This window comes from Manacus candei, unplaced genomic scaffold (genome assembly GCF_025592945.1).
Source record: "Manacus candei isolate 608988 ecotype Guabito, Panama unplaced genomic scaffold, ASM2559294v1 h1tg000023l, whole genome shotgun sequence".
Classification (NCBI taxonomy): domain Eukaryota; kingdom Metazoa; phylum Chordata; class Aves; order Passeriformes; family Pipridae; genus Manacus; species Manacus candei.
The window spans coordinates 6,409,911-6,480,732 of NW_026138071.1; the positions used below are offsets into that span (position 1 = coordinate 6,409,911).

Sequence of the window (70,822 nt, forward strand, 5' to 3'; positions counted from 1 at the left end):
GTTTCTCTGAATCTTCCTCCCAGACAAATGCTTGCTCTCATTCAAGAAGAGGGGGAAAACACAAGCTGTTAACCCCAGGAAACACCTCTCTCTCTGCATCATCCCCAAACTCACATCCCTGCCTTCCTGACCTGCCCTGTGAGGGCACAAATAAATTCCTGGCCCTGAAAGCACTTAAGCTAGATGGGAAGAGCTTCAATTTCCATAGGGAAACTGAGGCAGAGGCAGGACAATTCCCGCATTCAAGTCAGCATCGAAGTGCCATATGGGGATCTATTTTACCTCATAGCAAGACTCTCTTCTGAGAGCAATTTGCACATCCTTGTGTGATGTGCAAATAAGCACACATGCAATATATATCTATTTTTCTCCTCTCTCTTTATGACTGAATAATCACACAATCTTTGTTCCATGTAAGTTTGAATGCTGCTGTTTATTGCCCCCTGGAAACGGAATGACAACAGCCCACGGCTCCTCCACGGCAACTCGCAAAGGTCTCCTAAGCAGAGAATTATGCCCGTTGGAGGCAATAAACAGCAGGAACAGTGGAGTGACTAAGCACCAAAGATCCTGCATTTGTGTAGAAACTAGCGATGAGAAGGAGGCAAGGATGCCCTGGAGGATAGATAGTGCCTTAGGAAAAAAGTTTCCAGCATGTTCTAAAGAGAAAGGTTTCCATGCATAAAACACAGGTCAAATTTGAACCTCATTCCACCCTTGAATCTGCCTGTGGTCCTGGGTAAGGCTTCCATGCCAGGCATCAAGGCTTACTGGAAAAATGGAAGATCACAGGAGAATTGGCCCAGTGTATCCTGAGATACATCCTCCTGCCCCTCCTGAAGCGGTTTGAGTGTATGGTATCAGGAGAACTTGCAGACAGTAATGGCATCTTTTCTATCTGAAGCCATCATGTGCCAGGACTCTGTTGAGCTCACCTCTGTCTGGTGCTGGTGCCCTTTGGGGATCCCTCATTTAGGCAGATAAGGATTAAAACCATGAGGGATCTCAGCACAGGATACTGCCCAGTCTCTTTTCTCTGTGGCAGAGCTGATCCTGTGGTAGCATTGGCACTATGTGCTCCTACAAATTTGCTGTCCCAATGAAATCCTGATGTACATAGGAAAAAAAATTAATCTCCTTTTGTTTTCTTCCCTGACCACCTCCTTCCTACATTTCTCTTTTTGATTAATTTTTACATTCAGTGGTATAAATTTTCCAGGTCAGTGCCAAGTCCCTTGGCTGTGTGATCTTTACATACCAGCAGACATATTCAGGGACATGAGAGGAGACCGAGTGCAAACCAATCCATCCTACTGACACTTTTATTTATCTATTTTCTTTTCCCATCTGCCACTGCTCAACTCCCTCTCTGTGCACGTGTGTGAAAGAGGGATGGGGAAAAGGGGTTGGGATACTGGAGCCACCGAAAAGCTCTCTGCTTGCAACTGTAGCTGTTCGCTTTCTTTCCTGCTACCCTGCTCCATCCATTGCTCATGTTCTGCTTTGTGGGAGAAAAAAAAAAGACTAATGTATCAAATAAAAATAACACAGGGCTTTTTAGTGCTGTTGCAAGATGCCAGGGTTACAGTCAGGAAGCTGGAGCCATCTGCCAAGCCCAGACTCAACACCAGTGGCAAAGCTGCCCTGCTGCCGGGTGCATTGAGGGCTCCCAAGTGAAAAGCACCTGTGTCCGCAGCCTGAGCTGAGCTCAGTGCTGAAATCAAAGACAGATGCACATCATCTGTGGATCAGGCAGAGAGAGGGACTCTTAACACACACTGACTATTAATATTTCATGGTCGTGACATCCAGCAACCACACTGTGAGGAGAAACAGGAGTTTGTTCTAGGTTTGCATTTAACCATGCCTTCCCACTGAATGTGCGAGCCAAGGTTAATCATGGTACACGGGGGAGTTCTTTGCTCACTAGACTTGGGCCAAGACCCAGATTTTTTCATTTAGTCTGTATCAGCTGTAATAATTTGTACTCTACTCTGATCCAAGATGGTTCTGAATCATCAACTACAAGCAAGATCCAGTGGCTGTTAAGTCTCTCAGATACTAAATCGTTCAGATAATCTCCATCTAGAGTACTTAACTTTTTCAGCAATCCTGTTTTCTCTTCTATGACCTAAGCCTCAAGAACTCAAATGCCAGGTATTTGTGGAGTGGCATGCATTCAAAATGCACTTTTATAGCTGTGGTGTTATCACATAGCGAGCTTGTTCTTGGAATGAGCATTACTTAGGCGTTGTCAATACTTTAATCTGATTTATACAAGCTGTGTTCTCCCTCTCTCTCCCTCTTCCCTCAATAAGCACTAATAAGTTCTCAACCTGGACAAATCCCAGGTAGTTGGATCACTACCTGGCAATATATCAGCTTTGTTGCTGAAATCAGGGATGAAGCAGGGACAACTGGAAATGTTTTTCCCAGTTGTTTTTAATTCTGCTTTTGAATAGCTTGGTGCCTGTCTCAAGTATGACTGCCCTATAGGAATACACTTCAATTCTTATACCACTGTGTGCCAATTAAGTAATTAATGGAAGTCTGGAAAATCTATAAAAAAAAAGTTGGTTGCATCCACAGGGAACATTAATACTGCAAGGTGTCATGCCTATGAATAAAACCTGACAGCATCTGCAAATTCAGAGGGAACTACCTGTTCTGTGTTAAAAGATCAAGTTCAGGCACTGATCAAATGATTTTCAAAACCTGGTCTTTAACTTGTCTGTGGACTGGAAAGTATTTGCAGGGCATATGGGGGTTAGTCTTTGTCCTCCAGGACTCAGTTGTCACTTTACAACCATATGATGCATTAGACATTGCTAGACATGAATATCAGTGCTTTTAGCCTCAAATTCTGTCAGCATGATATGGTGCCGTGATGCAATCTCAGTCAGCATCTTGATTTGATTTGTGCATTGCTTCACAATTTGCTCCAGAAGGGCTCAGGGTCCTGTTCTGCAAACAGCTCTGCAAATGAGAAAAGTCATCCCTGCCACTGGTTACAGACCTTGACAGCCAGCAGCACTCTCAGAGCATGGGACAGCACCACCCATCCTGGCAAAATTACGTGGAAATGGTGGCCATTTCCAAACTTCACTTGACCTCAGAGGCAATGCTTGATTTCTCCGTGTTACAGTGAATCCAGATGGACAACAGGGAAGGAATCAAGGGACTTGCTGAAAACCCAGCTGCTGCTTCTGAGCTTGAATTTTCCAGGTCAATACATTTCAAAATTTTTTCCACTGATAGAATGAAAAGAAAACATCACTCTTCCACAACTGGCCTTAAATCAGGCTCCTGCAAGATAATCCTAAAAAGAATTTTTTGCCTGTTGAAAGAGGAGACCCACTCCCAACCCACACTTCTGCACTGACTGTCTTTTGCTTCAATTGTGCCCCATACCAATGAGCAGAGCTTCATCACCATCCCTCTAGACAGTAAGGGTCTACATACCAAAGGTAGGTTTTGTAGCATGTACACCTGTTTTCTAGAACCTGGATCAAGAATCATAAACTCATTTCACACACATGAATGAGCAGCTGTCCGAGAGCAACAGCTCTCAACCCTCATCCCAACTAAATGCAGGCCAAGAAGTTTCTGGCAGAAAACTCCCAATTCATCAACAAACTTTGGAGGTACTTCTGTTTTAAGCAATAGCAGCACAATCTCAGTTTAGTACACTAAATCATGAACCCAGGAGATTACTCTATCAGCAAGTACATATATCTGTATGTACATAATATGTGCATGTGTATAAACTCAATATGTGTACTGTCTGTGTATGTGTGCACCTTCACATAACAGGAGATCCAATCAGACAACTCTTGCACTTTTCTCCTTTCCTAATATAAGAGCTATGGAGCAACCATGGAATATGAGAGATGAAAAATGTCAAATAGACCATCAGAAATAATTGTTGTTAAAACATATGATGAACAAGGGAAATGTATTGCCCCACAATATCACCTAGAATCAAAATGTGCATTTTATAGTGGACAGCTGTGTGATAATCACATGATCACACGATCTATCACCTAAAACCTGGGTCTGATGCCTAGTACAGGCAAAAGAAAGGATTCAGTGGGCAACCATGCTGAGTGGGACAAGTATTTCCTTTATTCTTGTATTATTAAGCTAAATCTCCTCATTTTTTATTGTTATAATTCTTGTGCTTTGTAATCCCTTTTACTGGACATAAATATTCCAAACAACAGTAGTCTCTTGAGTCCCAGAAGTTGAGCTTAGACAAACTTTCTCAAACCATGACAGGCAAACTTTCTGTGGATCCTTCATGAACCCTTTTCAAGGTTAGGCAAGAACTGTCCTCTGGATGTTACGCAAAACATCACATGTGAGCTTATAGTTGAATTTTTGTCTACATGACAAACACTAAACTCGTTACTTGTGGTACAGTGTATAACATCTATGTTTAGTTATAACTCCACTGGGGAAAGTACAACTTTGTTCTACTCACCTGTGAAAACCCTGCATACCCGTGCCACCACAGGAATACAAAAATATTAATTGCACTACCAGTCCCTTGAGCTATTCATGCCACTCCTTCTCCCTCATCACACTGTATTAAGCCTTTTAAAGCCAAAAGTGGCGTAAATCTTTCTAAATGCCAGAGGACCATTTTGCTAAAACACTATCCATCTTAACAGCATGTCAGATTTCTGAATGAGAATGACTTCTTTGGTGGGAACAGGCCTATAACTTATACTGCTTCTCATTTCCCGAAGCACTGGAATTGTGCTGCTCCCTAATGTTATTTTATTAAGATGCGATTTGTCATCATGTTGCTGAAAACAAGATAAAATGCTGGCTAATTAAATTCCTTATTTAACTTGATGGGCATCTGCTTTCTGTAGTCACATTCTTTTAAACAGAACCTTTATAACTGCTTCTCAGGATCTGGCTATCAGAATGGGAAAATACCTTCCCTACATAAAGCACGTGCATTTCCATTGCCTATGACCCTTATTATTTATAATAAGAGACGTACAGGCAACTGCAGCAGCACCTTGTGAGTGCACTGCCCTGACACTTCAAGAGCACTCCCTGTTGTGGAATAATTGTTATCCCATGGAGCCCAGTGGAATGCACTGAGAGAAGCTGGTAGCAAAATACTGCAGCTGACAGCAAGTGTTTTCTAGATCAGGCTGCTATACAAAATGTAACAAAAAAATCACCTTGTGACTTCCCCCTTCTGTAGCAGATGAGACTCCCAAGATAAAGGAAAGTCTTCTCTGTTGAAGGAGCAAGCTTAACAAGCTTAAGCACACACTTCAAGTTGAGCGTGTGCTTAAGAGCGCTGTTTGTCAAGGCCAGATTCTGGCTCACTTTCTAAGCACTGCATTCACAGAGGTTTCTAAGAGGAGAGCAACCCTTCCTGCGTCATTGGTTGAGTGGAGTCTGAGGTAGAATAGAGTCCTGCACTGAGTCCACATTTCTAATCTAAGCAGTGGTCTTATGCTGCTCCCATCTAAGTCACAGCAGAGGATGTCAAACAATTGTATCAGAACCCACTGTAAGCTCAGGGCTTTTAGGAAAATCTTGAGCATGCCACAAGCCTGGGTCTGTTTCTTGGAAGCCTTGTCATAACACTGCATCACACACAGCTCCAGAGCTGCTTTGCCAACTCCTCTTGGTCTGGAATGTGTGTTGAGATCCTTCATGGAAAGATGCTGCTCCTGTGAAAGGACAAAGGACCATTAATATTACATTAGTGCTAATTATTTAACATCAGTGACCTCTGATTCTACTGCTTAAAGGATTTCTCTATATCTCTGGGTCTCTCATGCACCAGGAGAAGAAAGGGCAGAGAACTGTGGCTAGCATTAACAAACAGGACCTCAAAAGTTGGCTTCATATCACTACTGAGACCATAGGATTAGCTGCTCATTCTGAGCTTGAAAACCAGGCCAGTAATTTAAGTTCCAGAATAGAACTAGGAATGCAACTTTGGTTTGTTTAACCTCATTTCCTAAAGAAATACAGCCTATGGAGTTAAATTGTGTCCACACAAGCCTTTCCCTCTAACTTTGGACCCTTCTGCCAGTTCAACTGTGTTTCACGAAGATAGAGTTCTGTTCAGCATCTGGCCAAAAAAACCCAACCAGTTGTGTAAAGCAGAGGAGTGTGCTCTGCCCTCATCTTAAGCGTAAGACATCTGAGTCCACATTGCCAGTGCCCTCACGCCAGCTGGATCACACATTGTATTAAATGCTGGCAACTCAGAAGGTTTGGAAACACTGTTTGAATCTCACTGTAGGATATGTGGTTTTTTCTCTTTTAAAACTTTGTTCTGGGTGCCAATGAACTGCCCTCCACACCTGGGCTGCATCACACAAAAGATCACGAGTCAGCTCAGCTTTGCAGCAGCCCTGTGGGGAGGCAGTGGCCTGGCAGCAAAGTGGGACCATGTGCTGTGCAGACCATTGCTCTGGACTGGAGCTGGGGAGAGGAATCTAGCCAAAAAGGACAGAAGGCAGAAAAGAGACCCTGCAATCTGTTGGAGGGGTTGTACTATAAACAAGAGCAGGAAGGTTTCAGCATGCCAGAGAAGAACAAGCTGTGTAGATAAAAGAGGCTGCTTCAAAGGAATGGAGGGTAACTAATTTTTCTTGCACTGAGTCGCCAAAAAGCAGGGGAAAAGAAGTGGTCTTCACTAAGCTGGCAGTCAGAGGAGGGGAGCAACCTTCTCATGCTAGAAAAACTCACAGAAAAGCCTCTGCAGATCCTCTTTCATCAGAGTTTCAAGAGCAGCAGGATTCAGCAAACTCCACATTTTGTCTTTGGTCCTACAAAGATGCTCAGTGAAAGGGCCTGGGCTGTCAGATGGGCCAGCAGGCCATGGTCCTCGATGTGCCTCAGTGGCAGAGGAAAAGTAGAGTGAATTAACAGTTATGTAAGAAAAGAAATCCAGGGAATGGTAGAGGATGCAGGGTCCGCATCTCCCCAAAACAAAGCATGCCCTGGCCCTCTAAGCCCAGGGCTCTGGTTGCCCCTTAGGCAGCTTAGACCTTGCTGAGGATCCCAAACCAGAGCAGAGGAAGCACAAGCCCACAGCCTACAGAAGACAGGTCCTATAAAGAGTAGCAGCCCAAAAGAAAGGCTTCTCCAACCAGAAGCAGCTCTGCCAGTCCAGTGGCTTTTCTTTGACTCTCCTGCCCCAAGATGTTCTCTGAAGAGCTGACCTGCATGTCCCCAGTCCAGCCACTTGACTGGTTTTAGCTGGGAAGAAACTTATAAGGCTCAAGAGCACGGGATAAATTTATTTTAGAAAGTGCAGCTACAAGTTCTCCACAGTTTGTCAAAGACTGGTACGTTTGGGCACCGGTTATGGTGTCTCTGAGCTCAGTGTGGGCTACCAAAACCCTGCAAGAAGCTGAGGCATCTCAGGGTTGTTAGCCTGGGCTGATTTCCAGTTCTATCTTTGCTACAGACAGCAGCTCTGCATGCAATTCAGCCCCAGCAGAGTGCAGGCTGGCCACACATCCAGGAGGAAGGAAGCCAGCCCAGTTCATGTGGAGAACCACCAAGGTGTGTTGGCAAGGTGGTGAAATGGGGCAAATACATTCAATATGACAGCAGTAGAACCTCCAAAGAGCAGCTTGAAACCTCTCAAAGGACATTTCACGAGATTCTAGAATAGCTCTGGAGCCCTGGATGACTCGTATTTCAGACACTAGCTGTTGCTCATGTAAGATGTACAGCACAGGCAGTTCTAGCTCATTTCAAGCCAGCAGTCAGGACCAGCCAACCCAGCCCATAAGAAGATGTTTAGAGCATGATCCAAGTGATAGCAAGATCCTGATAAGAACAGCACTGAGAATCTCATTTCCTTAAGTTTTTTCACTGGTGGGAGCATTTCTTCATACGGGGGGTGAACCATTTCCTCTGCAGCAGAGCTGGGGTGTGCTAACCCTCCTAGTCTTCCCAGGATTTTCACCCTGCATCTCTGCTCCCTGACCCAGTATATGGAAGATGAGTCCAAGCCACTGCTGGAAGCATGTTCTGACTGAAGGGACACCTGGAGTGCTACCAGAAAACTGCTCGCAAATGGCCTCTCATTTTGTAGGTCTGTTCTCTGCATGGCCGGGCTGTTCCTTGTGTCTTGCTGAAGTTGTGCCATATGGAGCAAATGCTTCAACGTCTGTCTGTGTCTGTCCGACCATGCAACCCAAGGGCTCTCTGCAAATGATGCTCTGCTCTCAAAGTTTTCACGAGTTGGGGACAGTCCCTGGCAGGGCCTTTTCTCCACTTTTCCCAAGTTTAATTTTTTTCCCCTAGACCTCCCAAAGCATAAGGAGCCATCAACAGAGACCTGGAACTCGATAGCTGTTGGCAGGGAAAAGGTGGCTGGAAACAGTTGCAGGATTATGCTCTGCGTATTCTCTCTCTAGCCCATATGTGACACTGGGATCTGGTTTAGCTTTAGGCAGTTAAAAATGCAACAAGGAGAAGAAAAAAAAGGACTCTTGTCCATTCCTTTCTCTCTCTGCTGTGTAGCCAGCTGGAGTCTGCATGGGAAGAAAGGGCAAAGGAGGAAGCTCTGGACAGAGACCGTGGGGCTGAGCATCCTTTTCTAGCAAACCGCTCTGCAGTGAGGGGACCTGGAACCTGAAAAAAGGTTTGACTTTTTCTCTTAAGGGACGATGGGATGTAACCTTGGACCCAATCTCTCTTTAGCCTATGGTTTTCTTTAAAAGCGGTGTGTTTGCGAGTGCCTGTGTGGATGTGACGTGCTCACGCCTGGGTGTGTGTGATTCCCAGGTAACAGCACTCCGTGTTGTGGCGTGTGTCAAGCTGCACCTTGTTCTTGCTGCCTGCCTTGTTTTTCTCGGGCTGACAAGCTCCTGACTAATGGCAGTCACTGCTGCTTAATCAGGAAGCAATTTAATGATAACCCTTTCTAATTAACCAGCAAAGAGAAGAATGAATAAACTGTGAAACAGCCAGCTGGCTTCAGTGTCTCCAGCCAAAGGATCTGTCAGGCAGAAGAAAATGGTATCTGGGGACAGGGGTAGCAGCTCTGGACCTGCCACTGGGCAGAGTAAAATTTTGAGATGTGAGAGGGTTCTGGTGCTCCCCAGGGCCTTTCCTCTGCTTTCTCCCCAGTTACTGCTCTGGTCATGCACATGGGTATCATGACTGTCCAGGAAGGGCATCTTGATGTGTGTAATCCAGACACATGTGTAATTAGAACCGTGGGAGACCCTTTTATTTTAACTTTGAAGCAAATATGAGTGAAGGTACCTTATTAAGAAGGTGTTCACAGAATCATAAACGAGCCCAGGTTGAAAGGGACCTCAAAAGACCATCTGGTCTAACTTTTTGTGGGAAAGAGAGCCCAGATGAGGTTATCTATCACCCTGTCCAATTGGATCTTGAAAACTTCCAGTGATGAGGACTCCACCATGTCCCTGGGGAGGTTGTTTTAGTGATTGATTATTCTCAATGAAAAAAGTTTCTGTCTCACGTCAAGATGAAACCTCTTCCAGTACAATTCGTTAAACAGCATGGGGCCCAGTACTGATCCCTGAGGCATCTCTCTTGTGACAGGTTGCCAGCCTGAATAAAACCCATTGATCACTGACTTCTGCATGTGGCCTGTGAGCCAATTTCCTATTCATCTCACAGACCACCCCTCCAGTCTGTATCTGGTCAGTTCATCCATGAGAAGGCTATTTCCTCAGGTAGACAAAAAAATGTTATTTTGCTGTATGTGATCAGGTTAGTCTGCCATGATTCGCCTTTAGTAAATCTGTGCTGGCCTTCCCAGTCACCTGCTTCATTTGGTTTGCAATAGTTTCTCAGAAGACTCACTCTACTATTTTCCCAGGGTCTGGAGTAAGACTAATAGACCTGTAGTTTCCTGTATCCTCCTTTGCTTGTAGATAGCTCTAACATCTGCCTTCTTCCAGCCTCCAGGCACATCCCCTCACCTGTCCAGTCACTAGTGATGTCCCCCAGGGATCAGTGTTGGGCCGAGTCCTGTTTAACATCTTTATCAATGATCTGGATGAGGGGATCAAGCTGACCATTGGCAAATTCATGGACGACACCAAGTTGGGTCAGTGTGTCGCTCTACTGGAGGGCAGGAAGGCTCTGCAGAGGAATCTGGACAGGCTGGATCGATGGGCTGAGGTTGAACAAGACTGAGCGCTGGGTCCTGCACTTTGGCCACAATAACCCCCAGGCAGCACTACAGGCTAGGGGAACAGTGGCTGGAAAGCAGCCCAGAGGAAAAGGACCTGGGTGTGTTGGTTGACAGCTGCTGAACATGAACCAGTGTGTATGCCCACGTGGCCAAGAAGGCCAGTGGCATCCTGGCCTTTATTAGGAATAGTGTGGCCAGCAAGACTAGGGAAGTGATTGCCCCTTCTATTCAGCACTGGTGAAGCCACACCTCAAGTGCTGTGTCCAGTTCTGGGCCCCTCAATTCAGACAGGGCATTGAGGTGTTGGAGCATGTCCAGAGAAAGCCAATAGAGCTGGTGAAGGGTCTGGAACACATGTCTTGTAAGGAGCACCTGAGGGAGCTGGGGGTGTTCAATCTGGAGAAAAGGAGACTCGAGGATGACCTTATCACTCTCTACAACTACTTGAAAGGAGGTTGTACCCATGTGGGCTTAAGCCTCTTCTCCCAGGCAACCAGCAACAGGACAAGAAAACAGAGTCTTAGGCTGTGCCACAAGAGGTTTAGATTGGACATAGGAAGAATTTATTTACAGAAAGGATGATTAGATATTGGAATGGACTGCCAAGGGAGGTGGCAGAGTCACCATCCCTGGAAGTGTTTAAGGAAAGACTGGATGTAGAACATGGTGCCATGGTCTAGTTGACATGGTGGTGTTTGGTCATAGATTGGACTCAATGATCCCAGAGATGTTTTCCAACCTAATTGATTCTGTGATCACCACTGTTCAAAAATGTCAGAGAGTGGCCTTGCACAAATGTCAGCTACAGCTCCTAATACCCCAGGGTGGACTCCTTCCTCAGTACTGAAAAGCGTTGTCACCCCTTCTCACACATCACCTCCAGCGTTTACTCCCCACTCAGACTCCAGTTAAGAGGCACACACGCTGGTGTGCCAGACCCACTCAGCAGGGACAGCCAGCGAGGGTGCCCTGCTCTGTCCGTGCAGCACCAGGTGCTGGCTGGAGCAAACCCTCGGCCTGGGGCCGGTAGCAGACTCCCCGCACCCCGTATGTGGCCCTGAACCGAACAGGGGCAAGCGGGTGGCAGGGGCGGCCCCTGGACCCCCGCCTGCTCCGGTGTGACGGCCGCAGCGGCCCCGACATGGCGCCCTCAGCACAAGACTACACTTCCCAGCTCCCTGCGCGCCCCGCGCCGCTTGCATCTCGTCAAACCGCGCGCTGCCTGCCGCTCGGTGCTGCCAGGCAGTGGCGCGGGGACTGCTGGGAGCTGTAGTCCCTCGGCGGGTACGGGGGCTGCGCCCGCTGGCGGGTGAGCGAGGGGCGGCGGAGTCCCCGGGGCCGGGCGGGCACCGCGGTGCAGCCGCCGCGCCCGGGGACGGGCGGCAGTGCCGGGACCCCGCGGGGCGGCGGGGGGCCCCGGGCGGCAGGGGGGGGGGGGGCCGGGGAGCGGGCCGCGGGCCAGGACCTCCGCGGAGTTTGGGACGGGAGCCTGCCCGGCGCATGGGAGAGGAGCCGGCAGGGAGCGACCTCCCCGCTCCCAGGGTGGTGAGGAATGTGCGTGAATGGAGGGCTGGAGCGGGCGGGCGGCCCCGGGCATGAGGCGGAGAGGAGATGGAGCGAGGCCGGTTCCTGGGAGATGTGGCGGGAACCGGGTCTGCGCTTCTATCCGTGAGCTGCGGGTCGACCTTTCTCAAGGCAGGAGCCGACTCTGCCCTTTGGGGTTCAGTATGTACCTGCCACGCTCTGTCAGGTACCCAAAGAGCCGAAGGTGAACAGGGAGGATGGCCATCGTTCCATCTTTGCTGATGGGTACCCGAAATAGGACACATTTCCACAAACACTGTGCAGAGATGTGTTGCTTTGCCTGCGTTTACCTTTGCAGAGCTGGCTCTGCAGTGCAGTGTGTCCCTGTGCTTTGCTATTTCATCAGTTCTGCTGGGATTTGCAGACAAGAGTGCTCAGAACTGTAGTGGGATAGGGGTTTTCTCGTTTTTCTGTATGTTTTATTTACATGGGACTGGCATCAATGGTTGTCACCACCTACTTGCTGATAATGGCTGAGCCTTGGTCTGACAGCTTTACTGTACTACCAGATATTTGTGTAGGATCAGATACAGTAATACTCAATCACTAATAATACAATCAATACTTATCAATACAATAATCATTTGGGGGAACTGAGTTGAAACTTCCTGTCTCTATTTGTTGGTGTTCTATTTTTTTTTTTTTTTAAGTAGACTGGCCCCCGTTCCTGTAAAGAAGCAGGTGCCTCTGTGATTAATTCCCCATGTAGTGTTGGTGCAGATTTATTATTTGAATTGTTGAAGATGTCGTCGGGCCTTACAGAGGAACAAAAGAGGAGAATTGAAGAGAATCGGCAGATAGCTTTGGCTCGGAGAGCAGAGAGGCTGGCAGTCCAGAGAGCTGGGCAGGTGGGGATTGCTGCACCTCAGGTGAAAGAACAGAGCCCAGGCAATCAGGGAAACTCGAAGGAAGAAAACAACCATGCCAGGTTCACCAGCCAGCACCAAGAGAATCCAAACAATCCTGTGGAGCAGAAGAGCTATCTTCAGAAAGGTTATAACCATTACACTGCAAACCAACAGATGGCTGGTTCACAAAGGGAACAGCAAAAGAATTGTTCAGAGGACTCGGAACAAGCAAGTGGCCTTAAGCATTTCCCTACAACTATCCCAAATTCTCTGAGTTATTCCCATAAACATTACTTGGATGCTGGTGGTCAGGAACATGGACAACAAGCTTTAAATAATCTTGGAACCTTCCAGCAGTCCAAATGCTACCCAGCTTTCAAAAACTCCACAGAATCATCTCATCCTCGATTAATTGATAACACACACCCTGACGGTAGTAAAAATTTACAAAGTCTGAACAAATCTACCATAAAATATGTTTTGCCATCAAGCAGTGCCACCCCAAGTGATTCAGAAATGCTGATAAACACAAGCAGACTGACAGAAAGAATAGGGGAAGGTTTTGTCTCTCAGGCCAGTGGTAGGATGCAGAAGCTGACCAACTCTGCTGGTGTGGACTCTACCTTTGAAACTGCCTCTGGCAAGAAAGCAAATAATGTTACAAAAGGAAAATGTGTGAAATATGGGGAAGACCGATTCCAGGTCGAAATAGGGTATAATGCTGAACTTATTACTGTGTTTAAGAAGGTACCAAGCAAAGCCTATGGTAAGAATTGATTGTTTATTGCTATCTCTGTGTTACATTGGGTTGAAGTTTTGGCATCTGCTGCAATTGTAGTTGCTATATGCACCTACTAGTGTACCTATTGCTGGGGTGGAATGGGTGGTATTAATGGAGCCTAAAAAAATAAAGACAGATGAAATGGGATAGAAATTCTGGGTATAAATAACTTGAGCTTGGATTTAGAAAAGAAATCAGAAGCCTTGCTTTATAAACAGTGCTCTGAGAAATTTAGTGGCAGCAGCTGGTCAGAGTCTTTAGGGAGTGAAGGAAGGGAAGTTATTCATAAATTGATAGGGGGAAAATGGGTCACTTCTGCTGAAGTTCAGAGTTGATAAGCTGATTCTGTTAATTGGGTTACTGAAAGCAGCAGAATCTCCACCTTTTGGCTTGCTTCTGATCTTTCCCTCCTGCCTTTATTTGCTGTATTCTACTTTTGTTTCCCCCATGTGTTGCTGATCCCTGTGAATGGCTGCTGCATTCTTCTTGTCTTGATACTGATATGGCCTATGGCTTTTTTGGTGTCACATAGCTATGAACTGTTATAACTGGGTATAACTGGTTTTCAGATATATGGCAAAAAGTTTGCATGAGTAGATTTAATTCTCTTACCTCACATGAACATTGCATACCACCACTTTTTTCTACCTCAAATGATTCATATTCTACCCTATTTTAGATCCTGCTCTGAAAAAATGGAATTTCAGCTTGGGAGATTACCGCAGTCTCAGTAAGTAAATTGGTTGTTTAATGATAAAAAAGCATTGAAATCTTGACACATACCCCCCTTCTCCTGCCTTCCATAGTTATTATTTAGCTTTGTTATTGTCTTGGATAATAAAAGTAGTGCTACTCAAAGATAATGCCTATCTTTTAGGCATCTAGCTCATAGCATTTTTCTGACACTTTGTAGTTGATTAGAAATAATTTCATTTTTCATGTAATCTAAATACCAAACACAGGTTAAACTTCTGCCATTGCCGAGTTCTTCAGCAACCAAGAAGATCGTAGGAAAATTATCTGCTGTGCTGGTACTTCATTTGAATTTGTATTGAGAATTGAGTGTGTTCCAGTGGCTAATGTTTAATTTCTGCATCCGTTCATGTATTTTCTTTTTAAATAGCTCTTTTGAAACACTTTTCCTGTTAATTTTGTGTGTAATAAAAGGATAGAGGGTAACTCTCCAGAGCTTTGAGTGAGACTGAAAATGGATTTGCCTTTTTTTGGCATAACAAGGATGGCTTTATCTTTTTTTCCCTCTCCTATCATTTTGTTCTGGAAAGATTGAGAGATGATAGAGGCAAACACTTCAGGTAAGCTTTTCAAAAGCACACTATATTGAAGTGAGTGATAAATCACTATTGATTTCAGTGGGAACAGAATTAGGCCTGTGTTGAGCACTTTGAAAAGCCACAGTTGAGTGCTGGTATTTTAGCTTCCCATGTGGGTTGCCACACATTTATAATTTAAATGCTGCTGGTTTGCTTGAATTGTATCGAGTACAGATGAGAGCAGAGTCTGCACCAAGGAGCTTGCAAATGAAGAGGATGGCTTTTAGAAATCAGACATTTTTCCTTAAAGCTATCAAATATATGAGTACTCTGTGGAAAGTTCCTGTTTACAAGTGAAGACAATATGTGATCAATATTGGGCAATGAAATTGTGGAAAAATAGTCTGAGAAAAGGGAACTGAATTAAAAGGGCCTTGAAGTCTTGACAGTGTAAAACAATTACTTTAAAAGTTCCCACTCTTAATATAGTTCTTCTGAATAATGTGGTCTTGTATCACCTTTCTTTCTTTGTGCTATAAATTAAACATGCAGCCAAGCCTAGAAACAAATGTTGAAATAAGAATAAAATACACTTTTTTCCCCCCATTTTCTTTCAGTATTAGTTGTAGAGGTGAGATCTAACAGTAGCATCTGAAATGTTTTGCTTAGTGCATTTGCAGGAGAAAGTCTAAATTGGTGGTTTCCTGTTCTTTAAAAATTACTTTCAAAGGATGCTCTTAAACTTTTTATTTGGAGTAGAAATCTCAAATACTTGGATTTATTTTGGAAGTCACTTATCTTAAAAGAAGATTGGATTAAATCCGAATGATATATTTATTAACTGGTTAGGAAGAAACTGTCTGAATGTCCTTCTCCCATTTCAGATCTTGACCACTGAACTTAAATTTTGTATATTTTGTTGCATATCAGTTAGCTGGACTGTTTAAAAAGAAGCAGAGTGGATCATGATGTGCAGGTCAATGCTCAAAGGATTGGATTCACCTGGATCTACTCTAAACAGCTACCAGATAGGGGAAGTTGCCTCTTCACAAATACATGGAGGCAGAATGTGCTTAGTGATCTCCTGCTTTTGAGTCTAATGGACTCTGGAGATGTTCATGAATCTTTGTGTTACTGTAGTACCTGTGAGTTGGAGTCCTGGGGACAAATTGCACTATTTTGGTGCTGTAAAAAAATACAAGAAAAGTTATTCCTGTAGCTTAACCATCAGAGTTCAGTTATAATAATGGAGACAACACATGGGTATAGATTGGCTGAGCAACACAGGAATAAGTGGCACATTTATTATGTTGATAGCTGTGTTCTCAGGCTAACAGCTGTAAAATGCTGCATCCCTTCTCTCTCCATGCCCTGACGTGACAGAGGGGATTGCTAGCGATGGGTAAGGCAGGAGTGCAGATGGCTGGTCAAGACAGTACAAGCCTAACTGTAAGACACAGTAGAATAAAGGGTGATGAACTTAAGTTGTAACAAAAGGGATTTAGGAATTTGGACTAGTTCCCTTCCTGCAGCACTGTGAATATGCAGTGTTCTTCCTAGATGAGATTGCCTATCAGACATTGGCAGGAGGCAGGTATTTTTAGGTCTTTCTCCTTTGCTGTTTACAGAAGCACCTTCCCATCTTTTCAGGCACATACCATTGATCACCATGCCCCTGTCCCTGTGATTTTGTAAGTGAAAATGCTGTATGGCTGTGTGCAATTTACTGCTAAATGTAGTTCTGCAGATTGCTTGCCCTGGCTTAGTGAGCCACATGTTAGGATTGCTGACAGAGAAGGAGCCTAATGCAGTGACAATGCTGGACAGGGCCTTGTTCACCTACTGTCATATGTTCCCTTTGCCATGACTATATTCTCTATGGAAAATCCCACCAATCTGCTCCTCCAGGCCATTCCTCTCTCTAGTCTTTGTCCCTGTGAGTGAAAGGAGGGAATCATCATTCCTTTTCAACTTGAAGGTGCATGGTTTGTTATCCTCTTGTCCCTTTTCCTCCCCAAGTATCCTATGCATCTTTAGTTTATTGGTGTTCTCTGTCATTCATTCTTTTCTGTATCTCATGTTTTTATCCCTAGTGGAAGCAGCGAATCAACTTTCATCAGTAGTTCTGGCACCACTGGAAGGAGAAAATGCAGTTGGCTTGGCATCAGGCTCTCATTTCGTTGGCAGTGGGGTTGATGTGAAATCCCTCTTGAATATGTGTAAGAACTGGAAGAAACCCTCAGCCCTTGTCAAAGGGAAGTGTGTGCTGATCTCGCGGTTGCGATTTGAGGTTGATATTGGGTATTCTGCAGAAGTGATTGGAGTGTTCAAACAGATGGATTCCAGAAATTATGGTGAGTCTCATGGGTTTTTTTACTCTTTTTTTTAATGACCTTGTTGGGGCTGCTCTTGCTTCAGAGAAGACAGATTGTGAGAGTACATCTCTCTGAAAGAGCATAAGAGATTGTGCTTTGGTGAAGATTTTGAGAACTCTTGTAGTTCTGTTATAGTGCTGTATCTGTGTCCAGCATTTTATCCCATGGCAGAACATGTCTCCTGGGCCTGTTAGCCAAGGTAATATTTCAGAACCCAGCATGATGACATTTACATTTGAGGTGGGATGTGCTGATAATTTGCCAGTATTACGAAGACCATGTGAAGTTCTTGCCTTTATTATCAAATGCAGTTGGACATTCTCTTATTTCTCCTGCTTTACTCTGGTGTATAATGGCTGCAACTACCTGGGCAGATTTAATTTACCAGCAGTTTTACCAATATTTTTGAGGCAAGTGTAACTGTAGAACACTTTTTATGTCAACATTCAGATTTCAATGGTAAATCTAATTTTTTTCCCCTTGTAATTTGGGGAAGGAGGCACAGAGTGATGAGGTGACCTGCACAGTGTCACAGCAGGTCACTGACAGCATAGAGAACAAATTCCGGATTGCTTGTTCTTTGGGCAGGGCCTCACCTGGCTCATTGTTCAGCTAATTCTGGATTCACTCTTTCCCTGGATGTTGTAGGCAGGTGCTACTCAGAGATAAACCTGCCAGATAGGTCTGGCATGATGTTACATTTTGGATATTGTTGAATTGGTGAATTTCCTTTGTACCCTCCTGAGCACATCAATTGTAGAGTACAGAGGTACAACTGAAAGTGATTGTTCTACTGACTGAAGCCAGAGTTTGTTGATTAACAAATGGGAACCTTCATGCACATTCTCCATCACTTCTTGCAGTGAAAAGAAAGGGGTTGCCAAAATTCTTGAGCAGATGGGTTCATTACAGTGGTTCATTTGGAGAGCTGACCTTGGCTTGCTCCGGTGATACCAGTTCTAGATGTGTGCTCATAATTTTAAATCTTCTCCAAACTGTTTGCTTAACATGAAAGCAAACAGAGGAGAATTGATTTTGAAGAAGGTAACAATTCTTTTAAAGCAGTTCTGAAATCTGTAGCAGAAGATATGGATGAATAGACAGGTTCTTATGGACAGAGAATTCAGTCTTTATTGAAATAGACTTATGACAGTATTTGCTGTAACTATTGCAGATGTGAACACCAGAAAGTGGAATTTCCTGCTGGAGGATTACCCCAAACTAAGTGAGTAGCTGCATTTCCTTGGTGAGGGCTATTTTCTGGGGAGGCAAATGAATTCTAACTTTATTTTTTCTTTATTTTCACTCTGGAAAGACAAGTTGCTAATGAACTGTGAGGCCAGCATCATCCTGTTTTGTCAAACATTTACACTGTTTGCCCAGACTCAAAACTTTATTAATGTGTGCTATTCATGACAGTACTTTAGGGGCCCATTGGGAAGGCAGCTTTAGCTTTTGTCAGATTCTGCACTGAATTTGTGGACCGTTTCTTAAAGCATGGGTGTATTTACTATCACAAAGTTACTTTTATTGCTTATAACGTAAAGCAGCTCTACTTGAACTGAGGAGTTACAGGAGAATGGATTCCTTTGTTTCCACTTGCCACATTTGAAGAGGTTGACATGGTGGCTGCCAAGCCTACCTGTCCTTACAGAAATTCTGTCAAACTGATGTGTTTTAGCTGTGCTCCCCTTCCCCTCAGTGCCAACCCTCCTTGCACTCTTTTGTGTGTATATCAATTCATACACTGTCACAGCCACCCCTTGCTTAGAAAACAAACATGTATCAGGCAGTTTTGCTTCCATTTCCTTAGTAGTTTGCATGGTGGTGTGCTAGTTCATTTCACACCCAGTAAATTTGGTTTTTCAGATCAGAGCACTAGGTTTTCAAGTCAGATGATGGCTTCTGTAACGACCAGTTCATCTACAGTTACAGTCTGAGTGCTGTCTAGTTGATTTTGTTCAGCCTCATATGTTACTGCTGGTAATAATGGCTTTGCAGGCAGCACACAACTATTAAGTTTTTAGTTGATGTCTGCAGCAGGTTAGAATTCAGGTTGCTTCTATAGATGAGTTGATTCTGAGGCAAACAAGAAGAGTTGCTTGTTTCTCTTGCAGAATTGTGCAGATCTGCTTGAAGCAGAGGCATTCTTGAAGCTGAATTTCATATTCTACTAAAATGTTTTGATGCTGTTTGGATGCTTAAAAGAAAGCTTAGCAAGAAAAAAAGCATCCTATTTTTCCTTGCAAGTGGAATCTAAGCACATAGTGTCACTACAGAGTTAATTGCTTGGTAGAAGTTGGTCAGTAGATTCAGAATCACAGAATGGGTCAGGTTAGAAGGGACCAATGTGGGTCATCTGGTCCAACCTCCCTCAGGCAGGGTCATCCTAGAGCACATGGCACAAGATTGCGTCCAGATGGTTTGTGGATATTTCTCCAGTGAGGGAGACTCCACAACCTCTTGGTCACTCGCACAGTAAAGAAGTTCTTCCTCATATTCAGGTGGAACTTCCTGTGCATCAGTTTCTGCCCACTGCATTTTGCCTTTATGCATCTGTGTAATCCTGCTGAAACTGTGACTTGCTGAACTGAAATGTAGAACTGTGGTTTGTTGTGTTGCAGTGATTTTTTATTTTTTTAATGGGTGCAACTTTGCAGAATAATCCAGTCTCAGCAGCGTGCTTCCAGCACATCTGCTTCTTAGTCTTCTATGTTTAGTTAGAGTTTATAGAATGCTTGGAGACGAATAGCATTACACAAGTCCTAAGTGTTAGGATTATTATTTTTCATCCCAGTTGACCTGCTGTGTTTGCCTTAGTACTTGTATGTGCCTGTGGAATTTGGTTGGGGTAAGCTTCAGGAAGACAGTAAGCAAGGTGCTCTACACACATTCTTAGAAAATGTGACTGAGCATTTCAGAGATGAAAAGCTGTTGCTTAGAGTAGTTTTTATCCAGCGTGTGCTCCTGCTTCCACAGGATTCCAAAGCATGTTTAATAATTGAGTATATGCATGCTTCTATGATGCATGCCTTAATAACGTTAGTAATGGCTGTAGAGCTGAAAGCCATGCAGTGGGGCTGTGTAGGAATGCCAGGTCTTGAAAACAAGAGTGTGTCTTGGTGGAGACTATTATGAAACCGCAGGGTTGGGATGCTGACAGGTCCTGATTTCAGTGAGAGCTGGTGTTCACTCACATTTTGCTAAAAAGGCCTTTTGTACGTGCAAAGGGCCTGATCCTGTAGCACATGCTAGGCAGTCTGAGCAAGCACATCACCTCCCAGTCTGTCACAGCTTCAGTCATGCTGGCTGGCAGTCGTATACATTGCATGAAGTATTGAGAATCCCACAGATTTGAGGAAAGAAAAAAAATTTCCATGAATCTTGCAGGGTGTAATTTGTGAGGGCATTTGAGGCTTCTAGCACGTGCCTTTTAGAGAAACAGCATTTGCTTTGTTGCCTGTTCATTTGCCTACATCAGAATAAAAAAAGAGGAGAGAATTTAAAAAGGCTGGTTGCCATTTCCAGCAGAGAGATCTGTTAGCTGAAAACTGTTTATAGAGGTTAATGTCTCTTTGCCTAGTTGCTCAGTCATCTTTATATAAAGGTCACTTCACTAAAAAATGTCTGTTGGATGAATCATGCTGGTGGCAGATATATCTTAATCACTTTCCCAGCTCATGTACAGAACAATAGCAACAGAATTTTCAGTGAGCAAATTGTAGCAATTATGCTAACACGCAGCTCGGTCTGTGAGTGTAATAACAAGCTTCTGCTGTACTTCGGGTGGAGAGAGTTCCTGCTATTGAAGAAGTATAAATTAAACTGGAGAGTTTAAAAAGTTTGGTCATTGCCCAACCACAAATGGAAATCTTTTCATATGTATATTTCTTGGAATTGCTTTTCCCCTTTACATGGCAGGGGTCCATCCTGCTGCTTTCCTCTTGGAGATAACTGAAACAAAAATACCTAACTGAATTCTGATGCATTTACTGTTGATATAGTGAGTTCTTTTTTTCAGTTGTTTTTCCAAACAGTTTTTTTTTATGTCTTCTGGACTTCATATACAAACCAACCACTAAATAAAAAAGAAAGTTGCTTCCTGCAGTGAAGATCTGTGCATGTGCATTTGTGTTCCTAGTGTAGAGGTGTCTTTTGTTTCATAGTCACTGGTCAAAAATTACTAAATATGTTTTCCTGGTCACAGTTCACTGCATGTTTTAAACAGGTATTTATTTTCATGGAAATTCACTGTTGGATTAAAAAGAATACTTTTATTGAGGGGGGATGGGATAGAGAGGCTGCTGGAGGGAACTGAAATAAGGTTGTCTAGGAGGAGAATTGCCTAGATGCTTTGTTTATTATGATGCATGGGTGAAGGCCTCAAGGTCTTGGCATAATGGAGGCTGGGGAATCCCTTTAGTTCAGCTGGGAAGGTAAAGCTCAGGGGCTTCGTGGGTGAAACAACATAAGTATTGAAGAACTCAAGTGACTGCCTGTGGGCTGGTTCTGACCTGCAAGCTGCGTCTGTCCAGGACAACAGCAGTGGACACCAGCTAAGCAGGGAGGTGCTGTTGTTACTGAAGGAGGGCTGTCAGAGTGCTGCTGACAGCGGCACAAGAGCAGTTTCTCTGACTCCTGGGGTGATTCCTGTTTTCTTACCCAAATGTAGTAAACGAGGGGGATGAAGTGGAGACAGAACTCAACCTGTGTGAATTTGGGGAACAGGAGGAAAAGAGAGTTTTCAAAGCTGAACACGTATGATATTCTTCCGGTAACTGTCTTGGGTCACTGCTGGTGATTTGGACATGGTGGAAACCTCAGAGGTGTTTAATGCAGAATCCCAAGGTCAAGATAAAGATGCCCCTGCCTTCTAGGCTTCAGGAGCTCTTTTGTTAAAATCCATACTTTCATTTCTGAGTAAGTGTGCCCTAAGCTGCCCTCAGTGTGAATAATCCAGCTCCAGCTGTATTAGTAGCAATCATCTCAGAATGATGGCGTCAGAGTTTAATTTTTTTTATAACCAAGTCTAAATACGAGGGGAGGAGATGTGATTCATCATGTGGTTCTGAAATAGACTTCAGGGAACAGCCAGGCTAACACCTGTGCATGATGCAGTGATTTCTGTGAGCTGTTTCAGGACAGGAAATAATATTGCTGATGAGGTTGTGCCCTGACATGCATAATGTAGGTTGTGTGTATGTTGCCCCTCGCAATCATAAACTACTCTGTTCTTTGCAGTGGAAGTGTTACAGAGCCTCGTGTCAGTAGAAGTGGAGCCACTGCCCCAGGCAGTAATACAGACCTTTGCTGCTCAGCTGCAGAGATCCCCGTCACGCACAGACATTCCTGATGCCGACCTTTCAGTAGTGGACTCCAAAATTGTGACGAGCCTCATGCCCTTTCAGCGGGAAGGTGTGAAGTATGTCCTTTTTGCATGCTGTTAAGGGCTACTCCTTGCCTAGAATTATCTAGTTTATATTGGTGCCCGGGTTGCATTCTCTTCCATGGAAGGCTCCGCATTTCTTCAGTCTTGGTCTCTCATACTCTGGCATTCTGGGCTTTTGGGTGTTTGGTATAGTATGGTTTATTTGGTTGGGATTTCTTTTTGTGGAATTTCTGAGTGACACATCTTGTGTCACTCACTTGTGTTTTGTTTCTAGATAGAATTCATCATGAGTCAGGAGCAAAGTAGCATTTTGCTAGTCTGAAAAAATTGTTCAAATGATACATCTCTGATTTCCCTCTTGTGATTCAGTATGTACATAATTGTCATATGATTTTTTTATTTTGTAAGGTAAAATATTTTTTTATGAGTGCATCTCTTTTGTTGTTGTTGCTTTTTGAATATTAACTACACAGGGGAAGGGACCAGGAAATGGGACCAAGGCCCTGACAGATTCAAAATGACTAATTGTATGTACAGATAAACTCTTAAATGACCCTGTACCCATCGTATATGATCGTTTGTTGTTGTCTTCAATATACAGTCCAGGAAAGTCTGTTCTTAGTGGCCTTAAATTGCCATTGTTATAGGTAATGATTTCTTAGCTCAGCCAGGATGAACTCTGGGACAGAATGTAACACCATGTAAAGAATGTGCTTTAAATAATTGTATGGTCTTGACACTACTTCTCATATGAAATCAGTCTCTAAGGACTGGGCTGAACCACTCTGTTCAGGAGCTTCCAAGCTGTGAGAGATCTGTAAGAGTTGCTCGTGTCTGTTAAGACTAAGGGAGAAAATCCAAGTTTACTGAAGAACCCAGATCACTTCCAGGTGATCCACATTAGAGGCTTGGTGATGACTTGTGCTCATCTTGGTTGCCAGATAGTAACACAATTCTTGACCCTTATTTCCCTCTGTTTTCCCCAGTTTTGCAGTTTTGAGAAATGGACGTTTACTCCTTGCGGATGACATGGGCTTGGGCAAGACCATCCAGGCGATCTGCATTGCTGCCTATTACCAAAAGGAATGGCCCTTGCTGGTGGTGACTCCTTCTTCTGTGAGGTTTACATGGGCAGAGGTACTGTGAGCTTGAGCATGGGCAGGTGGCCAGTAAAGGGCCTATGAGATGGTTATACTGTATTGCACTTTGTAAAAGTTAAATTTTTAATATATTAAGGCGAAGAAACTAAAAATTATACTGATTTAGAAACTTGAAGTTTGGGAAATTGCTTAGCATTGACTATATGGTATATGCCAATTTTGTTTTATTGGCCGTTTTTCTTCTTGTGGTCCAGCTGATCCGTTGGAAAGAGGGAAAACTAGAGAATATCTCCTCTGACCCTCTGTTAACTTTGTTCCTACAAGTCAGCTGGCTCCAAGGGGGCATTTTACTCATCAGTGTCAAAGATAATAGTTACATTCAAGCAATTCTCTTGTATTCAAGCCCATTGTAGCAGTATTTGCCAGTTCCTTGGCTGGAACAGGGGCCCAGATGCTGGGATTCTCTGCTCTGTTCAAAAGGCCCCATTATCACCATCATTAAGTGTGTGTCATATTACGTCTTTTGGCCTGTCCACTGTATGCTGCTGACTCCACTGAGTCCTTAATTAATGTTGATCAAAGCCCAGGAAAGCTTGGATGGTTGGGAATGTATCTCAAAATAAATCACTGCCATGGCCTGTACACTGTTGGGTTGCCATAGGCTAGTGAGATGCTCACTGTGGGAGAAGAAGGTGAGCCAGAGGTTTTAGGTCAGTAAATTCATGCCAGAGCAGGAGGGGGTGGCAGTTTAGCTTTTCCTGGAATATTGCTTTGATGAGAAGAGTATTGATTGGGATTTGCTGTTTTTGTGCTGTAACCAGGTTGTTAGAGCATCCTGGTGTGTGTTTTCACATCCAGTAGTGCAACAAAGTGTAGGGCTGAAAAGAAAAGAAAATGGGAGAAGGGAGTGATGCTCATCAGACTTGAAATTTCAAGGCCTGTAGACCTCTGGGACAACACCATCGCTTCTGTGGGATATCTACCAGGAACAATTTGAGGCTTGGTTTCCTGAATTATTGGGCACCTGCAACTAAATTTCTACATTTTCCTTCAAAAGATTTAAGCAATACGAGGCATTTTTATTTGTTTCTTTGAGTACTTGATTTCTTCTTCCTTCCCCTAATCCTGACTCCCCAAGAGGCTGTTGTATATGTTTTGTTAGGTCACTTGCTTTAGATGTGTTGCTTTTTGAGTATGTGAAAGATGCAGGTGTAAGGAAAATGTGTCACAGAAAGTGGAAGTAGGTGAGGTTTATTATAGTCTCTAATCTACTCAGTTCATTCTTGCACAGATGTGTTTTACTGTAATGGTAGAAACTCTCTGGAGCCAAATTGGCAGAAATTTTCTTCATCTTAGTGTTATCAGTGGTTTATTTTGGCTTTTTGGGCTCAGGCCACTCAGTGACTTCATACTCAGGGTGTCATAGGAAGCTAGTGGGAAGATGCAAGGTACTCTTGGGTGAGAAGCACCGCAGCATTAGGAGTTCAGAATTGAAACTTGATTATTTAATGGTCAGGGCAGTTTCGAAGCACCTCTTGTGGACGAAGGTCAGTATCACGTGAGAAGTACAGCATCACTTTTGTGGTGTGAATTACTCTTTATGAAAGGAGAGGGCAGTACAATTAGGAGCTTCCAGATACTTTCCTCTTGCTGCCGCCTTTGTTTAAGATTTGACTTGGCGCCAGCCACATGTTTTTTGGTTGGGATCTAACCTGCATGTTGGCTTGTTTTGGTTGTGGTGCTTATAGTAAGTGGTGAAGGATAGTTAATTGTTACTTTTTCACATACTGAGAAATGTGGAAGCTGTCATCCAACTCCTCTTGCTGCTGCAGGTGGTTGCTGAACAGTGGAGAGGAACGATGGTTGGGGTATTGGGTATTGGGCAGTGGGCTTAGAGACAAAGATGCCATTTCTTATCACCACTTGGTTGTATTTCTGTAGGGATCAGATTCGGATGGCCAAAGTCCCAGACAGTTTTCTGCAGTGCAACATCAGCAGAACTCAAATGTTGCAGAGAGCTTGGTGTCATTTGGGACAAAATTACAAGGGAAATGGTGGGTGGTCTGTGGCTAACAGATGGGTTTGGGGGAGGATATCTTGCTCTGGTGTGTGGAGCATTTCAAGAGGTTGATTGAATGACTATTACCACATGTATTTCAGCTGCTGTCATAGAGCAGCTGGTGTGTTGTCAACTTGATCTTTTCATTTTTTATTTTTGTTTGGCACGTTGTTATTTTTTTTCTGTAGACCTTTTCAGAAGAGGTAGTGGAAGAGTTTTGTTGATCTGGATGAGTTGTACTTTATCCTCACTGTGGAGTAAACATTGCTATAGTAATAGATGTTTACTGCTCAGAAGTCTGTTTCACAGCCTGAGGTTTCCTGTTGAGTAGGAAAACTAAATTTCCCTGTAAGAAGTGGTTGCATCATTCTCTGGCTCTGAGCATAGCAGGTAACATTGTCAGGAGGTTATCCACATTTCTACTACAGATCAAGGGCTTTGTTTGTTTTATTGGGGTTTTTTGTTTTTTTTTTTCTTTTGTCTGTCTTGCTTTTTATTTTTTCAGTAAGAAGAAAGAATAGAGCATGTTTGAGCTTTCCTAGCTGTGGAAGGTAGATTTTGCCTTATAGCCTGAATTGTGGTCTTGATCTTCCCATTACTAGGGTGGTTGGGGGAAGGCTGCTTACCCTTACTGTGCTCCCAGGTGATGTCTAGTGGTGGATGGGGTGGCTCCATGTTCTAAGTATTCATGAGGATATTCTGTGAAGTGCTTTGGGATCTTGAAAAAGAAGATAAGCACCAGAATGCAATTAATTTCTTTCCTCTTCCTCCAGGCATTTCACAGGTGGCTTCCATCCTTGAGTCCAGATAGCACTAATGTCATAGTGACTGGCAAAGACAACCTAACAGGAAGCTTGATCAACATCATTAGTTTTGACCTTCTCAGTAAGATGGACAAGCAACTTAAGAGCACATTCCAAGTAGTTATTGTTGTAAGTGGTACACTAAAATTTCCAAGTTAATTGTATGCTGCAAATGGGGTGACCTATGTACAGCAGAGAAGTGCAAAGTGGGCCTTATTTGAAACTGAAACTATCTTATAATTGTGGCTTTGATCACAGCTGTCTTCGTGAGTACAAGGAGGTTTTTCTGAAACCATTTGAAATAACTAGTGGAGTTTAATTTTTTCTGATTCCTGAGGCTGTGTTTTCGCTTTTACTGTTATGGTGCCTCTCTGATTTCATTGTGGTTGGTCATGTCCTCTGCTGGAGAGAAAGGTGTTTAATATGGTGTGTCAATACAATAGTCTTGGAATTGTATCTTCTTAAGGGGATTGGACTTCAGGGTAGTGTTACTGTTTATCCAGTAAACCAGATAACTTCTCAACAATCAAGTATGTGGGTAAAGTGTCTAAAAAAATCTCCCTTTACTTGTGTTCCACTGACAATCTGCATTAAGCCTTCTTTGATCACTTGTATCATTTTTTTTGTAAATTACTTCAAAATCCATTTTTTATCATTTTACAGAGCCACAGTAAAAGGTGTTTTTCTGGATTTCAGTTATTAAAAATTCGAAACATCTAGTGTTTCAAATCCAGCTTGGATCAATAGAGAGCAAAAGTGTATAGGTAGCTTACTATGAGTGTTTGATGTTCTCAGTCTAGTTTTCAGCACACATGCACCTGTCCAAAGATATGACAATTGGAACATACTAATCCTTTTGTTTCTCAGCATTAGATGAGAATGTGGTAATAGGTGGAGTTCTTTGGAGACCAAACTACTCATGAGGGAATTGATTTTTTCACTTTTATATTTTTTCCCTTACACACTCTCTGACAGGAAATTCTGTTGCTCTTGTAGACTGGGGGTGGAACTGGGCTCTACTGCCCTGGAACTTTTTACCAGCCCTGAACTGGCAAATGTTCTTTCTCTGTGTCTGTATGTTCAAATTTGGACCCTATGTATGTTTTTACAGAAGAGAATAGTCCTATTGAGTGCTGAGCTTTCTCGTTTTTTCTTCCAGTGTTTTTGATGCCTGGGAAATTTAATGTAGCTTATTTGTTAATCAGGAGGGAGAAGCCTGTGCCTGAGAGGCTAAGCAGTTGTACTGTCTTTGCATGCATGGTTGCTTGCCTCTACACACGTGGAAAGATGAGAATGTACCTTTGGAGGGCACTGATTATTTTTGTGTCTAAGTTCTGCCTTGCTACAGCAGTAGAAATGAAGCCTGTTTGAGGGTGATGTTTAAGTAGGAAACTATTACCCACCTGGTGAGCCCTATCAGCAGAACAGTTGGGTCTTAATTGGATTTCTTTTTTTTTTTATAATTTTCATTCACCCCTTATTAAGGGAACTGGCACTGTAGAGGCCTCCTATGTTTGCTGCATTTAAAGGATACATAGGGGCAAATGAGTATCAGTGGTGGAAATAATATTCCTTTCTCCTTCCCTCTCCAGCCCCCTCTTCTCACATGTTTTTTTGTGGTCATTTATGATTCATGGCTACCAGGTTTGGTTTCTGTTCCATTTGCTTGCAGTTGCAGTTTTGAATGTTGGAAGCCTGCTACTCTCCATCCTGTCTTTTTGTTTAGAATTTGATGTGACTATCCCAATGCCTGAAATACTGTCTGACATGAGAGGCTTGTAACACTAGCTGAGAATACTGGGAATTTGTTCTGTAACCTGCAGTTGGACTATGGATCAGAACTGACTTCGCTTTCATTCCTGTTTTGTTTCAGGATGAATCTCATTTCCTAAAGAACATAAAAACTGCACGATGCCGAGCTGCCATGCCTCTACTCAAGGTGCGTGTGCTGGTGGCAAACCTCAAAGGATCAAACTGCTAAGGCCAGGCTCCCAAGGCAGTGTTGCTCCATTTACCAGGTTTAGGAGCCAGCAGCTGAATTCTTGCATTGTTCAAGGGGAAATCCAGCTAAAAGTGTAGATCCAAAAGCAAAATTTGTCTCTGGCATTACTACTTGTTTCTATACAAATATTAGATGGCAAGACCTAACAAAACAACTTCAGAAGCTCCCTTGATCTCATTGTGGTACTGCCACTGATGAGTTTTATGGTGACAGGAGAAAGGGAATATCAAACCTTACCGAATATATTCAGGGAGAGTAGAAAGAATCTAGTGATGTCAACACAGCTTCTTTAATGAAAATAATCATCAGTTACTTCTTGGCACACAAATTGCTGCTGTTTATAAGAAAGACATTGCCTAGGTCCCTTCCTTGGCTTTGGATTAGGGCTCTAGTCTGTTACTGCAAGCTTCCAATGTATTTGTGTGACTGGGGCTCAGGATCATTCCTGCTGGTTAAATGTACAGATCTACTAGGAAATGGCAAAATGTGAGGTTAGCAAGACAAGTGGCCCACAGAAGGGAGGCAGTAGTCAATTATGTGATAACAGGAAAAATGCAAATTCTCATGTTTTCCTGTTGTCCTGGGATCAAAGAATCAAACTCTCCTTGGTAGCTTCAAACAGATACAGATTAAAGTTATGGGTAGTTTCTAGATACTGCAAGTCTGTACATTAGAAGAAGGTACATGCAATTCCTCTTCAGCCATTAATCAGCAAGTATGTATTAAGAGAAGATTTGATGTGTGATAGCTTTATAGCAATAAACTTTCATATACAAGATTCTTAATGGCAAACTGAAGGTGGTTGTCCTTGAATAATTTCGTTGTTCTCCTTAAAGGCCTGACTCTTGTCTTCTCTTGGTTTTCAGATCAGTTCAAGACTTTTAATGTTTGGAAACTAAGTAGGAGGTCCAATTTTAAGAGTAGTTTGAAATACAATAATTAGGGTATCTGTCTGAAAGTGGTGGAAAATAACAAATTTACCTCATTGCAAAATGCTCAAAAAGCAGCTTTATCCTTTCCTACATGAATTGTTAGGATCAGCTTGTCAGAATTATTTGCAAGCTACAAGATATGAGAATGAAGTATGGTAGCCGTTAGGCAAAGGTTAATTGCCTGTATGCACTTACTGAGAATTTACAGTTTTATGCTGTCACATCACTGGTCTTAAAGAATTGATAAGTGATGCTTCTGAAACTGAATTCCAGCACTAAGAGTTTCATGTTCATATCATGCGTTATCTCACCTGCACTCAGCATGCAGTGCCAGCTATTTTGTATTAGATGTTCAGGTAAATTTTATTCTTCTGCTTGCTGACAATAACTTCTGACCTGAGTACGTGCTCTAATAGTCACTTTTCTGCCCTCCTTCCTTTCCAACATAGGCATTTTGCTCTAAAACTAGCCCCTTTGGCAGCTTTGTCTTCAGCTCCTAGTGAGTGATGCTGTGTTCGCTACTGGCCCAGCACATCACACCAGTGCTTTTGTATATAAAGAACTGCCAAAATATCAGGTGCTTTCATCACTTGAATACTAGATTTAACAACTGTACTGTCATTTTTATAGTAAATAGTCAATGGGTTAACAGGGAGTATTTTCAGTATTTTACATGATGCTTTGAGATTATTGAAAAAGAGGGATTGATAAACATGCTGCTATGGATAATATTCTTGCTTGCCTTCTTTATGTTAAAAAGATTAGAGCAGTACTGGGGTTCTTAGAAGAGACCAAAAAAAGGGATATCCGTAGGAAAGTCCTTGATAGGTAAACTGCTTCTAGCACCTCATCCCTAACTTAAGGTCCCAATGGGAAGCCATGCCAATGCTGTATCCAGAGCCTCTGGAGCTATCTCCTGCCTTGTCTGTCTGCCTTTTAAGCGTTGCTACTTTTAACTGTTGTTAGCATTATAATACTTTTAACTGGCTTTAGCAGTATAATACTTTAAACTGTCTGAAATTGCCGTAGTTGCTTATATTCCTATGAGGTTCCCAACATCCTAAGGCATGAAAGCTTAGCCTTGAACTTTTAGAGACATAAAAAAACCCCACCCTTGGTCCTTACATGCTACGAAGATTTATGAGTCCATAATGACACTGGACAGATCTAAGTTAAAATGTTTTTGAGCCAGAAATATTTCTGTCACTTCCATCCATACTTGTTATCCTGATAGAATTTGCTCTTGTGACTTCTCCATTTGAATAGTAAATAAAATACATAAATTGTTGCAAGTGTTCATACAGAACTTCACAGTAATCAGATTAAATCAGTGCATTCATAATAAAGATGACTTACCTTGGATATTAATTTTAAATCTGTCTTGTTAGACAGCCAAACTGAATCTCCACCTCTGAAATATTTGACCCACGGTTACAGCATTTAAAGCCTCATTATAGCTTTAATATCTAACATTGACCAGTTTTCAAAATTAAATGGTATTTTTAGCCACTCAATAATAATAATTCATCTTTTCCTGCTCTCTTGTATATATTGCAGTACAAGTGTGGTATGGAATTCTCAAGGAAAGCCATGTATTAAACATGTGACCTAAGTTTGTCGGTTGGGAACTTCTGGACATATTTTTAATACTAACAAAAGCCACAAACTCTGTGTGTGCAGTACTCTGTATCTTTTCTGACATACTTGGCTGCTACCCTGACAGAGATTTAGAAAAGTTTTGCTTGAGACAGTGGGAGCTGTGAACAGAAGAACTTCTATAATGACTGGATGTATGCAGTGGCTGTGCTCGCTGCCTCAGCCTGCCCCAGGTTGTCATTAGCTTAGAGTAAGTATATAGACATGTTGTGCCCAATTTATTGTTACTGGACAGAACTTTGAGAGGAACTTGTAATTGCACAAACAGTAAGATAAGGTGAAATGGCAGCAGCAGCAAGATGTTTAGGCCAGATTTCTTACTCCCTTCATGTCCCCAGTGGATGTGCAAACTTGTGGGTGTGCAGACTTGTACGTGGGGGAGAATGCTTTATCCGCCTGCGTGGAAGCAGGTGGCAGAGTTTGTACACAGTCTGTGTGCATCCCTGCAAAATTATGAAGCAGGATGGTTTGAAAATTGTAGTAGAAAAAAGTCCTTTGATGTTTGATGGAGTGGCAAAACCCCTGCTTTCAAGGTCAGCCAGCTTTCACACTGGCTGGTCTGTGCCAGCAGCTTTGTGAGATCTGTCCCCAGCTGCAGCACCTCTCACAGTACTCAAGAGGGCTAGAAGTTGCTGTGCTCAAAGTGGTCCTTTTGTCTTGTTTCCATGGACATCAAAGTGAGAATGGCTTCATCCTGTGGGGCTTTGATTGACTGGTTAGGCCTGGTTTGTCCTGTTTAGGCCTGGATTGTCCTTACCCCCAATTGAAAGCTATGGCAATGGGACCTAGTTGTCACCTGCTGTTTTCTGTAGTCTCATGTCTGGGTGACTAAATTCTCCTGGATGTACTGATAAATACTGGTTGCTCCCTTCACCTCTGCCGTGCATCTGCCTCACTCAGAGGCAGAGAGTGCCAATGGTGTTACACCTTTTGTAAGTATTTTGTTTTTTCCTTCAAAGATTAGACTGACCCAGAGACATAAACATAGGAGAGGGACCATACATGCTACCAGTATCTTAAAACAGCAAAGCCTCAACAATGTAGATGGAGAAGAAATGGCAAAACAGAAGTTTTTCATTGATCTGCAGTGGGATCTCTTAGGGACCAGATTGAAAAGGATTTGACCAACCAAAGTGCTGCATGGTCTTTATTCTTCTGTAGTTGCATGGAGTACTGCAATGCAGTAGAAACTGGGAAAGGTCCCAATGGAAAATGGATGAGTTTTTTGGAAGCATGACAGTAACTAGTGAAGAACTGGGTTATAAATTGAGAAATAAAAGGTAATATCTAATAAAAAATTCCAGTAGCATTAAATATTCTTATTCCCTTTGTGCTCTCTATGGGCATTGTTCTCCAACATTTGAGTAATATTAATAATGTGACTGTTCCCACTGAGCTGCTGTTCCAGTTAACAGCATGATGCACATCCTGATGTTTGGGTTAAAGGTCCTTGGTTTTATTAGGGGAGTAAAATATACCCTTTGTTCTTGTTTCAATAGAGCAACTTAAAAATAATGAAGGGAAACAGGTCAATGCTGAAGGTAGAAGGTGAGGAGAAAACACAAATTTCCCTTTCTAGTGGGAAATAAACAGCAGTTGTCTTTAAGTCTTACAGATGTGTATGGATTAGATAAATAAGCCTTTCCTTGTCACCTGCTGAGAGAAGGAACTTCATCTTGAAACTGAAGAAGCCCTCAGGGCTGCATCTTCAGATCTGCTCTTACCCTGCAATTTCCCTTCCTTCTTGGAATAAGAAGGTAGTGTAATTTGCTTCAGTCATAGCTTATCACTGCTGTTTGACACACATTGTCTGTCTAGATGTCACTTAAGAATAGGGAAAGGTATTTATATTTTTTGGAATAAATACTGTAGGATCATCTTATGAAATCCACAGCCCTATCTACCTTGCCCAGGTATAGAAACAGATTCCTCAAAACAGCTGCTACTCTTTCCCTTTATCAAATCTTTTACTTCATCAGGTGATTATTATATTATGGCCCCTCTCAGATTTTTCATTTCGGAGGATAAGCTATTCTTATTCTAAGTAGTTCAAAATGACACAGTAAGCAAAAACTGGGGACACAAGTAATTGTGCAGCCAGAACCAGCCACACTTACTTAAAAAAGTATGTCGTCTTTTAGCATATGGCAGAGCTCATGCTGTGAAATTCATTTAACACAGAGACAGTCATTGTATGTTAATGAGGCTCTTTGCACGTTCAATTATTTGTTTGTTGCATAACCCCTCGTCACCTATTCCCGTTCAAATTGGTTGATTGCTGCGTTTTGACCTCTGAAGTGCGTGCCATCATTTTACAAATTATTCTTTGACTTTCAAAAGTGACTTTTGTAAATGTTCTCACACCTGTGGAATTAATTCTTGCTGGTGTATTGTGAAATGCTACAAAGCCATATTTGTCTCACCTTACTTAGTAAATGAGAACTGCAGACCAGGTCTCCACTAGCTCCATGAATTCCATACCTAAATTCAACTGAGCAGCTAATGTTAGTTCTTCTGTGTGGAAATATATATCAGTTGCTAACAGATCTGATTTTGCGAGAAAGTCCTTTCTGGTCCCTGCAATCTTACTTTCTCTGGTGGTGTTCTGTATTATTCTTACAGACCTGAGAAGGAAGAGGCTAAGCTCTCACTCTTGGCTGCACAGAAGGTTCAACAGGAAACAAGAATTAAGCAATGATCAGCAGAGACTTCTCTGCAGGAGCAAATCTTTATTGGCATCTATTCAAAATGAGTTGCCACTAGAAAAAAAATGGGAATCAAACCCATTTCTTTCATCCAGAATTTAAGTCAGCCTTTAGCACTTGGAAATTTGTCTTCTTAGGATTTCTTTTCTTCTGTTTTTTCTTGAGCTTCATCTGTCATGGGTTTTAAAACTAAAAGGGACCTTTGGAATAATGAGTTAGACCACCTATGTTACACAATTTTCTGGAATTAATTTCTCAAGTTCTTCGTAGCTCTTGTAGAGTCACTGTCTTTTGAGGTTTTTGTTCTTTTTTTTTTTTATTGTCGGGGTTTTTTACTTTTCAATTTGTTTAAAATGGTTAATCAGAAGATGAGTCACAGCCCTTAGTACGAGCTTGCAGTGGTTGGATAGATACCCTGTCTGCTCAGAAATTAGTGACACACAGCAAAACAGCAGCTGGAAAAGTTTAGAATTCAAGTAACCTGTAACTTCATAATTTTCTCTTTTGACACCTATTTAGGGATTGGGGAAGGAGCCTGACTAATTCCCCTGACTACTGGAGAATTAGTCTTCCAACCTCATCTCATGTAGCTCCCAGGGAAACCCTCTAAAGAGGAAGAGCCTTGAGAATGGCATAAAACCTTTCAAGAGTTGGGTTTATGTTGCATTTATTATGTCCCTGGTCTTCTGAGTGTGCTTTCCTTGCTTTAGCTTGATCCAGAGTTATTTTAAATGAGATGTCTGCAATTGCATGACCTCTGTGTTTTCTTTTTTTCTGGTGATGGCCTTCTGTTGGCCTAGGAGGAACAACTTTAATATGGAGGTTTCTTGTTGTACTTGTGGGACTGGCTTGTCTTGTGTTTTAGCAGATTTCTCAGGGTGGTGTCAGTTTGCTCTTCAAAGGCTTCTGCAAGGCATCAGATATTGTCTAGGTTCTGCTCAGTTGTTCTCCAGTGTTACCTTAATTTTAAAAGCTGACCTAATTTCTGCCTGATCACTTTGTTTCCTCATGGCATCTGATATCTCTAGTCTCTGTGACTCCTTCCTCCATTGAGTAGCATAGGCACCTCGGTCTTGGGCAAACTAACTCACCTTCTGACATGTCCAAAGGTTTGACCTCTCTTACTCAGTTCAATAAACATACTGCTTTTTTTAATGTTCATGGGAATTGTCTGATCCTGGTGGTGGTCACATTTCTTTCTGATCTGTTTAATAGGGATGACTGGAGAAGGCAAGTCCCACACTGATCACAACCTATATATAAATAGTTGATAGAGTTCTGAAATTAATTTCCGGTAGCTGATCTGTGAACTCCTTTTCCACCAGATTTGGTTGGCGAGTGCATGAAACAGCTGAATAGAGCTGGGTGACTTGTTGATCTCAGTGAAGTGATAAAAGAATTTCATTTTCCTTTTCATTTAAATGTGAATGAGCTGTTGGTACAGATGTCACTCAAGAATTTCTTTGTTATTTTAATGAACCTGCATTAAACCATGCAGGAAATCGCAAGGCATGTGTAATTTAAGTATTATATGTGAATTTATAGCAGTAGAAATTCATAGCTCTCACCTAATAATAGAATTAGGTAATAGTGAAAGTAGAAGCGCATCTTGGAGACTTTCATGTCTATAGTGTAATTTTTTCCTTCACTTTTTAGGAGCACCTAGTTTATGTACAGGTTTCCCACCCTCTTCCTGTCTCCCCTACAGCATGTTTTACAATCTTCTTGCATGATTTGTGTTTATTGAGTCATGTTCTAGCATCCAGCCAACTGTGCCTGGACTCACTGTGGCTGTCAGATCTTCTTCTGGTCCTGCTTCAGACAGCTTCATCTTTTCCTCCTTGTAGTAGAATTTAAAAAAAATGAAAAAAGAAGTAAGAAAAAGAATCCTATCTCTTTGTATCTCTTCTGCTTTTGTTAGAAAGACAGTCTGCTTATGGCTTGTTGTGGCAACTTTATTATGAGAGAATTTATTTTGGAGGTGGGCATGTACCTGAGAGGGTGTGTCATGTTCCTATGACATCTGATACCAAATGAAATGTTCAACCAGGCTTAAGATATTAATGTGTTTAGGGGGTAAATGCCAGTTGAAAGTACTGTAATAAAGATGGATGCCCCATTCCCTAACAGCATGTGGATGTTTAATAAGAAACTGTATGGTTTGTCCTGCTCCCTAGAAGTTTTAATTACTGTCCTTGAGTGTCTGCAGGTAGTGATGGCTGAAAGTATCTGTGGAAGGTGAAATACTCTTCCATTTAGGGTATTGAACAGAGGCCTGGGGGTTTTTTGGGACTGGGATGATTACTTAGGTTTTTCTTATATTGTAAGCTGTATGATAATGATGCTGTTTTGCTTTCCCAGGCTGCCAAGAGAGTGATCCTGCTTTCAGGAACCCCTGCCATGTCACGGCCTGTGGAGCTCTACACGCAGATCGCGGCTGTCCAGCCATCTTTTTTCCCCCAATTCCACTCCTTTGGGCTACGCTACTGTGATGCCAAGAAGGTACTTCAGTGGGGAAAGTGGCAGACTGGGACTCTGCAAACAGCACTGTATTTTATTCAAAATGTGGGGGCTTTTTCTTTTCTTCCTTCTTCTTTCTGTCTGATGTTACATCTTTTCTTGTGTGAAAGTCTCACTGCAGAGTAACACTTTGAAAGCTCTTAAGCTGAGAAGATCTAGGTCCTGCAGTGGTGGGCCTGAGACATGGAGGTGGTAATGTTTCTTGTCAAAATCTGCCATGGAAGCCATAGAAATAAAAACTTGGAAAAAAGAAACAAATATGGCCATAACTGGTGAAAGGAGCCTATTGTGATAAAATCTTCCCCCCCAGAGTGTTTTAAATGGGCAGAGTAATATGGGGGCTTTAAGCAGATGCAGGTTTGGGCTAATTGATTAAAAATCACAAAACCAAAAATCCAGTTTCTAATCTGTTTTAGTCACTTTGATAAAGGCCTGTGTTGCTTGGGATTTTGGATTTTATACTTCCAGGTAAGTAAAAAATGAGGACTTATAGTCCATCAGGAAATGGATGTGATCCCCAGCATATCTTGAAAATAACTCCTCTACCAGTTGCTCAGCAGTAGTTTCCGTAGTCATTGAGTCCAACCACTGCAAGATCTTGGTTTTGCAGGAAGCCAGCATTTGGAGCCATGATGGCAAGTGTCTGCCTTGCTGCCAATGTATGGGCAACTCAGCTGTGCTTGGATTTGCCATCCCTAGGGCTGCTGTGTATATTGGAACACACACTGCTAAAAGAACAGCTTTTGCTGCTGCTTGTTGTACAAGGAGGCTCAGGGATCTTCTGTGCTGGTTGCATAGACACAAAAGGGGAAACCAAAGTTCCCCTGACTTCTGATTTGGAACAAGAGCCCTCTAATCTGTCTTGTCCTCCAGGTCCTCCAGGACAAGCATGTACTAGTTTACACGTGGCACAGAATGGCTTGGCAGTGTGAGGACGCACCTGTAGCACAAACTTCCACACTCTCCTTTGTTCTTGAGTAATCCATTTAACTTCTTGTGCCTCATTGTCTGTAAGACTGGGAAACTATTTTCAGCAGAGTGGTTGGAAACACTAAATGACCATTTCATGTTCAAAAATATTTACTGAAGAACTGAACATCATCGCTGTATGCCGTGAAAATAGTTACAGCTATTTGTAGGGCTTTTGTGTTTGTTTTCTTTTCTGTTTGGGGTAGCCAACATATACCAGGGTTTCCCTCAAGAAGATTCTTATTGCAGTGTTTTATAAAATTCTCGAGTTCCTTTTTTCTTAGGTCTGAATGCCCACTTTTGATTTCATAGCCAGTGTAGTGTTGTTCTATGTATGTTCAAATGTGCAACCCAGAGGAGCAATTAATTGGCACTGGTACTCGTGTGCTGATGCCATTGATTAGATTAAGGCCATTAGCATGCAGAATCATGGATACAGAGCTGGAGTCCTAGACTCCATCCATAGTAGGTTATCATATGGAAGGAGAGGGTCACATCATTTGCTGAGCTTCATTGTCTTTATTGAAAGATTCCTTTCTGAGTAGTGTTCAGAATGCTTCCTAGAGAAAAATGAAGAGATACAGTTCAATCTTGTTGGTTTTCTGCAGTAAAAAAGGAAAGTTGGTTTTCAGCATGTGAGTCTGAGTAGGTTTGGAGTTTCATAAACCCTTTAAGGGTAAAGTTCTGCATGTTGCTTCAGTTGTGAGGCACACAGACCTCAGGTAGGATATTGGATATAAGAAATAAAATAGTTTTACATGATCCAGGTTGTAACAGTGTACTCTGTGTAAATGAGTTTTCAGCCTGCAGTGAAACTCAGCATGGAGGTCACAATCTATATCAGCTTCCCTTCAAAACCTTAGCAGGGTTTCTAGTACAATTTTTTTTCTCTGTTTGACCTCTCTCTACTAAACAGTAGAACGTTGCTGGTCTTCTTCATGCTCACCTGGGATTTTTTGCTGCAGTATATGTCAGTGATAGAGTGAACCTTGAAAGAATTTGGTTATTTGGAGAAGTGGGGCTTGTGGAAATGAAGAGATGTGGATAGTATTAGAGGAAAAAATGGGACTGCTGAATATTTGATTGCCATAGATCCACTCAGCAATGAATAAATTTAAAAGGTGTTTTGATGATTGTAGTTGTTCTTTCATGACTGTAGACTGTCCCTCATGTTCCTTTTTGCAGCTCTACCCTGAAACTGTGTTAGGAGTTACATCCTCTCTGTAGAACTGTTGTGGTATTTCTGCTGTCATTACTTAAATATGTCCTTCTTTCTGTCCTGAAAATAGCAGCTTTATGAGTGGAGATGGAATTGAACAGAACCAGAGAGGTTTTGCAAGGCTTTTGAAGATCTGTCAGGATGAAAGGTGCTATGTAAAAATGTTTTGGTATTAATAATAAATCTGATTGCATTATAAGATTAAAGAAAAATTGGCGAACCCGAACCATTCAACCTAAAACGAAAGCCTGACTAGTTTCTGTTTCAAGATAGTAGATTTTATGACAGAAAATTACAAATATCTGGCAGATTTTATTAGAAAAGATATTAAAGTTTGTAATTCAACCTCCCAGCATCTGTATTCTTAAAAATACAAGTGAAATGTTACCTGTTATTTACAAACTATCTCAAGTCTGTTTCCCAAAATACATGCTGTGAATTCATTTTTCGAACTGGGTGATGTTGGCAAATATTAAATAATTTCTATCTGAGCACATGCTCTGAATTTGTAAGAGTTTGGCAGCTTCTGCTAACACTGTAATAAGTTTACTGACTCATGTAAGATGCTGTAACAGTTTGGTAAGAAAATCACAGTTGGAAGCATGTGTTCTGGAATGTTATGGATCAAAGCCAGATGTGTATTTTGGCAAAATAAATGTCCCTCTTTTTTTCTCTTTTCTTTTCCACAATAGGGTATACTACATTTAATTCTAATAATTCCAAAAATAATTATCTTTTTATCACTAGGTGCAGCACAGAGCTAGCATGTTTCCTTGTTTGCAACTTGTTCCAGCACGATGAAAGAAATATATAATCTGAATGTACTGTAGGCATTCTGCCTGTATGAGCTTTTTAATATCTCAGTAGATGGTATATTGGCTCTCTGTGTGCCTTGTTCTTTCTCTGATGATGATGTTGCTCTTCTGAAATGAATTGGGCTACATGGACACAAAGCATATGTGTTACTTGCATGTTATGGAAGTGGAAAGTGGACAAACATGGGCTCCATAAGTAGAATGAGGCAGCCTGAGGAGAGTCCAGACCCCGCAGTAGGTCTTGCTGAGTAGCCTAATCTGAGTTATCTCTACAATGTAGCTACCAGTGCACTGAGCAGTGTGGGCAGTGGGCTTAGAGGGCTGGGCACAGCCCAGCGGTTCCTCCTTCGTTCTGTACAGCTGCTCTGCTGGGCCCATGCAGCCTGAAGTAATGCAGAAAGGGAGCACAAAGACTGTGGCTTAGCAATGTCAGCTTTCCTGCAGAGTGCCTAAAGCTAATAAGCCCAGCTAGACTTGAGCTGGCTCTTCACAGACCTGAGGGATGTATCTTGCATTTCTAGTTTCAGGGAAGCAGAGCAGTGATACTCATGTTGGCTTTTTGAGGGGTTGGCTGAGATCCAGGTGGGCTTATTACCTCTAGCTGTACACCAGTGTGCTGTTGTCAGAGCCAAAGTTTTAATTCTACAAGATTTAAAATGGCTTTGTGTCTGGGGTTTGAATTGTTTCTTGCTTTAATGAACCAACTGTAGCTAATCAGATGGTACCATAATTATGTAGGAATAGATTAAGTCAAATGAGTTTTAATGGTGGCCATAAGTTCCAGAATCTGAAGTCAGTTAATGGTTCACATCAGTACAACATGGCAATAGAACTGCAGATTGTCCTGTTTTATCTCAACCTGAAGTAGGAATGTTCACTTCCAGATATCAAAGAGGTCTTACTTGCCTATAAGCTGTTCAATTGCTCCTCTTCCTGTCCCACAGCATGTTCTCATCCCTGTTTCATCAAAGCACCACCTCTAATACAGTCAGAAATGTGACTAACCCCGTGGTTAGTATGATTTGTTTTTTGTCTCATGCATTCTGTGAGAGGATGGAGGGTGCAGTGAATACTTTAGAGCTTTTTTCTATTTTACTTCCATTTCTGTGTTGCAGCAGGTTTCTCTTGGGGAAGACAAATAAAAGAGATATAGATCTTTAAGGTTAAATCTATTTTAGCAAATAATGTGGCACAATAAGAGTAGAGCAGTAGATCAAAGGGGTTGGTGCTGAGGCTCCCCACACCTCCATTGTATGCATTTCAGGAGCGGATTTGCATCCATTGTTATTCCAAGACCAGAGGTTGTATTTTTGGACTGCCAATATGACTTGGAATTAGACCTGTGAGGAAGATTTCACCTCCCTCCCCACCTTGGTTTTTAGTATTACCGTAGCTGTATTTCTTGCCCTTATTTGTGAAATTTCAGAAGAAAGGTTTTTCTTTTGCCTTTGCTTCAGCATTAAAACCTTATGGGTCTCTTCTCCAAAAGAAAGTTGTTTACAGATGCTTCTTTTTGGGAATGTACCAATTTTGATGCCACTGTGTGTCAGCTTAGTTGTTCTTTCTCAGAGAACAAATGATAGGCTGTGGAATTACAAGTAGGAGAAGTGATGAGCTGAGATTAATTGAACAGATGTGTATTGCCTGCAGACAGGATCTTAGAGGATAGGGTTCAGAGGGGAGTGTTCAAGGAGTAAATGAAGGGCGTGTTCAGAGGAGCTTTGAAATGATGATACTTTGAAGAGACAGTGTTTGGAGTGATGTATTTTGGGCCACAGTTTATTTATGGTTTGCTTGAGTTTGAACCAAACATGTAATGGCAGAAACAGAGTATGTCAGGAAGTGGATCAAGAGTCAGGTCATAGTGGAATACAGGCAATTTTGACCTGGCACAGACAAGTGTAACAACTCTGTGAAGGCATCTTGGTTAAGGATGTTTGTCCTCATGCTGTTAGAGAAGATTTTTCTGTCTCTCTCTGCTTAAAGCTGAGGTAAATGTGCATGCACAGAACTGCATTGAGTCCTCTTGGCCTGCTCAAACCTGCAAGTGGAGAGCAGCACCTTGCTGTGTGAGGATGAATACTGGGGCGTAGTGCTGCAGTAGGGATCCCTGCCACCTTTCTGCATAGTCCTCTTCCCTGCACCTCCCTGAGCACTTGTAGATAGGGGAATTTGTAAGTAACCTTTTCACCTTGGGTGGATTAGTTTGTATGTTTCTATCTTACTGCCATTTTTATCAAATGTCTCTTCCTCCTGACCCTTAAGTTCTTACCTTATCCAGTTTCTTGGGACATTTATTCTGCTTTTGGATTGCCTGCAGACCAGTCTCTTGTAAGTTTGACGTTGATAACTGCTTTGATCTTTCCCAGATGCCGTGGGGTTGGGACTACTCTGGATCATCCAACTTAACTGAACTGAAAATTTTGCTGGAAGAGTCCATCATGATCCGACGTCTGAAATCAGATGTGCTTTCCCAGCTTCCAGCAAAGCAACGCAAAATGGTTGTAGTGGCTCCTGAAGGCATTAATGCAAAGACCAAAGCTGTCTTGGAAGCTGAAGCAAAGAGGATGGCCAAAGGATATAAAAGTGTAAGTCAGAAACTGTTTTCGTGATGAGCCATTGCTATTTCAGGTACCTTTATTCAAAAACAGTAAAACCAGCTAAAATTCAGCTAAAAACAGTACCTGAGTTCCAAAGATCAGAGCCACACCTTATGTGAAGGCACAGTTTCAAGTGAATGTACAGCACAATCAAAACGGCTCATCTTGTTTTGCTTTTGATGTAAGTGGTCTGCTTTGTCCCTTTGTGTGAAATACCATTTCCTCTCTTTTTTTTCTCTCGTGTTAATAATTTCTAATTGTCTTTCAGACCTCTTGCCTCTGTACTTACTCTTCTGTCTAGCCCTGTAATCTCATTCAGCCTATCAAAACACAGCCTTGTTTAAGCTGTGTTGTGAACAGAGCAGTAGCCAAAAATGTGAAGAGTGTGTTTTTTACTTCTCATTTGTTTTCCATGTATGGATGGTAAATGCATGTTCTAGGCTCCTAAGTTGCTAATACAATTCTGTGAGAACTTGGGAGATTTTCCTTGCTGTTTCTCAACTAAAGCTGCATTTGTGATATACTTGTCATCCAACTTGTAGGAGTTGAGTAGGAGGTAGAAAGGGAGGTGTCAGGAATGTGTGAGTATCTGCCATACCCAGAGGTGAGTAGGAGACTTCCCCCTCCAGGCTTCTATTGTTGTGCATTTTATGTTGTTTTTTTCCTAGCAAAGTGTTTATTGGCAGCAGCAGATATCCCAGATCTGTGAGCAAGAAGGAGAAAAGGCATTTTTGAGACTCAGATTCATTTGTCTTTCTCTTTACAGAAACAACAGGAGAAGGAAGCTCTTCTTGTCTTCTTCAGCAGAACGGCAGAAGCTAAAATCCGCTCAGTCATGTAAGATGTGTGTCACTGCTCCATTCCTGCCTTGTGAAATGTGTTTGTCTGCTGAGAGCAGGAAACAGTGCCTTAGAGATAACAGTGCAGGGACATGAAGCATAGCCTGAAGTCAGCCTAGAAAAAATTGATGTTAATTACAATGCACTAAACGTTTTCTCCTCTCAGAGTTCCTAGGCTGAATAAGTCTTCTGATTTCATTCCAGATATGGATCTAAACTGTCATTTGAACCATCTAAAATTACTTGGTGTTTGGGACTTGGACCAAGTTCCCTGATCCGGACCCTATTACAGTTTAAGGAGGGAGGGAGCAATGAAACTTACAAGTACCAACAGAATTTGAGGAAACAAATGCTGCAGTCCTGCTGCAGCAGGAACCCTGAATCAAAAAGCTTCTGAGATAGACTGAACTTTAGTTGGAATGTGCTCGAGGAATCTCACAGCCCCTACGGAAATTCTTGGCTGTTCCACAGGGCTCCCATGGGACCTCAGTAGCGAGTTCTGTACCATAGGTGTGCTTTTAACTCTCTTCCCTAGGAGTAATTTCCTTCCGTGACTTTCTATGCCCATTCATCCTTAGCCTTTCTGCTGGGGCTGCGAAGGAGTTGCTTTAGGTCATTTAGCGTAACTTTCTAATAAGCAGTATAATAATAACATGAAAACAGTTTACTTTCCACAGCTCTCTAAATGTAAGGACCAGCTGATGTGCACTGTGTGATTTCACAGTCTCAGACCTTGTTGCAAAATTTGCCTGTTTGGCACAGAACTGCACTTCAGTGTCCCAGTGCTCATTTCTGTAGAAGAGTTTCTTCCTTTTATGTTAGTGAGCAGTTGGAAGACTTTCTTGTTTTTATTTCAGTTGCAAATATGAACTGAATATAAAACCATGAAGTGTTGTTTACTTGACTCTCTGGTAGGAACTTGTCCATTTTTTTTTCTAGGGTTTAGGAGCATTTAAAATATCACTTACTATAAGCTGCTAAGGTACAGTACCATCTAGGAAATGGTACTGTCCTATGATCATCAGCACTTCCCATATTTTACCCTTGTAGACAGGTCTTCCATTGCTTCCATTGAAATGACTTGCCATTTGTTAAATGGAATATGGGAATGAGGTATTAAAATAATTGTGATGTGTTGGTTGGCACCTGCTTACTACACTGAATGTTTGCTTTGATGTTTGTTTTAAAATCCAGCAGTCCCACTTCCCTCCCAGATTTCTTTGTTAAATGATACTCTCATTAACTGGGATCTGAACATCATGAACCCTGGGGGTTGTCTGCAAAGAACTGATAAATCTTAATACAGCACTGGAAATCCTGCCTAGTGTTTTCTGACAGTTGCTGCTGACCTAAGTTATGTTGTATTTAGCAAAGAACTTGGTATTCCTGATCTTTGTAACAATTTTGCTATTCCAAAGAAAAGATGACATTTGTGTCATCTGTATAGGCTCCAGCTGACCTGATTGTAACACAGGGTTCTGTGTTACATGGGTTCTGTAGCTTTGCTATTAGTCCATGGGAAAAGCCAGATGTTTTCATTTAATTAACACCTCTTAACTGCATTTAAAAGGAGACTTGTTGCCTTTCATTGGCCATTAGCCTGCATGCATATGGATAACTCCTAGAAATAGCTGATGTATTTAGATTGTTAAACTGGAGTAAATTGTCAATGTGAACCCTTGCGAGAAGGGTACTTTTAGGATATTCTGATCTATGTGTTTAGAGATCTTTTCTTCTAAAATAAAAACAATCCTAACTAAATGCAGAAAGTATAATTGCATGCAGCATATTTTACTGTATTGTGATTGTTTAAAAGTTAGAAATACGGATGGGTGAGATTGTCATTAAGTGTAGATGACCTTCAGTTGATTGGTCTGGGATGTCATGTTTCAAGTAGGATATAATAAACTAATTTTCATTAGTCCCCAAGTATAAATGTAGGCAGCTGTTCAGGTGTGGTGATCAAAAAATGAGTGAATTTTCCTTCAATGTCATTTTTAATCTATAGGAGATTTGACTTGCTACTTGCACTTCACTACAGCTTTCTTTATGCTAGCCAGTTTCCTAGTGCCTGTGTGTAGATGAGCAGTGTCTTCCAAGAGCCAAGTCTGTATTGTCTCAGCACATAATTTTATAGGGTTTTCATACTTTTCCTCTTCCATGTAGAGAATACATCCTGGAGTTACTGGAAAGTGGGAATAATAAATTCCTGGTGTTTGCTCATCACAAGATAATGCTGGATGCAGTTGTTGCAGAGCTGGAGAAGAAAGTAAGTGACTGACTGAGTTGCCTTAACTTTGTCACTGTTCCAGCCTCAGAGCAGTTTAAGAGCTCCCTGGAGTTATGGCTGGTCAGATAGTTTATGAAAGTTAGTGGCAGAGATAATTTCTACTTGCTGTGCTTCTGAATGTGCCCTTCACCAAGGGAGCTGAGCTGTCAGGGTGAATGTCTCACAGAATGCACTTTGTATTAATGTTCTTTAATCTCCATCATCTTCCCCGGACCTTGTGAATTCCTGGAGGACTATTACCCTGTGTGGCAGTCTCTGCTTTGTCCTCCAGGCTTTCCTCAGAGGCAGAATGCAACAACCCAAGCCCACTATGGCTGCCTGCCTTTACCTCTGTGGTGCTCTTATGTTTTTGAACTGGAACACTGTAGGGAGACTCAGCAGACCTGCAGATCATCTCTCTTGACTCCAAAGTTGTTTGGCTAATTTTTCATTTGAGACTTCCATGGATGCTCCTAAAGAGTTGCGGGTCCTGCTGAGGCAGTGCGAAGAATGGTTTAAGATAATATTCCAACCTGTAAACCACAGTGGCAGTGGTGACTTTGCTCTATGACAGCACTGGACACTGAAGAGTTATGGCCCTGCATCACACAGGTTTGCCATGCCTGTCCTGAGCCTGCCACAGAGCAACTGAGATGTCTTCACATCTCCTCCCACTGCAGATGGGGGAATACTTAGGGAGGCTGGGGAGGTTGTACCAGCTGTAACTTCAGCACAGAGACAGTGGTTAGCTTTGTATTAAGCTAGTTGCCTTTGCACTGTACCCGAGCTTGTTGCTGTCCTTCCTATTTTGCTGGACTCTGGGAGAAGAATGGGCATGGGAGCAAGTCACACACTGGACAGTGGGGGAGGTATGTTGTATACTGAGCTACAGTGCTTCTGCCTGAAAGATTAGGAAAGGTCTTAAAAATCTAACTGTTGCCTTTTTACTTTTCTGATTCTGCCATGGGGAAGGTAAATGGTATCCACTAAGACATGGAAGGAGTATATGGGAAAGGGGACAGAAGGTCTCTAAACAGTACCTTGTGCCTTTTCACAGCATGTTGAGTACATTCGCATCGACGGCTCCACACCTTCAGTCGAGCGGCAGTCTCTGTGCCAAAAGTTCCAGTTCTCAGAGAAGCAGGTTGTGGCTGTCCTTTCCCTCACTGCTGCAAACATGGGCCTTACGTTGTCTGCTGCAGACCTGGTGGTGTTTGCAGAGCTCTTCTGGAACCCAGGGGTAAGTGTCCTGGAGGGGACAGGGGTTGGATGCTCCCTGGAGAGCAGAAATGTTGCTGATTAGGAGATATAATGGGCAGGGGACTTTCTCTAGGGTTTTTCTCTTGCTTTCTCTGATGTCTCCTATCTCTGCAACCTCAGGTGCCTGGGCTTGAACCAGTGAATCTGGTTACACAGCTTGCTGGCTTGGAGAAGATAGCATGAAAGGGAAACATGCTCCTGTTTCCTAATTTGACAGAGCTCTTAACAGCTCGCCAAACCAAGATCTGAAAGGGTCCATCATCAATGCTGACCCTCTACTTTTGAAAGATGCTGGGAACCTGGTGTACCAGATTACTTCTTGGCTTAGTCTGTGTTTGAGGATACAGGTATTAACAGGATCCAGATAAGAAAGAGTTGCTAAGCACAAGAAGTGAGATCTTCCATTCCCTGGTGCTTACACTATTTCTTAGATGCTGCAGTTCTCACTTTGTATTTGTCATGTTTTTACGTTAAGATTTTGATCCAAGCAGAAGATCGGGCACATCGAATTGGACAGACCAGCTCCGTTAATGTTCACTACCTGGTGGCTAGAGGCACAGCAGATGACTACTTATGGTAAGAGAGAAAGACGCTTTGGTTCTCCTGCCACCTGCTCTCCACTGTTTGTCACATATGTGATCTGAGGTGCTTAATGTTAGTGCTGATTTCCACAGCCTGTGAGGGGAGGAGCAAAAAGTGCCAGTTGGATCTGCTGTGAGCTGGAGACATGGCCTGGTTGCAGTGGACATGACTAAGTGGCTGACAAGCAGAAGGAATAAAAGTGGTTACCTGACAAAGAAAAGGCCCTTAAGAGAAATTCTGGAGGAGGTGATGCATCTAAAACCATTACAGCCTCTGTATAAGGAGAAGGAGTTGTCTTAGATAACATTCCTATGCTAGGGTACTGTAAAATGCTGAGTATTTTCAAGCAAAGTCAGCAGACAGTGGAGATGGTTCAGTGTATTGTAAATTCGGTCTGAGGAGCAACCTGGCTTCTGAGTGCTTAGACAGGGAGCTGTGAAGGAGGACTGTACTGTTGCTGTCCTCTTGCTCTTCAGTGAGTCCTTCAGATGGATTAAAAAAGTGCCACTGACCCACCTCTGGATAGTTGTGGTATGAGTCTTTTGGCTGCTGTGAGGGTCATCAGTGGACACAAGTCCTTAGGACTGGGGAAGCTGACATCTGGGGGTGGGGAGGATCTGAGGAGTCTTCAGTGCTGCAAGGGAACTGACCTGCAAACGATGAAAAGAAATTATCCACCAGCTGGTTCATTTAAAGTCCAAAATTACATCTTTATTACCTTGTTTAAAGAAACAAATGAACTCAGTGAACTTGTGCAGTTCCCAGAATATCATGATGGCAAATAATTATAACCCTACAATGCAGGGATCTGGAAACTGATGCATTGCCTAAATTTCATGGAAAGTTAATGACAGTAATTCTGCCTTTATTTGTGAAATGCTGTCTGTGCAGTCATTAGTGCTTAATGGGAAGGAAATATGGCTCTTGAAAGGACAGTGGCATTCTTTTTAAAGATGAGAAAAAGATCAAGACGACAGGGCTATTTGGTTAATGCATTAATTGTGTCATGGCCTTTGTGCCTTTCAAAGTGTCTGGTCTGCAGGTGCAGCTGGGACCTCTCTGCCTCTTGGGCCAGTGATGGATTCTTCCTCCTGCTGTACATTGGGAGTTATCCTTGAAATGCTGATGTGTCTGTTGCTGGGGATTACCACTGCTTGCCTTGGAGACTGAACACACAGGCTATTGAGAGTCCCTTTAGCTGCATCTTCTTGTTCTGGCTTCATACCATTGGTGTTGCCTTAGTCAACTACTTTCCCTGTTGGATATGTGTGTTCTCCAAATATTTATAGCCCTAAATCCTCTTCTTATTACTTAGATAATTGATTGATACTTGTTTAAACTGGATTGACTGATACCCCAAGACAGCATACGGTCATCATAAACAGGTGACAGGTTAAGGAACCAACAGGCATTGGTAGAAAAAAACATCTTTATACCTGGTTATATCGTTTTTTCATCTACACATAGTAAAGGACAGTGTCCTTGATGATGCTTTTTTTCTTTCAATAATAATCCATTTATCTCTCCTAGGCCAATGATTCAAGAGAAGATCAAAGTGCTGGGCGAAGCTGGTCTTTCAGAAACCAATTTCTCTGAAACAGCTGAGTCCACTAATTACTGTCCTAAGGTAATTGACCTGAAAGAATATTGGTGGTCCCTGGGAGAGGCTGAACAGGTTTTGTCTTGTGTAATCTAGATTGGCAGGCTGACCTTACACCTGTTCTGCCTTTAATGCCATGGACCAGATTCTCCAGCACCTCCAAGATCCATGTCTTGACTTAGACCCTCCATAGAGATGTTCCAAACCTGCTGCTTGCAAGATGTGTTAGCCTCCATATTATTTGTATGTCTTTGAGTGTATATATCTATGTATGAGATATATGTGTATGTGTATCATACAAAGTACGATCTGTACACAAAAATGCACTGTCTCGGGGGGAGCATCCTGTGATTGTTGCTCACTAGGTTTTATATGACAGTCCATGCAGACTCCGTCTGTTCTGTTTTCTCAGCCTGATCCAAAGCAGCAGACCATCTATGACCTTTTCCAGAGGACCTTCTCTGAGAGCAGAGATGATGCTGATGATGCTTTGCTTTTGGAGGCAGCTGATGCTGGCTGTGAGTTTGACTCTGACAGTGTCTTGCAAGATAAAGAAGCAAAAACATGTTCAGTGAGTCCCAAAAAAAAGCGGCGTATTGAGGAGTTTTTTAAAGTGTAATGGTGACAGCAAAAGAGATGGCAACTAAGAGATCTTTCTTAATTAAAAAAGAAAAAACCAATCAAGTTTTATTTTTCAGTTTTCAAAAATAAAAGACTTAAGTTTTCTGTATCTCTAGCATGTTTCATCTCAAACAATGAGAAGGCAGTCTGACAGATGTGCAGTGCACACCTGGCAGCCTGCAGGTTTTGCAGTTCGGGTTTGCTGATGACTGCATGGCCATGGGCAAGTAGCATGCTGCTGTGTTTCAGCATGTTGGCTTCCACAGTTGTTTGGCTTAAAAAGCAGGTAACAGTTGTCTGTCCACAAGGCAGAACTGTTGTGAAAACCAACTCCTCAGGAGCTGTAGAGTGCTTTTAACAATCAGTCTTCCATCTCCAAGAGTTCTAGCCTGTGTTTATATGAGTTGGTTCACTGGCAAACTTAGTTCCTACTTGGGTCGCTCACAAACTGGCTTTCTGATATTCCATTTGGCCATGAGAAAAAAGATCCAGACAGATTTTGATGTTTTGTGGATGTGGGGAAGACAAGGGAAAAGAGCAGTCGGTACCTTGAAACTAAGCAGTATAACTGTATGCCAGGAAGTGTGCATTGCCTGATAGGCACATCTGCCTGAGCACTCTCATCTCTGACCTCATCTGCTGAATCTTAAGAGCTGCTCCATGGCGTGTGCTTCTTGTGTCAGTAGAGAATAAAGGTTGTGCTAACTGCCAGGGATTAAGTCTGGCTTCTCAGGGAGGGGGTGTGTGTTTTCTTCAAGACTCAAGACTAATTTCTACAGGTGAGTGAGGAGAGGGGGACATGTGCAGAGTTTTGCTCTTGTTTTGTAAGACGCTGATTCTGGACTAAACTGTTTAAATAAAAAGTTTTTCTTAAATTGTGGTTCCCAAGCTTTTGATACTTTTTCTGTTTTAGCATTTCATCTCCCATTTGGACCTTAAGCTTGACAAGTATGTGATGCAGTGGAAATATTAACATTTTCTTAAAAGTACTTACAATGTCTGAAAGGTATGTCCTTTTTGTGCTTTCTAAAACACATCAACTTTCAAATGGGAAACTCCCATGATACTTTGCTTATAGGTGAATCAAGAGTTACTTCTATAAGATGTTTAGGCTGGTATCCTGGGACCTGTTATTTGCTCCCATTACAGCTCTGTGCAGGTTACACTAAGAATGCCAAAAACAGCACTGTTGTTTGATGCAGTGATTAAAATGCCTTTTTTTGATCTGTGGTAGTCTCTACCATGCTCTCAGCCCTGTGAACTGGGATGCCTGACCTCCCAGCCTCAATGGCACCTGAGCAAACCTGGTCTTTGGTTCCTTTCAGGAGCTTGTGACAGTTGCTGTCCCTTGGGCATGGCCTGATTCCACTTCACAGAGGTGATGCCTCTGCAAAAACTCTAGAGGCCACTTTTGATGTGGGCTTGATGTAAAAGCAAGTGGCTTTGTTTATCACAACTAGTATTCTTAGGCATCTCTGCATAGTTTTTATTTTTTTTGTGTGTATTATTGCCAGGTTGGTGTAGCATGATCCCCAGATTAATGTCTTTCATGCTTCTGCTCTTAGTCCTAGAAGATACTTGGAAATGGGCTAGTGTTAAGCCAGTGTGACCAGGGAGTACAGGAAAAGATATAATTTCACAAATGTATCAGTTATCTATGTTTTACAGCCATAATCTCTAGAGCAGTATGGGGGAAAAGCAAACTGAAGGCTTACACTTAGCTCCTGGAGGCCGGGAGCTAATATGCTGTGCAGGTGGCATGCTTGGCTCTGTGCAGATACCAGACACTGACAAAAAGATCTCTCTTCCATGGCAGAGGAGAAGAATGTTTGTGCTGCAAGATCAGCCTGGTAATAGTAGATATTTTTTCCTGCATTGAAGAGTTTGATTATTCCATTTGCAGCAATTGTCGTCATGGAAATGCCCCACAGGCTGCGTATGCAGTTGTGCTGGGTGGAGAATTGCTTTTCATTCATGACTGCAGAAGTGCTTTGGGGTGTGAGAGCAGCAGTGAGGGTTGTGTGACTGGGCTACTGGAGGAAATGCTTTATCTCTGGGTTTGAGACTGAGAGCTGAACATCATTGCTCTTGCTTCAACAGCTGGCCAGGAAATAAAGATACTTTCTGCCATTTTTAAGTGCCTGTCATCTTGAACACAGAGTATTCAATCTGTCTGTAAGACAAGTGATCTTTCTACTTGCAAAGTGGGTTGTTGTGAGTAAGGGGTGAGAAATGCTGCTGTCTGCTGACTGAAAAAAAAATATGGAAGACATTATTTGTATACCCATATTGTTTTCTCCTATAGGAGTAGTTCTTTGCATCTTTGTAAAGCTACAACTATTTCAAAACAGTATTTTTCTGAAATACGCTGTAAGTACCCATGGAGAATTCTGCTTCTCATGAACTCTATTTATCTTGTCCATATGTTGATAAATCCCAGCCTGTTAGAGGAATGCTAGGTGTACTCTTCCTTTGCTAGGACTCATAAAATCTCAGCTGGTTTGCTGCAGAGATACAGAGGTTTTTTTGAAGTACACTTGAGATTCGCTTTATCCTTACTAGATGAAAAAGGGGAGAAGAATCTTGCAGGCAAGTGCTTTTAGTGATTACTTCAAGGAATTGGAGAGACTGTGCAAGCCTTATCCCAACTGCACCATTAGTTCATCATTAATATGGTGAGGAGGTGGCTGGGCAGCTGCCAGCAGGCTCAGACAGGATCTCCAAGGCTTGCTGAAGAGACCTTGTACAAGGTAATGTGCAGGCTGACAGACCCACAGGCAGACTTGGGAACATGCAGCACTCTTGGGGACTCTTGCACCTGCCCATTGAAGATGACACAGCTTTTTGGCATTATCTAAAGCCCAGCAGAGGAAAGGGAAGGACCCATCTTACTGGACCTTGGAGCATCTTGCTGTGGCTGGACGCCTGCTTGTACATCTGCGTCAGTGCTCCCACCCACACTGGAGAAAGGTGCGTTTTCAAGAAGGATGCCAAACCAGGAACAACAGGTAAAAATACCTGAACAATAAGCTGGAGCAGTTCAAACTAAATCTCCTACATGTCCCAGGCTGGCCATCTTCATGTGCTGAAGAGTTCAAGGCAGTGGACTATCAAAGCCAAGCTGGCCTGTCTGCATCCATTATCTTCTCAGTCACTTGGAAACTGTGTTTACTCTGGCAGTGCTGGGAATGGCTGTCATCCGAGGGGGCTGGGTTTAGTTGTTGCTAGAGCTGTCTGTAACACTGGTAGATGAAGGGTATGACCATGCACTATACTCTCACAGAAAACTTTTAACTCTGTAGATACAGACCGGAGAATAGCAGTAGATTCTCTGTCCTGGATGTGTTGGCTGACACTTTATATTTTTTTAACCATATCATCCCTAAGCAGCCAAAGGAACTTTTTACTTTCTTCCCCCCTCCCTTTTTTTTTTAATCTTCTAATACGTCGGTATCAAAGCTGTATCCTGTGAGTCATCATATGATGAGGATCTGAAAAGGGCAAATATATTCCTAGGATATATCAAATGAGATTTTGACTCAACACAGGGAGATATAAATACCATTGCCTAAAGCCCTGCTGAGCCCTCATCTGGAACATGGCTCTGGCCTACCAGCTCCCAGGAGAAGAGCTTACAGGGATGATCAGGGAATGGGGAGCCCGGCATGAAAATTAAAACTATGAGTGTTCAAACCCTCAAAGCAAGAGCCAAGAGGGGATGCAGCATCTGTCTGTGAGCATCTCTGAAAGTACAGTCCCCAGCCAGGGAAAGACTAACACAGTGGCAGGGTACACTTGATTCATTAATTCCTTACTAACTAAATAGACTGCAAGTGAAGAGGAGGGCTGTCATGGATCAAGGCAGCCAGGGTGGGTATGGAGCTGTCAGGAAGGGAGGAAAAGCACCTGCAAAAAGCACCTGGAGATGGTTTCTCCAGGTGGACTGGGAAGCTCTGGCTCTTTCCTGGCAGGAGGGGATGAGCTGTAGCTGGATCTTACATTAAAAAGCTCTTGGGCTAACTAATTACATTTCTTAATGGAGGTTAATGGGTTGCTAATCCTCATATGAGCATTGCAGCTCCCTGGCATTGGTACATTTTGCTGACACCACATTTTGGTGCTGGTGGTGGAGATGCCTCCAGTTCCCCAAACACCTAGGGGTACTGTCTGGGTGCTGAGAGCCACCTCTGCATTGACACACAAAGGCTTTCAGGGCTGGTTGTCTCAACAGGAGATAACCCTGAGGAAATTAGGAAGTTGCCTTGGTTCCATCAGGTCAGGTTAGCTTGAAACCTCTTGGTTTAGGGCTAGTATGTTCCAAGATGAGAATTTGTCCTCACTGATAAATCATCATCATCATCTTTCTGCAGTTCCAGTCAGGTTTTCTGTTCCTGTTTTTATTCTGACATCTATCTACTACTTTCTCTTTAAAAACGAAGTCAGTGAATGTATCTCCTATCCTGGTGGGACCTCCCTGGGTGGAAGCCCAGGACTCTGAGCCCCCGCGCTCCATCTCCCTCCGGCAGTGCTGGGGCTCATGGCTCATATACCGCTTGGCTCTCACATTGGGTTCCACAGTGTCACAGAACGGACCACGGGGCATCATCTGGTCCGACCTCACTGCTCAAGCAGGGTCATCCCAGAGCACAGGGCACAGGACTGCGTCCAGACGGTTCTTGTGTAGGGCCAGTGAGGAAGACTCCACCACCTCTCCAGAAATCTGTTCCAGGGAGCGCTCGCCCCTCTTGTTCAGGGGACCTCCCGTGCAGGGGGTGTCTCCAAGGGGGACAGCGGGACCCACCCCGGCCCGGACCTGCGGGTCACTTCCGCCCGGCCCTGCGCGTCACTTCCGCCCGGACCTGCGCACGGGGATCCTTCTCCCCGTCGGCGCCGGCGCAAGATGGTGAGTGTGGCCGGGCCGCGTCCGCCCTCATCCCTCGCCATCCGCCCCGGGGCGGCCGCGCTGAGCCCGCGGGGCCGGGCCCGGCTCTGCGCCACGTCCCCCAACGGGCCCCGGCCCCGCGCTGGGCTGCCACAGCGGCGCGCTGCGCTTGGGCGGTCGCGGGGAGGCGGCCCGGGAGCGGGGAAGGGCCACCGGGGAGGCGGCGGGGACAAGCCGGCCCCGGGCTCGCAGCGGCTGCACCGTGAGGGGCCGCGGGGGCGAATCGGGCGGCACAGCGCTCCTGAGAGAGCCGGGCTGTGCTTGGGCCTGGCGGCTGCACTGCCGCCCGAAGGGCGCCGGCAGAAGCTGTGAGGGAGGCTGAGGCTGCGGCAACCTGGCGTCATTTCCTAACTGCTGCTCCAGTGGAGGGCAGAGAGAGTGATTGGGGGACTGGAATATTTCCCTTACGGGGACAGGCTGAGGGGAGTTAGGCCTGTTCAGCCTCGAGGAGAGACGGCTGGGAGGGATTCTCATTAATGTGTATGAATATCTAAAGGGGCGGTGCCAAGAGGATGGAGCCAGGCTCTAATCGGTGGTGCCGAGCAATAGACAGGAGACAACAGGCAGAAACTGATGCGCAGGAAGTTCCACCTGAATGCGTGGAAAAACTTCCTTGCGAGTGAGTGAGCGCTGGAACAGGTTGCCCAGTACAGGGCGTGGAGTCTCCCTCACTGGAGATACACAAGAACGATCTGGACACAGTCCTGTGCCATGTGCTCTGGGATGACCCTGCTTGAGCAGGGAGGTTGGACCAGATGATCCACTGTGGCCCCTTCCAACCTGACCCATTCTGTGAACAGTCACTTTTTACAGTGGGGGCGGGAGGCAGCAGCCCCAGTCGAGGTCACTGCTGTGACAGGAGAAGGAAGCAGCTGAGGAGATGGCAGTCTCTGTAAAGTTGAAGCTTACTGTGGTTTGCCTCCCAACAGGCCAAGCGCACCAAGAAGGTCGGGATTGTGGGTAAATATGGGACCCGTTATGGTGCATCCCTTAGGAAAATGGTGAAGAAGATTGAAATTAGCCAGCATGCCAAGTATACCTGCTCCTTCTGTGGCAAGGTGAGAGATCTCCTTACCTCGAAGAAATCTTTAAGAATCAAATTGTTTCTGGTACTAGAAAGGCAATTTGATGCTTCAGGAATTTTTGTACAAAAGGGATAACATGACTAGTTTTGAGACAGTGATTAGGGTATAGTGAGCTTTGGCCTACTGTCAGAATCCATGAAAAAGACAATAATATACATTTCACATGCGAGTTTAGTGGTAGTTAAATGAAAACAAACATAAATTATGTTTCATTATGCAAAAGATTGAGCAGCGTTGCCATTACATCTCTAATAAAATAGATCTGACAGAATTTAAGTGTCACACTTGTTATCTTGATAATTAACACATAATTTGAGCCTTTATTTTCCTTCAGTAGCTTTGCAGCATACCTGGAGGAGGAAGAGAGCTTGCTTTTTCCCACTTAAAACTCTTGATGGCAGTTGCATACTTTTGTGTGCCATATAACTGTGGAGGGGGAAGAATTTTTGATAAGCAGTAATCTTACCTGCTCATGTACATAATCAAAATTCACTGTTAAATCTGGTTTTCAACAGTTTAAGAGGCCCATCAGCTTGTGCTTTGCCCAGATATTTTTTTATTGTTATCTGTAGAGTAGGTATCTGTAAGTGGCTGGGAATTTAAAAGTATTTTCATCAGAGTTTTTTTGGGGGGTGTTGGTTTGTTATTGTTTTTCTGTGTTGTTTTTTTTTTAACTTGGTATCTTTGTCATGTGAAGTGATAATGTTGATAACCCCCTTTGCAGAGCTGCCTCTATCAGGCATAGGTCTAGGCAAACCTGTTGACACCTTTGCAAGGTGAGGGATACTTGCCCAGGAGAGAGGAGTTCAAGACCCACCACTCACTCTTTAGATGCTGTTTGAAGGGTATCTGGTTTACAACAATCTTGGGTTGTCCAGGGATTACTGGGAACAGTGGTGTCACATTAGTCACCAAATCCAGGTCAGAGTATCAGTTACTATGACCAAGGTATCTCCTTCAGAAAGAGCTGAATTTTGATGATGTGTTTAGAAGAGACACACTTTATATCTGAATGAAAAAGTGTTTCAGGTGGACTTCCCCTGTTCTGCAGAATCAGAGTAAAAAGATTCCCTGATCCTTGCCTGTCTTAACTAGGCTTATAGGAATGCTGTGGTGTGATGCTGAAGTCCTCGCCTGAAGTTGGTTGTTTGGCTTTTTCAGCTGATGGAGAGTGATTTTTTTTTCTCCCCCTTTTATTGCAGACCAAAATGAAGAGGAAGGCTGTGGGTATCTGGCACTGCGGATCCTGCATGAAGACAGTTGCTGGTGGTGCCTGGACTTACAAGTAAGGAAATTAAGAAGCTCCTATCAGCATTTATTCTTGTGTAGCTGAGGCATAATACAGCTTTTGATTTTTTATCTTTTTTTTTATTTTAATCTACTAACCATTAAGTAGATCTGTGTTGAGTTAGTGACATGGGAGGTGTTGCCTGCTTTGTTAAAATTTGATTGCAGTGGATCAAATTGTATTTGATCGCTATTTTTTGCAATAGGCAAAACCAGATTTACTCCCAAAAAAATTATTTCCATGTTTTCCTTTTGTTGTAAAAGCACTGAATCATGACAGCCCTTATTGTGCAGGTGCTCTTGCTTACTCCTTTTCTTTACTCTCCTTCCCCCAGAGACGACACTGTTGCTCCACATGTAACAGTGGTGAGGGAGCTGAGCCCACACCATGTGCATGTGGTGGGTGCATGACTGGGTAATTTGGGTTAAGATGTAGCCTGTGAAGCTGCATGTGCTTCTGTAGGCCAAGGCCTACGCTTTGTTGTCATGAAAATAGAAGTGGAATTAGACTCCTGTTGACAGTGCAATCAGACGATAACTATTCGAAATAAGTTGTGCTTTCTTAAAAAAAAAGATAATGCTAGCACAGTTGTTCTGCTGCCACATGCAAATGACTCTGTTTCTTCCTCCAGTACCACCTCTGCAGTGACAGTCAAATCTGCCATCAGAAGACTGAAAGAATTGAAAGACCAGTAGAAGCTACTTCCTGTTCTCCATGTGAAACATCTTTTTTTCCCATTGTCAAGATCTTTCCTTTTACCAATAAAAAGGTGATAATGGAGTTCAGTCATGTTCGTCTTTTCTGCAGGAAGTTCTGTCTGTTGTGTTACATGTGGGTCCTGGCTGGATGCCAGGTGCCCGCCAAAGCTGCTCCATCACTTCCCTCCTCAGCTGGACAGGGAAGAGAAAATACAAGGAAAAAGTTTGTGGGTTGAGATAAGGGCAGGGAGAGATCTAGTTACCTACTTACCATTACAGACCTGACTTGGGTAAATTAGTTTATTACCAGTCATATCATATGATAATGAGAAATAAAATGAGAAATAAAACCAAATGTTGATTCCACTCTCCCTTCTTCCCAGGCTCAGTTTTTGATTTTTCTCTCCCTCCCCCCCACCAGCAGCACATGGACAAGGAATGGGAACTGCAGTCAGTTCATCACATGCTGACTACACTGCTCCATCTTTTTCAGGAAGAGGGTTCCTCACCATTCCTCTGCTCCAGCATAGGGGCCCTTCCACAGGGTGCAGTCCTTCAGAAACAGATGGCTCCATTGTGGGTCCCTTCCAGGGGGTGGAGTCCCTCAGGAACAGGCTGCTCCAGTGTGGGTCTGCCATGGGGTCACAAGTGCTGTTAGCAGACCTGCTCCAGCATGGACTCTTCTTCACGGGGGTACAGGTCCAGCCAGGAGCCTGCTCCAGTGTGGGCTTCCTACAGTGTCACAGCCACCTTTGGACATACCCCTGCTCCAGCATGGGGTGCTCCACAGGCTGCAGGTGGATCTCTGCTCCACTGTGGACCTCCATGGGCTGCAGGGGGACAGCTGCTTCACCATGGTCTGTGCCAGGGGTGCTGGGGAACCTGGTCTGGCATTGTCAGGACCCATCCCTGAACGTGGGGTAACCAAGGTTCTTGTTAATAGATCTTGTTAATAGATCCCTTGGGGTGGCTTAGAATAGAACAACACTGAATGTTGTTTATAAATATATATATATGTATGAATATATATGGTTTATTTTAGAACAATTTGGTTGCAATGGAAAGGGGCTATTTAGCTGTTTTGGTTACTATATATAGAAATGAAACAGTATAAAAGTATAAAGATACTACTTATGAAAATAGGTAAGAGTAGATAGGGGAGAGGGAAGATACAACCAGCTGTTGATCCAGTAATGGGGCTTGATGCAGTTTAGATGTTGGTCAAGGTGACAGGTCACGGTCTTGATCCGTCGGGGTTGGGGGACTCTGTACAACATAAAGTTCCGTGGGTTAAGATATGTTTGGGTTCAGGTGGGAACACCCAGGTACCTCCCCTGGAGGTGGGGGTGGGTTTTACACTGTCTGATGTAACACGGTGGATGATGTGCGGTCTCTGGTGCAAGGCCCCAGAAATTAGTCATTGATGGTTTATGACACCTTCTAAGACATGACAGCTGCCTCTCAGGCCAGTTATGCCCCATCAGAAGGGATAAACACCTTCAGGCCTACATGTTAATTTGAATATCCCAATACCTTCTGGGGGGAAGGTGAGGTGAGAGGTGGTGAGAGCGGGTGGTGTGTGGGTGGAAGGATTTTACACCTGAGCCAGCTGTGTAAGGAAGGACATTAGCTTGATAAAAAGCATTATCCCAGCTCCACAGGATCTGCTTCTTACCAGCCTTCTCCCTTATCTTGCTCAAAAAACAATGTTTTGCTAAACAGAAGTTCATTTGTCATAGTTATCTTCTGGTGATGGTGTGCATGCACCCCCTCTGCACCTGGGCTTTTACCTTGCACATTGTCAGCAAAGCACGCGCTGCTCGTTAACCTTTAAAAATTCAGTCTCTCACAGACCACTTCCTCTCTCTCCTGCACTGACCTGAGTACTTGCAGAGCTGTTCCTCTCACATACTCTCCTCTCTGCAGCTGCTGTTGTATGGGTTTTTTTTCCCTTCTTAAATCCAAAATCCAGAGGCACTACCACCATTGCCTATGGGCTTGGCCTTGGCCAGCAGTGGGTCTATGCTGGAGCTGGCTGACGTTGGCTCTGTTGGACACAGGGCAAGCTTCTGGCAGCTTCTCACAGAGGCCACCAATGTAGCCACTCTGCTACCAAACCCTTGCCAAGCAAACTCAGTACACTACTGTATTTATAGGTATAACTATGGAGACATTAGTACTGCTGTCCAGTAAAGTGGCTCTTTTTACTAGTGAAGCCATTAAAACCCACTTTTCCTTTCCAGTTAATTGCACACTTCGTTGCTTGAATGCTCTGAGATGAATCTGAGGAAAACTTAAATAACTTGAAGAAGCCTGGCTCACCTTGGTATGTCCTTCATGTCTGTGCCTTGAGGAATAGCACAGAGCTCCATGAGTGGAGGATCTAAGTCAGATCTAAGGAGGGAGGAGAGAGCACATGAAACATCCTTCTGCCTCTTCCCATTTGCCTCTGAGGAGGGCTGGGGAGACTAGGCCATGTGCTGCAAGGTGGAGAGAAAAAGAGCATCATGAATGCCTTGGTGGAGACTGGAATGGTAAAAGGTTCATCCTCTGCTGAGGATGAACCTGAGCTGCTGACCGGTGCTTCCAGTGCCAACCACAGATAATTGTATACTACGGCCTGTAGTGTGTTCTGTCACCTGCAGATCTTGTGGTTAGTCCACCTGAATGCTTTGCTCTCTGTGGCTCACTCTCCCTTGGTCTGGTAGCAGGTTCCCATATCTGTATGTTTGAGTTGCCTAATCCATACTGAGTTGCAACAATAAATTTTCATTTTGAGACAATTCTTGGGACATTCAGTCTTGGACAAAAAGCTGATGTTTTAGTTAATAATTGCCTCCAAATCATCCATTTGGGCTGTCAAGATGCTGGAACATCTTTCATGATCTATTTGTCTGTTTGGTTTCAGGTTTGGTTTTGTCTGGGTTTTTTTGGTGACAGCAGGACATCTCCTGCAGTCTTAACAATACAGGTCAGAAAACACAAGTCTTGTTAATAACCCTGGTACCTGCTGGAGGAAAAACAGTAAGGAGGTAGCAGAGGGGTCACTTGCTCTTGCTCCAGCTTAAGCTTTAAATAGATTTGGGTGGTGATGAGCTACAGCATTAATAATTCATTAACGAGCCCAACATCTTCAAAAGATCAATTCAAAACTGGACCTAAGTAGGAATTTTTTCCCAAGCTGTGGGAAAAAAGTTCCTAAGTAGGAACTTTTTCTGAGCCAAAAGTCTATGGCTCGGAAGTTTGACTGCACTGTCTCTGAACGTGTTTCCTAAACTTTTTTTTCCTTTTAATTCAGTGCTTCAAACTTCCCTTACTAAAGTAAATTCATGTATTCAGGTATCTGATGTCATTCCTACCAATCTGCATATCCTCATGTCACCTCCTAACAGGACTTCTGCTGTAACCCCTTCCCTGGGAAGCCAACTGCAGTGTCTAACCACTCTCTGGGTGAAAAACCTTTTCCTTATATCCAGCCTAAACCTCCCCTGACACAACTTCAGGCCATTCCTTTGAGTCCTATCACTGGTCACCAGAGAGAAGAGTTCAGTGCCTGCCCCTCCATTTCCTCTCTGGAGGAGCAGGACAGTGTTGTTCTGCTCATTGCTTTTTATTCTTGATTCGGAGTGCTTGGGTCACATTTTCACGTGCAGAGATGTGACTGCACACATCTGTGCTTTCTTCATTGACGCAGAGGTCATAATTGAAGTACAGGTTTCTGATAAAGCTCAAATGCTCTGAAGTAGCCATTCATTGACAGGTGCAGAGGATATATTTTGCTATGTTGATATCCCAGAGTGATTGCACAGGTATCTTATCTAAGGTAACTTCTATTCCTGCTGAGGAAGTTGTTAATTACCCTTTTGATTTATATTCGCAGAGAGCAGAAGCTGGGCAGGGTGGAAATAGGAAGAGAAGATAAGGATATGAGATGATCTTTTTGATCTGGGTTGTGTGGTTCTACCTGCATTCTGGATGGGTAGGCTCCATCCATCCATACTCTGCATGGATGGGCTGTGCCCTCAGATCTCCTAGGCTTGTGCCATGGTGCTCTGGCCTGATCCTCAGCAAAGGCGTTTTGTGTTGGGGAATCTTCAGGGCTGCCAATTCCACCGGTTTCCCCAAAGCGAGAGCAGGGAGGAAGGTGGAGGGGCCGGGAGGAGTAAGGATGCTGCGGTCAGAGCACCGGCAATGCTGCGAGCGGCCAGCGGGCGACACTGCCGCTCTGCTGCGCGGTGCTGCGAGGCTGCTGCGTCCTCTCGGCTTCCCTTCCACTCGGGAGAGGGGCTCTGCTCACCTCTACACCCACTGTAGCTTCTCAGCTCAGCGCTTCATGCTAACCACCTCCCCTCCCCAAACAGGCCACGGTATTGAATGTAGACTGAAACGGGATCCTGTGACAAAAGACATCAGGAGGTAAAAATAGGAATGGGGAGGTTGGAGATAAGGATTTTGTCTATCATTTATCACCTCTAACAGAACTGAATTTGTGTTAGGTCTCTGTCTAAATGCTGTATATATTGTAGGAGAAATTTTTCTATTGACAATTACGTGATTTGGCCAGTTGATCCTCTAAATTTGTTGTTTCCTCTGGGAATCTAGGGTGAAAACAGGAATTCTAAGCAATTTTGCTTACTGCTTTCCATATATTTGCTGTTGAGCCTTAATCAGGAACTTGGATAGAGTTGTCTTAGATGCTGGCACCTGTCCTGGAAGGTGTGAGCTTATGGCAGCATCTGACCCATCTGGATTGCTACAACTCTGGGAATTGGAGAACAGTTTGATGGAAATGGTGTCTTTAAATCTGACTGAATGTTCTGTAGATGTGGCTGTGCAGTTGTGTTGATCTTGGTTGCTTTTGAAGAGCAGGTGGGAAGGGGACCTCTTTCTCAGAGCAATTTGTCAGTCCCATGGGATTTTTCTTTCAGGATCAAGGATGGTAGCTGTAATTGGGGTGGCATTTCAGGTGCCCAAAGGTATGTCAGGAGCCCAAAGGAACTTGGAAATAAAAAACTGAACAAGCACAGTTCAACTCTCCTCATTCTGATTTCTGTTAAGCATTTACTTGTTTCCATAAGAAATTAATTGCTTTGACTTTACCCCATTTGTGCTTCCTGCTCCCTCCTGCTCACTGACAGCCTGTTTGGATGGATCATGGGGCACCACTGGTGTTTGTATTATGCCGCATATTAAAGACTCTTGGGGCCTGGGGCTCACAGGGATGAGAAACATCAGCCATAGGTGTTGGTTACCCCTTCCTTGTGTCCTGACTTAAAGGTGGTGTGAACTCAGGCTGTGTGCAGGTGCTCAAATCCTTTCTTAGGGATTTGACTGTAATACAGCCTGACAGTTATAAGCAATAGGCACCATGTTTTGAGGAGCATATCCCAGTGTGATTTCTAACTTTTATGAACAGCAAATTTCTTGCCATTACTGTATGGTCATCTGCCCTCATCCTTGAACACAACCAAAGGCTGCCCATTGCCTTTCCGAGCTACTTCATGCCTCTTCCCCCATGCTGCATCCCAGGGAGATTTCCAATAGCACTTCAGAAACAAGAGTGACTGATGCAGATGAGTCACCTTTCTGGTGTCAATATACTCTGTCCAGGGACAATTTGCTAGGTCTCTCTCTAGAAAGAAAGGAGATTTAGTGATGAAGTTTATTGCTGGCTTTGCATGCACTGGACAACAAGAGAAGCAGCCAGAGTCAGGGAATGATGTGACCACCACTTTAACAGGCTGCAGGTCACCATCTGATTTTATGTATTATCCAAACTTCCACCTGTTTCTTGTCTCACCTGTATTTTCAGCAGCTCCACTTGGGGAAACATTGCATTACAGAGCTGGTCCAGCTCCTGTGAAAGAAGTGGGCAGGCAACATCTCTCTGCTACCCAACTGAGCAGCAGGGCTCACAGATTTTCTCAGAGAAATGATTCCTTAAAGGATGCTACAAAATGATTTGCAGTGGCATGAGACTGTGTATTTCCAGCGGCTCAAGGTGACAGGGAACTGCCTGCTTGAAACTGGCCCCAGTGCTCTGGAAGTGGGCAGAAGTTGCCATCGGTAACATATCCTTCCTCTGAGTATTTGATCTTAGTGGATGTCTTTTGAGGCATGGAGTGTGGCAGAGTTGTGGATATGCCTCAGGTGCCCTTATTAGATGCCTGAATGCATTTTGAAAATGGCTGCTTAGAAAATGTCTAATTGCTATTCCACATATTCAAAAAGTTTTTTTCTCTTGACAAGGCTTTGGCATGCCTTGGATTGCTAAATATACTTTCCTCTTGCAAATTCTTGGCAGGAATCTGTGTAAGGAATTATGCCAAGCAGTCTCTTCAAATGTTAACAAGCTCATCGGTGTGGCTTTCCCAGTGCAGGGTTTGTGCTCTTTTTTTTTCCACCTTCTTTCCCAAAAAATCCCAACCCTTCTTTTTGTACACTGTTGCTCTAAGCATATGAACTACAGCAGCTCTGCAAGAAAGGATTTTTCTAACCAGAGCTGAAAAAAAGCGCTTGTTTGGTGTTCAACAATTTGATGTCACTGCCTGTTCAATCTCCTAGGGCTCCTGTCGAGTAGGAAGTGTGGATTTTGGGGTGCTTCTGGAAAAACGAATCTATTTCCTCTTGTCCCTTGCCTAGTCTTGCTTTTTCTTCTGTTTTTAGCAAGTTGGACTGTGTATTTGCATGGCAATCGTAGATTTGATGTCTTTCTTTCAGTATCCTATTAGCAAGTGAATGAGGCTGCCCTGCTCCCCTTTTGTTTCCTCCCCAGTGCTTATACTGGTGCAGAAGCAGCCCTGTCGGTGGTGCCTGCCGCAGGCAGGGACTCACAGATTAGAGCTTCAGGCCTGGGCTGCAGCTCTCCCTCCCCCAGGGAAAGGGCAGTGCTGCTCTGGTATCTGCCAGCAAAGAAAGCAGGGAGAAGCCAGTGCAGCACAGCTGAAACCCCAATGTGTCCCTAAACCTTATCCTGGGAGTCTGGCATCCATCAGTATGTCAGGTTACAAACCTCCCTTGAGCCTCACCAGAGACAATCTTGCCATAAGCATTTGGAGAGCTTTGCCTCTGACTTGCTGTCCTGGCCTTCAGTCATTTTATGGACCCACCTTGGGAACAAGCATTTATGTTCGGGCTGGGATGTTAAGATTCCCCTTCCTGTGCTCAAAGTCCTGCCTGCTCTTCATGGAAAGAGCTCAGCAGGGGACGCAGGGAAGGTGCCACAGAGGAAATCGAGTTGTGGGGCCAGAGAGCCTGAGTGCATCACATTACAGCCTGGAATAAGCAGAGGGCTGGAAAGTCAAGGCCAGACCTTGGCACAGGGGAGGCCATACTTGAGACAGCTTGAAGGGTAGTCAGGCCAAATGATGACTCCCCACTTTTCCACTACGGTGCTTCTTGTTCACACTCTCTCTCCTAGGAGTGTTGTGACTTTGTCCAGCTCCTGTGAAACGGGCCCATCAATCTGGGGAGCAGAGAACTGGTCCTACTGAACCTGGCAGCTCTCCTGTTCATGATTATTTTTTTGTTGTATTTTATTCAACAAAATGTAATATTTTCAGCCTTGATTCAGTGGGCTTTTCTGAAGGGATCTCTATTCACACCAGGGAATATTTATTTATAACTCATGAGTTCGGTTTCAGGAATTTGCTCTGTGACCCTTCTCCATTTCTTTGATTAAATCTCTTATTGTAAAAGGAACATTTTATTCTTCAGTCCTTCCCCACCCTGAGACAAATGTCCTGTAAGTCACAGTTTTGCTCTCCCCCAGGCAATTTTGGAACAGATCCAGTTCTCTGAAACTGTGGAGGGAGAACTTGATTCCTCCAAATATTATTTATTTGGAGATGCTAAGTGATGGACCAAGAAGGTATTTGCCTTTTTCAACTGAATAAAGTTCTTCTGAGTTGCTACCTACTACTGAGCCTCACCTTTGAAGAGAGCAGTTTTGATGCAAAGCAAGATTGTCTCTAATATCCCAGCTGTGAGGCCAAATTGATTGCTTGAAGATAGGATCTTGGGCTCTATCAGTCATGTCTTTTTCCATTCACGCAGTTGGATTTGACACTATTGTTACTTTAATGGATTAGATTTGAGATTAAAAGGCAAATCTGTAAAGGGAACATTAAAAAAAAAAACCTTAAATGCAGCCTAAACCCAAGTCATGCAAGGAAAGAAGGGGAACAAATAAATAATTTAGGCATTAAACAATTAATTTTTAACCCAAGTCAACTGAAGGTGTATTCTTCTACATTCATGAAGAATATAAAACAACGAAATGCAACTTCCTGAGCAAGCAAGAGATGCTTGCTCCAAAGTAGGTCTACCTCTGACAGAAATGTTGTGTATGCTGTGGTAGTCCTTGTGGACCTCAGATACAGACTATACTGGTACCTGTTGAAACAAAGAAAACAGTCAAAAGAAAAGATAGAAGATGATGAACAATCAGACAGTGTGTAAGATTCACAGCGCTAAAAACAGGCTTGTGATCTGAGCCCATCAGCAACCTGCCCATCATTCCCAAGAGCTTTGGTTTGGACTATTACTGCCACGTCAGTGCTTGGCAGTTGCAGAGTGATGGTTCTTACAATATGTACCTTAAGCACTGATAAATCACTTCACATTGTTCACTTGGAGAATCCAAGGCATTAGAAATGGTGGTAGAGCTTCCAGTTGTGTTACTTTTTTGCATCCAATGGGTAGAGATTGGCAATCAGAGTTGGTAGAGTGTAGGGATCAGGCTACTTCATTTGTCCTGTGTACTGTCCTGCCCATTCCCACTACTTCCTGTTTTCCTTTGGCATGTTCTTACCTTGCATGGACCCTCCTCGATGATATGAGGCCCCTCAGGCATGGAATATCTTCTTGTTTTGCCCACTGGGGAGAGCTGAGCACAGAGGATCCTGCATGCTGCCTTTTACCTCTGTTGTTCATCTGCAGGATGGAGATCACCCAAGCCTTTGAGAATACATTTCAGGAGCATTCCCTGCCATCACTGCAGGAAGATGGTACCTTTGTCAAAGGCAAAACTTCCTATCACTTGTAGAAAAAGGGGTTGCATGGAAGTGAGAGAGACTCTGACTTGTGGTTTTGCTCTAAATCAGCTGCATTTTTAACATTCAGAAGCCAACAAAGATGAAAGACTCCTGGTAAACCTCTCTAGTCCCTTGGGAAAAAAAGTAAAAAGACTTGATAAATATTTTGCATTAATAAATTCCATTTGTCTTATAAAACAAAGTTTGCCAGCTACCAAAGCAGGAAAAATATTTTACATAACTCTGAGTGCGACGTCTAAAAGGTTGCTATGAGCCTGGTTTGAACAACTCTTTCCACAACCCAGAATGTGAAGGAATGCTAAACTTCACCCAAGCTAGGACCGAGCTTTCTGCGTGTGTCTGTGTGTTGGTCTGACCCTGGCTGGATGCCACGTCCCCACCAAAGCTGCTCAACTCAACTTGGGGAAATTAGTTTAATTTATTGCAATCAAATCAGTGAGGGGTTATGAGAAAATGAAAACCAAGTCTCAAAACATCTTTCCACCACCCCTCCCTTCTTCCAGGGACACAGCTTCACTCCTGATTTTCTCTCCCTCCTCCATGGCCTCAGGGATACCGCTGCCTCACCGTGGTCTTTACTGTGGGCTGCAGGGGAACCTCAGCTCTGGCGCCTGGAGCACCTCTTCCCCCTCCTCCTGCACTGACCTGGATGTCTGCACCATTGCTTCCCTCACATGTTCTCATTCTTCACTCTGGCTGCAATTGCTGTTTGCAGTAACTTCTTTCCCCTTCTTAAATCTGTTATCCCAGAGGTGCTACCACTGTCACTGATGGGCTTGGCCTTGGCCAGGGGTGGGTCCATCTTGGAGCCGGCTGGCATTGGCTCTGTTGGACACAGGGAAAGCTTCTGGCAGCTTCTCACAGAAGCCACCCCTGTAGCTCCCCCGCTACTGAAACCTTGCCATGCAAACCCAGTACTGTCTGTGTACTTTTCTGCCAGATGGTTGGTTTATAGCAGTGGAAATGGGAGGCTGGCTGCCTTCTCGTGAGTGGGGTCCAGCAGGTAAGAGGTGAGCCATGGAAAAAGAGATAAAGGCATGAACATGTCCCAGAAGCTGTTTGTGAACCCAAAACAATGTCCCTCACTCTGCTGTTGGGAATGTTGCTATAAAAGGCAGGAAAAACACATCTGTCTACTATTATTGTTTTGTTATTTGATTTTAAGTGCAATGTTGATTAATCAGTGGAGCAGATTCCCCAGGGATATTTCTTGGTCTGGACTACTGACACTTTCTGATTCTCAGGGCAGGGACGAGCACTGGCTGTTCCTGCTAACCCTGACAGGGTCTATGTGATGGTTTGCATCACCCTGCTCTGGTTTCGTGTCAGGCTGTGGAGTGTCAGAGATCAGCCACAGCATCCAGGGGAGCTGCAGGAGGCTGTTCCTGCCTTTTGCAAACCCACACCCTGGATCTTGGTTAGCACTTCCCAGCATACAGAAATATGAATTGTTATGAACGACAGAAGGAGGGGACACCCAAGCCTGAGATAAGCAGAGTGCAGCTGAGGTCTGCCTTCAAATGACAGTCTCAAGACCACTTCAGGCTTTGGCACTCAGAGCATTCCAAGCCAAGCATGCTTTTTTGGTTTTGTAGGATGCATGTCATTGCAGCTGACCAACCTCCCTCCACCCTTCCCATCAGTCTTCTCCTAGGTTGTCAACTTGGCTTGCAGGAGCTGGGATTTTTTCTCTATGCAGTTGAAGTCCATCTCCTGGTCACCCCTACCTACCATCACAAAGCTGAACTGGCTTTTTATATGCTTACATTTCCCTTTGAGCCTCCCTTTGCCTTGGGCCATCTGGCACAAGACAATCTTTGGAAGTGAGAATGTGACCAAAGGCTCCCAAGTCTCTCTCAGTGCCAAGGCCAGGAAATGCTGTGAGTTAAAACACAAAGAAAATGAGGGATGCAGCAGCTCTGGGGACACAAGCATCATCTGGAGCTTGGCTCCTGCAGGCACTGAAGCCCCCAGCCTTGCTGCATGAGATGCACATGCCAGGAAGATATGCCATGGTGAGCCACGTGGGAAGTGACCATTCCCTCTTGAGAAGGTATCTGAAACAGTTGGCTAAGGATTTATCCTGAACTGGGGTGAAAATTTATTTGTGAATCCCAAACAGTGTCTCTTGTGGAGTTGTGGGAATGTTGCTATAAAAGGCACGAAAGGCCCAGCTGTCTACGATTATTGTTTTGTTGTTAATTTTTAACAATGAGGGCAATTACCCATTGGAACAGATCCCCCCTGGATGTTTGTTGGTCTGGAGTATTTAAACTATGAGGTCCTGTGAGCAGAGACGTGTCTAGGGCAAAGTGTACGTATAGCACTGAAAATCTCAGCGCCTTCAGCCACAGCTTGTGCAAACCTACTCTTGTTGTGCTGCAGCAGTTTGGGAGGGTGCATGGGGCCAGACATGCTGTCTCAGCAGAGGGGTGTCCTCTCCTGCTGAGGTGGCAGTAAGTCTTAGGAAAACTGGAGAACTGGGTAGCCCTGAGCACCTGAAATCTTTCTCAGTTTTGTCAGATTGATATTTTACAGCAGAATATCTTTGTTCAGACTATTTGTAGCCAGCCCCTAGCTGAGAACAATTAGTATTTGTTTTAACAGCAACTGAAGCTCTTTGGAAAGAGTTTCAACAGCTAAAGGATCATTCCTTGGTCACCAAGGGTGGGGTGTTTTTTTGGTTTTCTCCTCCCTCTCTCCCCCCTCCGTAGACTCTGCAAGTGCCTTCTCTTTTAGGAATCAATTCTGGAGCAAATAGAGACTCACCACTAAATTATATCTCTGGGCAGAAAAGCAATGCCAAGCCATTCCGTTGATTTTGTAATGTAGGACACAGCCCCCCTTGCCCTGCGTGCAGTCATGCACAGACTCCTTGGCAGCTAATTAATAATTTGCAGTTAAGCAGCGGCTGCTTCCTTGCATCATTTCAACACGGTTGCCAAGTGGAAAATTGAAAAGCGAGAGAGAGCCAAAGAAAGGACGACGACAACAACAACAACAACAACAACAAAGGTTTAAAGTTCTAGGAAATTTCACTATGTGAGGTCAAAATTCCTTGCGTGTTCAGGGGCTGGGCTGTTGGCTGGCAGGCGCCTCAAGCTAACATGGCAAGGCCCTTTCTTTTCAAAGTCCTGTTCTCCTAAAGCACCTCCTGTTTGACAGGAGTTTCTCAGCCTTAAAATGCCCATGTGTTTGGAGAAGGGGAGGATGTGGGGAGTATGCAGGGCTAGGGCAGGCTGAAGATAAATTGAGTGGGGGTTTTTCTGATGGTTGGGAAGGATGGTGAAGCAGACCTCCCAGGACAGGACTGGGAAGAGTGGTGGCACGACTAAGGGATTCACAGAGCAGACAATACCCAAGAGTGGGCTTACAGCCAAGAGAAACCTGGTCCTAGCTTTTCTGGATCCTGGGGAAGACATCTTGCCATATGCCTCTCCTCCCAGTCTGCTGGTAAAAAGTTGGACTGTGTTTGGCCTGTTCATGGCACAAGAAGGGCTCTCCTCTGGGTGGAGGATTTTTAGCACATTCCAGTTCAAAAACAATAACAGTATTGTCTCGTGAGTTAGGTTTTCCACTCTTTTATGCTGCTAGCCCTGGGGAGAAGCTAGGGCATGCACAGCAAGAAGTACAACAGCTGAACTGAGCTCTTGGGGGTTTTATACATCTTCATGCTTGAGGTTGTTGGAGATGTGAGGAGAAGAGGCCCAAGGGAAGGCTAGTTTTCAGAGCATGTGATGAGCTGCTTTTGCTTTGCTTGCCTTTCTTCTGTCTTCTCCTCTCCATGGAGGAAGCCATGGAGGCATGTTCTTCTGACTCTTCCTATTTACAGTCACAGTAGTCTTCATGAGTTTGGCAGCTCCAGGATCTGTCTGGCTGGAGACTAGCAATTGTCTGTGGGAGGCAGACATAAAAGTTCATCAGTCTCAAAAACATAACCTATGAGGAAAGGCTGAAGGATCTGAAGAAGGAAAACCTTTTTGAAAACATTTTTTTAAATACACAAAAGGTTTTGCTCCTCCACTTCTGCTTGGAGGAGACTGACATGAGAAAAGATGAGGGAATGTGGGAGGCTGAATGGTTTCATTAAAAAAAGGTTTTTTCCCATGTTCACCCTCCTGGTTTGGGGGTTTTCTGGAGAAGGAAGGAACCAATGGTGTGGATGACTCATGGTTCTTTTCTAAGAAGCCCAGTAATGGTGGGTTGAATCACTGGGTGAACATGGGCAGAGCTGTAAATACCCAGAAGTCTTGGCCTCATTCTGCTGCTCACATTTCATGATTTTATGACTAAACCTAAACCTGGGGCTCACAGTCCTTTCCAGGGAGGTAAATTTAACAGCATACATGTATCATCAGCCACATCTCTTCCTCTTTGCCCTGAGCCTTTGTACACAAAGCAATGATGGGGGGCTTGTTGCTTCTTGCAGTTTCTTGATCCTGTGGGATTCATGCGGGCTGAGCGTGACTGAATGGCTGCAGTCCTGTGGATGAGAAATGCCTCACACCCTGCTGGCATCCAGAAAGGATTACTGTTCCCCTGCTTAATGCGTTTGTTTAATGCCCATTCCATGAGGCTGTTTCTCAGGCTGTTTTCCTTGCAAGATATGTCTTTGTGTGTGCAATTAGCTAAGAGACATTAGTTTAATGACTTGTGTGTGTCTGAGTTAGGCCCGGCCCTATCTCGGATGGCTGCCTTTCTCCTGTCTGGAGACTTAATTCTCTGCAGCACAAACTGCTCTGTCATGCTCATCCCAGGCACTGGATGCAGACAGTGTCTC

General features: G+C 43.6%; 2 protein-coding genes across 5 annotated transcripts; both read left to right on the plus strand.

The window, feature by feature from the left end:
• The first annotated feature begins 11,399 nt into the window (after positions 1-11,399).
• On the plus strand, positions 11,400-49,848 carry SMARCAL1 (SWI/SNF related, matrix associated, actin dependent regulator of chromatin, subfamily a like 1). 4 transcript variants are annotated; one of them, XM_051786922.1, is made up of 17 exons: positions 11,400-11,483; positions 12,412-13,372; positions 14,067-14,117; positions 16,752-17,012; positions 18,208-18,258; positions 22,275-22,455; positions 23,409-23,559; positions 26,355-26,513; positions 28,258-28,323; positions 36,041-36,181; positions 41,572-41,790; positions 42,569-42,639; positions 44,808-44,910; positions 45,968-46,150; positions 46,646-46,746; positions 48,283-48,379; positions 48,765-49,848. In XM_051786922.1, exons 2-17 carry the CDS (start codon positions 12,502-12,504, stop codon positions 48,969-48,971), a joined length of 2,913 nt encoding a protein of 970 aa, XP_051642882.1. In that variant the 5' UTR covers positions 11,400-11,483; positions 12,412-12,501; the 3' UTR covers positions 48,972-49,848. The 4 variants fall into 4 exon arrangements, with proteins under 4 accessions (XP_051642882.1, XP_051642881.1, XP_051642883.1 ...); XM_051786921.1 differs by having other exon boundaries at positions 11,412-11,483; positions 12,409-13,372; XM_051786923.1 differs by lacking the exon at positions 11,400-11,483 and adding an exon at positions 11,642-11,728 and having other exon boundaries at positions 12,409-13,372.
• A 3,960-nt stretch (positions 49,849-53,808) lies between these two features.
• On the plus strand, positions 53,809-57,073 carry RPL37A (ribosomal protein L37a). The gene is made up of 4 exons (XM_051786984.1): positions 53,809-53,876; positions 54,845-54,973; positions 56,203-56,285; positions 56,920-57,073. Exons 1-4 carry the CDS (start codon positions 53,874-53,876, stop codon positions 56,981-56,983), a joined length of 279 nt encoding a protein of 92 aa, XP_051642944.1. The 5' UTR covers positions 53,809-53,873; the 3' UTR covers positions 56,984-57,073.
• Positions 57,074-70,822: the final 13,749 nt, after the last annotated feature.

Excerpts from the sequence above, each read along its gene's own strand:
- SMARCAL1 (XM_051786920.1), top strand. The coding sequence starts at position 11,675 with ATGGGAGAGGAGCCGGCAGGGAGCGACCTCCCCGCTCCCAGGGTGGTG. Across the intron at positions 26,514-28,257 it reads CATTCCAAGTAGTTATTGTT|GATGAATCTCATTTCCTAAA; the intron begins GTAAGTGGTACA and ends GTTTTGTTTCAG. Across the intron at positions 41,791-42,568 it reads TGGCCAAAGGATATAAAAGT|AAACAACAGGAGAAGGAAGC; the intron begins GTAAGTCAGAAA and ends TTCTCTTTACAG.
- RPL37A (XM_051786984.1), top strand. Across the intron at positions 54,974-56,202 it reads CCTGCTCCTTCTGTGGCAAG|ACCAAAATGAAGAGGAAGGC; the intron begins GTGAGAGATCTC and ends CTTTTATTGCAG. Across the intron at positions 56,286-56,919 it reads GGTGGTGCCTGGACTTACAA|TACCACCTCTGCAGTGACAG; the intron begins GTAAGGAAATTA and ends TTCTTCCTCCAG.